Source organism: Cydia fagiglandana, chromosome 2 (assembly GCF_963556715.1).
Source record: "Cydia fagiglandana chromosome 2, ilCydFagi1.1, whole genome shotgun sequence".
Classification (NCBI taxonomy): Eukaryota; Metazoa; Arthropoda; class Insecta; order Lepidoptera; family Tortricidae; genus Cydia; species Cydia fagiglandana.
The window spans coordinates 5878038-5950126 of record NC_085933.1 but is presented as its reverse complement, the minus strand read 5'-3'; the positions used below and the strand labels follow the sequence as shown (position 1 = coordinate 5950126).

General features: G+C 37.5%; 5 protein-coding genes across 6 annotated transcripts; 2 read left to right on the top strand and 3 right to left on the bottom strand.

Annotated features, from left to right (window-relative positions):
• Positions 1 to 29446: 29446 nt before the first annotated feature.
• On the bottom strand, positions 29447 to 34965 carry LOC134674638 (mannose-6-phosphate isomerase). Its single transcript, XM_063532761.1, has 7 exons — positions 34729 to 34965; positions 34279 to 34602; positions 33111 to 33252; positions 32595 to 32771; positions 32021 to 32185; positions 31033 to 31235; positions 29447 to 30425 (listed from the first exon to the last, which is right to left on the bottom strand). Exons 2-7 carry the CDS (start codon positions 34594 to 34596, stop codon positions 30219 to 30221), a joined length of 1212 nt encoding a protein of 403 aa, XP_063388831.1. The 5' UTR covers positions 34597 to 34602; positions 34729 to 34965; the 3' UTR covers positions 29447 to 30218.
• Positions 34966 to 40390: 5425 nt separating this feature from the next.
• Positions 40391 to 41993, bottom strand: LOC134679595 (uncharacterized). Of its 2 annotated transcripts, none has more exons than XM_063538546.1 (2): positions 41518 to 41993; positions 40391 to 40897 (listed from the first exon to the last, which is right to left on the bottom strand). In XM_063538546.1, the coding sequence occupies exons 1-2, from the start codon at positions 41657 to 41659 to the stop codon at positions 40422 to 40424; spliced, it is 618 nt and encodes a 205-aa protein (XP_063394616.1). In that variant the 5' UTR covers positions 41660 to 41993; the 3' UTR covers positions 40391 to 40421. The 2 variants fall into 2 exon arrangements, with proteins under 2 accessions (XP_063394616.1, XP_063394617.1); XM_063538547.1 differs by having other exon boundaries at positions 40391 to 40882; positions 41518 to 41992.
• A 270-nt stretch (positions 41994 to 42263) lies between these two features.
• On the top strand, positions 42264 to 59083 carry LOC134679594 (homeobox protein rough-like). The gene is made up of 4 exons (XM_063538545.1): positions 42264 to 42557; positions 57704 to 57824; positions 58553 to 58666; positions 58964 to 59083. The coding sequence occupies exons 1-4, from the start codon at positions 42269 to 42271 to the stop codon at positions 59070 to 59072; spliced, it is 633 nt and encodes a 210-aa protein (XP_063394615.1). The 5' UTR covers positions 42264 to 42268; the 3' UTR covers positions 59073 to 59083.
• Positions 59084 to 59621: 538 nt separating this feature from the next.
• Positions 59622 to 65021, bottom strand: LOC134674627 (heterogeneous nuclear ribonucleoprotein A1, A2/B1 homolog). Its single transcript, XM_063532750.1, has 7 exons — positions 64816 to 65021; positions 64494 to 64717; positions 64044 to 64288; positions 63584 to 63760; positions 62985 to 63182; positions 61623 to 61736; positions 59622 to 61063 (listed from the first exon to the last, which is right to left on the bottom strand). The coding sequence occupies exons 1-6, from the start codon at positions 64843 to 64845 to the stop codon at positions 61630 to 61632; spliced, it is 981 nt and encodes a 326-aa protein (XP_063388820.1). The 5' UTR covers positions 64846 to 65021; the 3' UTR covers positions 59622 to 61063; positions 61623 to 61629.
• Positions 65022 to 67773: 2752 nt separating this feature from the next.
• Positions 67774 to 70658, top strand: LOC134674619 (heterogeneous nuclear ribonucleoprotein 87F-like). The gene is made up of 6 exons (XM_063532739.1): positions 67774 to 67989; positions 68219 to 68442; positions 68810 to 69054; positions 69293 to 69424; positions 69506 to 69834; positions 70129 to 70658. Exons 1-5 carry the CDS (start codon positions 67957 to 67959, stop codon positions 69826 to 69828), a joined length of 957 nt encoding a protein of 318 aa, XP_063388809.1. The 5' UTR covers positions 67774 to 67956; the 3' UTR covers positions 69829 to 69834; positions 70129 to 70658.
• Positions 70659 to 72089: the final 1431 nt, after the last annotated feature.

Genomic DNA, 72089 nt, shown 5'->3' with positions numbered 1-72089 from the left:
GCGAATCATATTATGCAGAACGTCATTATAATCGTAAATAATGATTAAGCCTATAAGGCGGGCTAGGGCAGGCCGGAGCAAGCCACTAATAATTATGTATATGACCTGTCACCGAGCGGCGTGTATACAGATAAGTTGTCTAATTTGACAGTCGATTGGTGTAATTGCATGCATGACTATCGTGCATGTTGCAACGGTGGCCCTGAATGCGCGAATGTTGACAAAAGGTGGATCAATTAAATCAGATGACAGCTTGGGTGACGGGTATAATTCTTGTATTTGACAGGCATTGATCGGTGGCTATCGATACTCACCGATAGCTATCGTGCAATACACAGGTCTCTAAAATTAAAATGTACCTATCAATACTCGTAAATTTAATCTAGATCTTTAAGAATTGTAAAATATAATAAATAAATTGTAATGATTATTTTGCACGGGACCGGGAGCTATAAAGATTTCTGCAAATTTTTCAGTATTTATTCACTATCCTGGTATTGCATATATCTTTATACATATATGTATAATATGTATTGTAGTATTTGCCTCTTACACTGTATCCACAACACAATAATTAATATCGGCTCCTTGCTTTGCCACAACGTAAAGCCCCCTCCAGACTATGCGCGTGAATCGCGGGCGAATCCGCGAACGCGAAGTGTGGAAAAAGCTGTCTGCGAAAATCGACTCCACACTTGCGTTCGCGGCTTCGCGCCGCGATTCGCGCACGAGTGTGGAGGAGGCTTTACACGCAACTCGGCTTCCGTATTTAACATGTGACTGCGCGCTTGCACGCGCGTATAGTCCGTGTTGCGCAGGAGATGACAGATCGCCGAAAATGTTTGTCTACACTGAAAAAAATATGAGCTATCGAGCACACATTAAAATTGGTTCAACGCAGGGTCTAGAGTGCGATACTGCTGCGCTGTAAGCTGCCTTAATTTAAAACCTGTGTAATTTTAATTCAAATAGCTCACACACGACCTGAACGATCTAGTACGAGGTCAATCTCTTATTAGACTGTTAAACGTCGATTTGTCTTATCAGCTCGCTCTTTCGGCACCAAAAAGGTTTAAGACGAAAGTTAACACCACGCCAATGTCGAGCTTAACACGTCTTTATTGTGCTTAAAACAGTTGAGGGCTGAGAGGAAATTTGACGCCATTTTGGTTATTGGTGACTTGATAGTGTCGTAAGTAGGGACAGTTTGCTCCCTGACATTAATTAATCAAAAGTCGATAAGGCTGCCAAAAATGCTAATCGTTGTTCGTATGGGCTTAAGGAATAATAATTAATAAGCGTATCGGCATTCCAATAATAAACTTGGTAGCTTTACCGATACTATGATAAGAAGCACGCTCGAGGCATTTTGTTTAAAGTGTTGTCACACCTAACATTTTATTAATAATTGTTCATAATGTATTTTAATCTAATCTAATTAGGTTATCCTAAGCTGTTTTAAAAACTAATGTGCGGAGTAACATTAGTTCCAAGATACTTATAGATACGAATTGGGGGGTTCGAACCATGTTTAGGTCTTACCTTAAGAATATCAACACCTAGAATAAGCGGGCATCTCGCTCGTTTCTTCCCAGAACGTGCAGAATGTGGAATGACTTTCCTCCTCAGGTATTTCCCTTGCGCTACGACATGGGATTCTTCAAGAAGCGGGTATTTAGGGTTCTCAAGGGTCGGCAACGCTTAAGTGGCTCCTGAGATGTTGCTCATGTCCATGGGCGACGATGACCGCTTCCCATGAGGCGGTTCGTCTGCTCGACTATCACATAAAAAACACAAATTTTGTAGGCCTCTAGGTGCGGTTGCTCTAGTTTTGAGGTTCAAAACATGAGAGTACAAACCGGCGACCCGCCGACTTTGACACAGTTTCACCCAAATCGATTACCCACAACAAATTACCCGACAATTTTGGAAGCACTAACAAACTTGTTTAATAGCCGTAATTAGCGATCAAAGACGTAGCGACATTATTGGCAATCCATTTTGCATAACAATGGTAAAAGGAATAATTTTAACTTTAACAAACACATATCATAAGCTTAATTGAATTTATATCTTATATACTACAGAATAAGGATGTATTTGTAATGCCAGATTGCATGTAATGAGTAAGATACGAGCTAGTAAATGCTGTTACTTGGCTTGTATGGCTGAATTAGCTGTGTTAAGTATTTTAATGGATATCTTTATGACTTGTAATAACGTAGGTATGCTAAATTTATGAGTAAATTAATTAAACATGGACTTATGTTATGTGAAATATTCTTACAGCACACCACATTTTATCATTAAAATTATTCATATTAATAAATAACTTAACCCTTGCTTAAAATATACATTATAAAAATAGGTATTTGCGTCAACTCTTAACAGGATAATTAGAATAGGTAATTATCATTATATATATAAAAATAAATATCCAAGTACATACTTATAGGTATATCATCATCATCTCAGCCATAAGACGTCCACTGCTGAACATAGGCCTCCCCCTTATATAGGTATATACAGGGTGCTTCCTGTAACAGGAGCAATAAATTAAACTAAAGGCTGTACTCCTCAAACTGACCAACATTTGTTCAGCAACTTTTAAAAATTATGAATACTTTAGACTTTCTCTTTTTCATACAAAATAAATATTGCCTTCAATGTACGCTGACATCAGTGTGTTTGACGTTGCTTGTCACGCTGTAAACATGACAAAATTTGCAACACATTGCGTCTTAGAATAAACTTTAAAGTGTAATAAAAATCAAACCATAAGTTATTTTCAAAAGTTGCTGAACAAATGTTGGTCAGTTTGAGGAGTACAGCCTGCAGTTAAATTTATTGCTCCTGTTACAGAAAACACACTGTATACATACCTACATTATAAAATTTTTACAAATAAATACATTTTTTCCAAAATTGTATAATTTACAATAATATATTAAAATGTCGTCATTACACGTGGAAACTACTACAATAAAGATCAGTGAAAATAGGTCATTTTCTATGGAATTTTGCATACATAATGACCCATTTTCATTGCAATTGAGTGTACTAAGACAAGACTGTTCAAAACGCTTAACGTAATTTATTGATACAAGATTGCCGTGACCGTTGGTTTACAATCATTATGTACAATCACTAGCAAGTTTTACTACTTTGAAAAAAATCTCGTCTCTGCTATTCAAATTTATTAAAATGAATATATATATAGCCTGTATGCAACTAAGTCTGTAAGCAAAATAAGAGTTTTTCTTCAAAGTCAGTCAGCATCAAACCATATAAATTTGTATGCCAGTTATGCCTATTGTCGCCAATGATGTTATGTATCCATTTACAAGTTAGCAAGATTACAATTATCGCTTATTTGTCTTAAATTTTCATAAGCTAAATGTTACGGACCTATACATAACATGTCCTGAAACTAGTATCATTAATCTACTTACATTGAATTCAACCAATCATTTATTGCTGTCAATAAAACAAATAGCAGTTTACGATTGATCCAAGGTGACATTCGGATGGCAACTGCATTACTGTAGCAGCATTACTGCTGACGTAATTACTGCTAACCTAAAATCGGTGACGGATTGAACGTTCTAATGGCGTCAGTAACGCGGCAACGAACGTCACTCATTCAAGGAATTTGACAGTGACAGTGCCCGCGTCAACTCCGCAGCAGTAATGCCGTAGCTACAGTTGCAATCGGAATGTCACCTCCACAGCACAAGTACATTTAGCATTTACGACACTTTCGTAATGTTCTGCTAATGTTTTTAATTAGGCTTATCTCTTGAGCCAATTAAAATGTCTAAGGTTGGCAAAGGTGACATGATTAGGTAGTCAATAGAATATAGCACTTAATGATTTGCCATAAAGTATTGATTCGCAGTGATTATATATAACACATGTCATACGCAGGCAAATTACAGACGGCAAGTGCGTGGCACTGTGTTTGGCATTTGATTAGAATGTTATCTAGACACGCGGCAGCGTGTCAAGCCAAGTTCAAGCAAAGGAACTGGCTAGCCAGCGCCAAGTGTAAATATTACACGAACCACTTGGTGCCACTTTTGACCCTTCTATAACTCAAAACATCTTTAACGTAAACACATAAAACTACGTGTGTTTAATTATATCCATAAGGACATCTAGAAGCCCAAATTTCATGTTTCTAGCTCAAACGGTTATAAAGATATGAAGGTCAAAAAGTCGTAAATTTTAAGACTGACTGACAGACTTATAGTACCTAAACCTAACCTACTTCCAGATGACCTAGAAGGATGAAATTTGGAACCCAGCTCAGTTATTGTGTGAAAGCGTAGGAAAAAATCTAAAAATAAAAAAAAGTTATAAAATAGGGGGGGTCCCCATACAAAAAAACCATTTTTTATTGTGACTGACATATAAGTACCTAAACCTAACCTACTTCCAGATGACCTAGAAGGATGAAATTTGGAATCCAGCTCAGTTATTGTGTGAAAGCGTAGGAAAAAATCTAAAAATAAAAAAAAGTTATAAAATAGGGGGGGTCCCCATACAAATTTCTTTTTTATTGTGACTGACATATAGTACCTAAACCTAACCTACTTCCAGATGACCTAGAAGGATGAAATTTGGAATCCAGCTCGGTAATTGTGTGTAAGCGTAGGAAAAAATTTAAAAATAAAAAAGTTAAAAAACAGGGGGGGGGGTCCCCATACAAAAAACCTGTAATACGCGCTAAACAACCGGCCAACGGTGTGTCGTTGGCGGCGCGCGGCACCACATAATTAATACAAAGAACAGAAGTAAAAAACATGCAGCGGAAACACAAGAAAAAACATTAAATCTCAATACTTGCCTAGTTTTCTTTACAAAAAGTATTGATATCCCGTCAAAAACATAAATGTAAAAAAGGAGAGCCAAGTTCAATACAAAAATTATGCTTGGCTGTGGGGTTCGCCGCAAAAAGAATGGAGATCTAAATGAGTGCCAAGTTCTATGCAAAATCTAAATATGTATTTATAGGAACAAAATAACATTATAAACAAGTATTAAACTCTATTTCTTTGCTTTATTGGATACCTATAACAATTGCTGTTATTTAAAAAAAATGTGAGATCTTAAAGTAGGTTTGATTTGGCTTGGCCAGTTTTTATCAGAATTACAAAATATATATGTTGAATAACTTTATAAAATGACTGATGTAATGAAAACTGGCCAAGTCAAATCTAACCTGCTTTAAGATCTCGCATTTTTTTTAAATAACAGCAATTGTTATAGGTATCCAATAAAGCAAAGAAATAGAGTTTAATACTTGTTTATAATGTTATTTTGTTCCTATAAATACATATTTGGATTTTGCATAGAACTTGGCACTCATTTAGATCTCCATTCTTTTTGCGGCGAACCCCACAGCCAAGCATAATTTTTGTATTGAACTTGGCACTCCTTTTTTACATTTATGTTTTTGATGGTACATTAATACGCTTACGCCTCCTTCAGTGATTTGACAGTGGCATGGCTTCGTTTAACTTTAACAAACACCGAACACTAACACTAACGTTAGTGCCAGTGTAACTGCAATTAACCTTTTTGCAAAGCTAATGTGCGTTTACGGAAGCTTAAGACACTCAGTGAAATGGCCTTACTATAGTTTGAACTTTGAACGCTATACAAAAATGTTTAATCAAAAACAAGAGCGAACCTCATAATAAAGAGTTCTTAATCATGTTTTATTAGTCTAATCTAATAATGTATGTAAGACTTCCTACCAATTCAACATAATATTTACTAACATTTTCTATGTTAGAATAAAAAAGGAAGGAATGAAATCTTATAAAATTAGAACAAATTTGCATGTAATGGCGGGTGAATTTTCCACTCTTTTACATTGTTTTTCTAGTTATTTTCCGCTAGAGATTTTGGCAAGATCATGTCGAATTGTATTGTGTTACCTATTTTAGCTTATGCAAGATGATCGAAGTGGGCAGTGAAATTGTCTCCTAACTATGGGTTATATAAGTATGCTATAAATGAGGTATTACGTGTGTATTTTAGAAAAATGCCATAGCCATACGTAGGTAATGGTATTCTAATTCCATATTTTTGCATCCTTTGGCACCATGTAGGAGAGCTGGCACCATAGAGGACAAGATAAAACAAAATTAAAAACACTAATAAGCACTTTTTTGACATTCAACTAAATAAATAAAGCACTTTTAAAAATAAAAAAAACTCCCGTGGGTCTCACATACATTAAGAGCCAACAGGAGTGGTAATTTCTACATACAAACGTACTCGACTGTTTCCTCCGTGGGTTTTGATGCTAGAGCAATGATTTTTTCAACACATTAGTATATTGTCAATATCTGTGTCGGACCGTTTTGCTTTAATCGATATTTTTGTTTTTTAAGGCGCTAGAGCCCTTCTCAAATGGCCAAAATGGCCTGATTGACTATGCCGCAATGAAAGGCGTAGTATTCAAAACTGATATCAATTAGCCAAAAAAGCAAAATGGTCCGACACAGATAATTTCATAATCATTTAGATTTCCAAGTTTGGTTAGGATTGGTTAAATTTTGCAGGAGGAAACAGTCGAGTACGAAACCTCGATTTTTGAGATTTTTACGCAGGATTTTTCGCCTTGTCCTTATCGCACTAGTTTTAGGAGCCGCTTCCGTTAGCGAGACGGGTATATTTACCTAAAATATTTAAAACTCAGGTCCTGTTTCGTCTTAACGGTTCTAAATAAAGTTCTCTCCACAATATGGAGCGGAAACTTTAACGTGTCGAGATAAGAGCCTTTCATAGAAACATGAATGACAAGTATGTGTGTACGTAGTTGATAAATTTGTAGGTATAAAAAAAGCTTTTAGCGTCTGTGCCATCGCCCAAAATGTTTGCAGCTTTACTAAAGTAAATCGCGATTTATTAAACTAATAATAGTAATAATATACACAAGATAGTAGCGTGTTGTGCAATCTAACCTCTAGTTTGACCCCCAGAATCTAGTTCACATGTTGACATTATTAACATCCTGTGTGAATTCAATAAATCCACATTTAGTGACAGTTGTATGTGACATTTTGTAAGGGAGGTATTTAAATACGTTTAACCTATTATGAATTAAAGTGTAAAATGTGGTTTTCTAGCGGATATTGAGCAATAGCCATTTTTACCAAGTTTTTTGGTTAAATTTGTACTTGTCATTGCTCGTATTTTTTTCGATATACATACATTAGATTACTTTAAATGCTTTTGACGATGAATGACATGATTAGCAGTGTCGCAATTCACATTTACACTGAATAGGCCTCCGTCGAGGCCTGAATTCCTAACATTTAGGGCCTGAGAGGCCAATTCGAACGTACATTTTGACATAAAAATGTACGACATCATTTAGTTTTCATACGTTCGAACGTACATTTCAGGCTCAAGCGAGACGCACATGCGAATAAAAACAAAATTACATCATTTAGATATCAAAATGTGGGTTTTAATTGGCCTCATGGGCGCATGCACCCAATAGCATACCTACTTCAGGCGAATTACTTCAAACTTACGCCAGCGACATACGTAAGTTAATCACATTCTTTAGTAAAATATAGCTTATTTCTGATAATTTATCGGTTTTAAGCATAGTAATTGATATCATTCCGTGGTAAAAAATATACCTACGCATACGCGCGTGTGCCCGCTGCATTGCTTTCAGATAAGAGAATTTTTTAGGGTTCCGTAGTCAGCTATTTCTTATTATAGTTTCGCTATGTCCGTCTGTCTGTCCGAGGCTTTGCTCCGTGATCGTTAGTGCTAGAAAGCTGTAATTTGGTATGGATATATAAATTAATAAATCCGATAAAGTTGTACAATAAAAAAAAATATTGTAGGGTACCAGCCCTACACGTCATGGCTCCACTACACGATGGTACAACGCCGGCCACTCCAAGGGACGCAGCCATGCGGTAGAATGAGATAGCAATATCACTTGCTCCCTCTAACGCATAAATGCGTCCCTTGGAGTGGCTGGCGCTGGCAAATCGTGTAGAGGAGCCATAAAGTGCTGTACTTAGTAATACACACGAAATTGTGAAATTTTTTTTTGTATGATGTTAATATCCAAATAAGAGAATGGGGACCGTACGTTTGCATGGATAAGCGGTCTCGGTCATCCACTTTCCTCTTAAATACTGCAGCCAAGTAGGTATGTAGGTATATGATTAAGTCTTAGAATGGTACTTCCTTCTAACTGTGTTAACGCCACCAACCCGGTGACCTTATTTTCTAGATTAATAGCTAGTTTTGGTCAATGGAAGCATCCAAATTTCTAGTTACACGCTGACTACTGTGCTGTGATGATACTGGGGCCACTGGGGCATAATTCTTATAAACATGCATTTCGTCACTACTTTGAATAAATCTCGTATCTCGCACTGCTACTCAAAGTTAAAACGCAGTAACTCTGTATGCATACCATACATAGTTACCACATTTTTATTTTTATTGACAGAACAAGATACGAGTTTTTTTCAAAGTAGTCACGATTTGTTTCATATCGAAAACGTATTGATTGCGTGGGATTGCTCGCATTCATATCTAAACCCAAATAAGTTTCTGAGAGAGCGATGAATTTGAATATTTAGTAGATATTATAGTGTCTTTTATGGTTTCCCCCTGGGTCTTATGTCTTAAGTATATCTGTATAGTTAATATGTTGTGTCAACCAGAAACTCTAGATTTTGGTACCGTTACGTCAGTTGTTCGTTTTCTTACGCTATTTGAAGATGCAGTTAACGGTGCTTATGGGATTTGTGTCAATGGTAAAATAATTCTCAATATTCTGTCGATATGGTTGAGATTTTGCTTAAGTAAAGATTGACGTTGTGGGAGGTAAATGATAAGGACCCCTATTCGACAAGCGACGTTTGACGTATCGTGTTGATCTCCCGTTGATGTGGGAAAAATCATAAGTACTCGAATACGTACAATGTCAAAATTTGACATTAACAATCCACAGTTAGGGTGACAAGCAAACCAAACCGAACCACCCTTAGTTTACAGGGGAGTTTTGGTTGTACCAAATGATATTATCCACCGTTGATGGAATCAACACTCAGTGTGCAATAAAATCAACTGTTGATTTGACGTGGATGCGAAATCTGACAGTTGTACATGTCGAATTTGGCCCCAGGTTTATCTAGAGGTGACAATCAAATGCACGTTGAAGTAAATTGTAGATCACATGCTTAAATAATTGGGTAGGCCTATAAGGTTTTCTTAAGCCGATACTGAGTTGATACTTGAGTGTTGCTTAACTCTTATCAAGTAATCAAATTAACCAACAAAGTGTAGTAAGATATCTTAGATACTTAAATTATAATGCATGTGTGATTATAATAATATAGCCTGTTTGAAAGCTAACATAAACCGAGTGGAATTAATAACAGTGTCACGCGAAATACATGCGCATGCGACCCAATTTAGAATTTATAGCCCTCACACAAATCAATGTGGCAAACGCCTATCACTTTGCACTAATATTTAAATTATGCCTCCGTTTTACAAGGATGTAAGAGACATTTACATCGTTGTATGACATAAATTAGACAATTATACGATCCCTGAATGATATGCAATATATTTATGGGTCGATATCGAGGATTATCTGAACAATAAGTCCAATAGGTATCGTCCCATGAATATATTGCATATCTATAAGCATTCTTTGAAATAACAGGGTAGTCTTGTTTACACTAAAAAATGTATTTTTTTTCTTTAAGAAATGCACGGCACTGTCGCAGTAACAGTTATTACAGCGATTACACAGGTGATTACAAGCACTGTGAGCATAACAACCGACTTTTGTTTATTATACACGTAATACTCAATAAGAAATATGTTAAGGGTGGTATTCCACTTGTCCAAGATCTTTATCCAATATGTATTTGCGTCTCACATTTAGCTTAAAAATGTGAGACGCAATGCACAATGCACATTGGGCATACTACCCTAAAATACTATAATATTTCAGGAACCCACGTAAAGAAAAAATACTTAACGTAAGAATCTAAAATGACACAAAACCAACGCCATATGTTAAACATAGAATCTATTTCTTATATCTCACCACCCACCTTAGGTAAATTAAAGCAAAAGTGGAACATATATGTTTTCAAATACTAGACACATTGAATGGCCAATAATTTAAACCTGTCCAGCTGGGCGACACAATGTAGCTGAATAAAGCCAGAAACGTGACAATTATTCCCTTATATTACCGAACACACGCGTGGAGGAACAAGTTCACCAGAATAAATGTACTCTAAGCTTAATACGTAGATATCATAATCTTGATGTCAAGTTACACTGGTGTGTCCTAAGGTTGCCTCCAGAAACTCGCGAACTAAATTGACAGGTCAATGTGCACAAATGATACCACAGTTTGGCCAGTGCTGTTCGTATCGATATTTTCAAAAAAGTTTGAATTAGAGAATATCGCGAGAATTCACCGCTAGCGGCGCTACTGTTGCGTGATCAGTTAAAATGTATCTTTAAGTACCTAATTTAAATTATTTTACATGTGTTACTTGGTATTTCGAAAATTGTGCAATTTTATAGTAATAAATACAGGAATATTGGATAAACATATTGTAGGTAACCAAATAAATATTTTATTATATTTATTTTATTTTATTTGTTAGAGAAACTTACAGCTAGAGTAACAAGTTGTAGGTGATAACATAGAAACAGTGATTTTGGCTCAAAATACAAATAAGGCCGACCCAGAAGGGAAAATAAGATTAGGTCAGAATTTAAATACAGTAAGAGCAAAAAAGTCTGCAGCGATTTTAATAGCCCACGCAGTGTAAGTATTATTTTAAACGTCAAAATTCTATGAAATTATGACGTATTAAATAACAGTTGCACTGCGTGGGCTATCAAAATCGCTGCAGACTTTTCTTGGTCTAACTTTAATTATCGATCAATCTCATCTACCGGTCACATTGTATAAAATTAAATCACCAATTTTAGATTTATGGCGACAACCGCGAGCTCTTGATATAAACAACTTGCCCCCAAACCTGCATATTAAGAGCCAACAGGAGTGGTCATATCTCCATACAAACGTACTCGACTGTTTCCTACGTGGGTTTTGATGCTAGAGCAATGATTTGTCGGACCGTTTTGCTTTTTTTTGATATTTTTGTTTTTTAAGGCTCTAGGCCTTTCAAAAATGGCCAAAATGGCCTCTTTGACTATGCCGCAATGAGAGACGTAGTATTCAAAACGGATATCAATTAGCCAAAAAAGCAAAACGGTCCGGCACAGATAATTTCATAATCATTTAGATTTCGAAATTTGGTTACGATTGGTTAAGTTTTGGAGGAGGAAACAGTCGAGTACAAAACCTCGATTTTTGAGATTTTTAAGCAGGATTTTTCGCCTTGTCCTTATCGCACTACTTATAGGAGCCGCTTCCGTTAGCGAGATGTGTATATTTACCTAAAATCAGCTCCTGTTTCGTCTTAACATTGAAATTTGTCAGTTTCACATCCGCACCTCCTGATTTGATTGGTAACGTCACAATCTTACAATCGAATCAACCACTTTTCTCGTCACATTCATACAAGTCGAAATCGTTTGTGACCCCTTTATAATTAATTATCACATGGGTAGTAAGTGCATCTTACTTATCGATATCATTTTATCGACATATACCCCTGACTATTTTTTCTTTGCTATTCCTGGTATCATTTTATTTGTCAAACTCATGTCAATTTAGTTCGCGAGTTTCTGGAGGCAACTGTAGAACTAACTCGCCCTCACTCGCACTAGCAATGTGAATATACGGCCCAAGACACTTAGTTTTGATATGTTATGTGCAACAACTAGATTGGCTCGATTATTGGCTATGACGTGTCCACCTTGTCCACATCCACCGGCGTAAATACGTTGGCAGCATATAGATAAATATCTTGTTAATGTTGATCTAAAGATCGGAAGTTGCTTAACTGTCTACCTGGTTACCAAAGGGAATGGTTATGATTTTAGCAGTATAGCTGTATGTATGTCTTCAACTACTGGGCCGATTTTGATGAATGAGGAGTCATGCAATTCGTTTTTGCGTCGAAAAGTTTCTATGAGTACCAAAAACATTAATCGGATTTAAAAAACCGGCCAAGTGCAAGTCGGACCCGCGTTTCTAGGGTTTCGTACATAAGTCCGACTCACGCTTGACTGCACATTTCTAATAGGTTTGCCTGTCATCTATAGGTAAAGAACAAATTTGTGTATTTTTTCAAAATTTAAGACCCAGTAGTTTCGGAGATAAAGGGGGGGCGGGGAATTTCAAATTTGCGAGAAAAAAGAATGTGACAGACGGAAAGACAGACAAACAGACGCACGAGTGATCCTATAAGAGTCCCGTTTTTTCCTTTTGAGGTACGGAACCCTAAAAATGACTGTAGGTACCTACTAACGTTTAAGGTAGATTTAAAACTGCTGATTTATGTAGAATGATTTAAGGCTAAAAGTTATGACTCATATTGAAATTGTTATCATCTTTTTCTTGTGCATATGCTATTCAGAAATTGCTTATTATTTCTGACCTATCAGTTATTTTGTAACTTTATGCCTACGATTTCCGACCCATCCATTTACGGCAATGACTGTTATGATATTATGTAATGATATCGGTTATCTTTGGTAAGTCTTTTAGACAAAATTTTAATTCGATTGTGTTTTTTCAACATCTTACTTGCATAACAAACAATCTTAAATAAAACAAAGGATTTAAATATAAAGTCCATCCGCTTAGGTAAGCATTAATCTAGCTAGGACTTTTTACATTAAGATAATTTAGAAATTGCACCATTCATTCGTTTCACTCAATCGACGTTCGTTTCATCGCGACCGACCGCAAAAACTCTTCAATTTTCAGCGTTAATTTTGTCAACCTCGTATCTAGTTTCGACACCGACTTGAAACTTGAACTTTCACAGGAAAAACACAAGGTTGATTTTTCTGTGGTGTACTTGACTAAGTCGTGAAGTTTTCGAGCTAAGCTGTAAATTTGCCGCAGCTGACCCGTTTGGCAAAGGCAAAAAAGTGGTCAATATTCATCGGAATTCCTTCCTCAGCGTTTGGAAATCTAGACCAATTACAGCTTGACTTGACTTTACTTAAAAATCTGTTCAAACACGCTTATGTGAGTCAATTGGAGTAAGTATACATATAAGATTGTCATTGACATATGCCTCATGTAAATATTTAGTGATAGAGCTAATATATGGTGTTATACCTACCTGTGCTTTCTGGTTTTATTATAACAATTGCCTTTAAAAATAAAATCCGATTTAAAGTTTAAATACTTACTTTAATTATAAATTTCAACCAAACCAATTTATTTGGGTATACCTTTATTGCTTCTTAATTACATGTATGATTGACTTTAGATAACACAATACTCAATTTTGGATGGAATGTTAGGTACCTAGTCGTTCAGAGACAAAAGAGTACGGAAATAATAGGACGATGTTTCTCTCAAGGATTTTATCAGATCAAAGCGATCCATGCATGTTCATAAAACCGCAACTGTCACAACGCTTTATTGTGGTCTCTTATACACAAAACCAAATTGTATCGACCATTAGCTCGTCCGTCCGTAGAATGACTTGACCTCCAGACCTCTAAAACCGGTAAGTAGTCACACTAATACATTGGTTCACACGTGGAATGTATCTACATTCGATGAGAATTGAAAATGACTGCTTGGCTACCCCTCCTTCAAAAGCGGCCTTCGGAGTCACATGACTGTAGCATCGTGATCGTACATAAAGAATACAAAAACAACAGTGGGTTAGGTGATGTATAAGTAGTACATCATCTACGTATGTTTGTCAACTCTTACAGTATTTAGCTGAAATAAAATCAAATTAATTATTCATAACATAGGTACAGTTATATTATTCATGTTGTTTAGAGAATAACACGAACTATAAAGTAAATATCAAGTAGGTAGGTAGGTACCTACCTAATCGTGCTTTGTGAATTATAGGCTATCTTTTTTAATTTTATGTTAGTTACTACGTTTGTTTAGCATTAAGGTTGGTTAAGAATATTTAATAAAGTTAACAGAAGACAGCTCGAGGTGATATACCGGGCGTAGGTACGAGTATTATGCGGTATGCGGTAAAATAATAAAAAAAATCTCCATTCGTACATACATTACACATACTTTTTATTACATAATTGTTAAGCATGCAATGTTGTTTTATGTATAAGTAGGTAGTTGTATAATATGTCGTTATTATTTTAATTTATTTTTGACGTTCACAATAAAAGTTCTTATAAACTGAAATGTATGAAATTGCTATACAAATTAGCAAAAATTTGCGGTGCAATAAGAATCTCAAGCATAACAATCACAAACATTATGAATCGAAACTCGCCTACTGCATTATCTCCTCTGCGTTTACACAGTGATCTACTTCTCATGTGCGCACATCCCGTCTGCGCGTACGCAACAAGCTGCGAAATGCCCTTCAAGAGCTTATCGCACTTCTATGACCGCAAATAACTTGGCCTCTTTTATGTAGTTTTTGCCATTGGAGATTCAACCTTCGCGAAGGTAACATAGAGTATATTTTTGCATGTTTTTGTGCGCACACTACAACTACACTATCTATACTTTCGTATAATACATATTATACATACGGACATGATATCTATTCCTGTCGTTTTAGGTTTTCACTCGAACACGAGACAACCGGTTGTGTAGTGTAGGTAAGTACTTACTAGATTCTACTATCACTTGTGATTTAGGTGCTCTAAAAATATAAATTAGGGTTTATTTAGAAATAGTGAATCTCTAGCGTGTATTTCACTTGGTTTTTACGCACTGCCTACTAATACTCTGGCCATGGGTACCTAATATTATAATTAAAACCTCTTTGTATGACACGGAACATGAACTACAAGTAGGTAGGTAAGTTAGTTGAACTCAGTTTTACAAATGATCGTGACGAGTTTGCACACTCATTTTCCATGGCCGGCCACTGTCTTATTGCGGCATGACAACAATGACCATAAAACTGTAATTTCTGCCCTAATTGCATCACCAAATTAACTTTACAATCTTCGACTATTTGTTAAGCTTGTTAAAGGCGTTCGTTATTCAGATTCGTGAGAAAAATATCTGGTATCCTTGTGATTCCGCAAAAAGGCTTACTTGCATTCTTTCCTTTTTTTAAACACAACACAAACGTGACGCAATTATGTTAATATTTAATTGATATTACATTTCTGTCGATAATACATACAGTTAAATTTTGCACACATATATATCGCAATTACTTATTTGAGACTGAAGTACTGAAAATTTTTATTGATTTTCTAATTTATTTAACTTTGTGAAGGAATTACTTATGGAAACACGTACGCAACGTATACTAAGCGTAGGTACAATAAAGTAAGTATAAAATTTATCTTATTATATATTTTTTGATAGGAAATATGTACCTATTGTATTATACAGTCCAGGTATATTTGCAATGCGCACGAACGTTTACAATCACATTCAATCGTTCACCCGATTTACTTTGATGCAATCGATCGCAATTTGATGCGTTCGATGAAGTCGGTATTAGATTTTACGCAACCGAGTCATTAAGTATTCTAATCGAAATATAGCGTATAGTACCATCTTATCATCTTATGCCTTTTGTAATAAGGTCCACCGATGTACAGTTAGGAGTGTTCCTATTTGTTTTGGTAGCCTTGGACCAGTTGATGAGCTCAATAACTATGGTCGGGTACTATGATGGCACAATGTTTCCGCGTCAAAAATGAACCAAAGAGAACTTCGTAAGGTGGTATAGCGGTGGTATACAGCCTTATTAGTAGGAGGAGGTTAACGCAAAATTGTAGTTTTTATATTGAATTTATACACATTTTAATCAAGGGCAAATTCCGTGAAAAGTCACAGGAAGATTATAGGTAATAGTCCGGGAGCCGGCTGCATGAAACAAACCTCATCAAAAAATAGAATATACCTACCCTGTAGAGGTACCTGACATTTAGTAGATTCCAACGCACTTGGTCGGCCTAGGCTTAACCTGGCAGATTTTGTACAAATGGCAAAAACGTTGGACAAAAATTCATCAAAAAAAACCTCATCGAAAAATAGAATGAAACTTGTATGGTAGGATACCTGACCTTGAGGACAGTAAAAAAAAAGTGGTCGGCCTCACCTTAGCCTGGCAGTTTTTGCAGTCCGACCAGATTTATTGGGTCACGTGAGAGCTACAATTTACCTCATCGAAAAATAGAATGAAACAAACGGATTATAATAGCTAAAATAAGCCTGTCGACGTATGTCTTGGTCGGCCTCACCTTAACCTGGCAGTTTTTGCAGTCCGACCAGATTTATAAAAAAATCATCAAAAAATTTTTATCGAAAAATCGTATGAAACTTGTATGGTACGATAGCTGCCTTTGAGAACAGTAAAAAAAAAAGTGGTCGGCCAAATCCTGTGTTGGCAGGTTCCTGTGTCCGACCAATTTTGTGGTACCACGTAAGAGCTACAATTTACCTCATCGAAAAATAGAATGAAACAAACGGATTATAATAGCTAAAATAAGCCTGTTGACGTATGTCTTGGTCGGCCTCACCTTAACCTGGCAGTTTTTGCAGTCCGACCAAATTTATAAAAAAAACATCAAAAAAATTTTATCGAAAAATCGTATGAAACTTGTATGGTAAGATAGCTGCCTTTGAGGACAGTAAAAAAAAAGTGGTCGGCCAAATCCTTTGTTGGCAGGTTCCTGTGTCCGACCAATTTTGTGGTACCACGTGAGAGCTACAATTTACCTCAACGAAAAATAGAATGAAACAAACGGATAATAATAGCTAAAATAAGCCTGTTGACGTAGGTCTTGGTCGGCCTCACCTTAACCTGGCAGTTTTTGCAGTCCGACCAAATTTATAAAAAAATCATCAAAATTTTTTTATCGAAAAATCGTATGAAACTTGTATGGTACGATAGCTGCCTTTGAGGACAGTAATAAAAAAGTGGTTGGCCAAATCCTGTGTTGGCAGGTTCCTGTGTCCGACCAATTTTGTGGTACCACGTGAGAGCTACAATTTACCTCATCGAAAAATAGAATGAAACAAACGGATTATAATACCTAAAATAAACCTGTTGACGTATGGCTTGGTCGGCCTCACCGTAGCCTGGCAGTTTTTGCAGTCCGACCAAATTTGTGATACCACGTGACAGCTAGAATAGGACCACACATGCTGTATTCCATACGCATCATGACTTTGTGTACCTATCTGATGGGCGGGCGTATATGAAACGCCTTCTTGTACGTGCAGGTGATCCAGGTATACACCAAAGCTTAGTTTTCAATCGAACACTTGTAATATAAGAGGAAAAACTGCACGTGATCCTTCCAAAATTTAAATAAATGGTAAAATGTTCCTCCACGATGTTCTCAACGGGCATCTAGACTGCGTTGGATTGCTGTCACAGTTAGGGCTCCGCGCTCCCACGCGCCGAACTCGTCACACCACACTATTCCATATTCCCTGTCATCGTACCAATTATGGCCAAAATTCTATTCTATTAAATTCTGAGTAGAATCGCACGTACCTATAATAAATCGTTCCAAAACATTGACCCTTTCTTCTCCTCCAGACGTGTTTTCAAATCACAAATTGCAAAGCAACTTTCCTGGTAGTCACGCACTATCACACCCACTTACACACATACACCCACCCACCCACACACACACACACACACACACACACACACACACACACACGAACACATAAATTCCAATAAATGCATACAAACTAATAGATTCGCTCGTTTATGTAGGTACTGTATGTGTTTTTATTTTACTATTTTTTATTTATTGTTTACGCAAAGTTAGAGCTATACCTACTATTTTAGGATTTTTTTCCAGTTTACAGTTATTATTATTTTTTTCTCTTTTTCCTTGTACCTTAAAGACTTACAAATTAAGTTATATTTACGATTCTTGTACAGCACAAGTTACAAGTCTACCCACAGATGATTTTTTATTATGTATAAATTACAGGAAGTTCTGTTATTGGCTATGCTATAAGTTCTCATGTTTTTTTGTATATTATTTAATGTAAACGCTGTTGAACTTCTCAATAAATATAAATAAATAAAAATACACAAGATAACCTCACATATATTAAGTGATTATCTTATTGTTATTTCTTCGACTCGCAAAGGCGTTATGTGTCCTTCAAACCATTTGATCTTATACATTTCATCTCTTAATGTCCAGCCACAATGTGTTGAATCAAATTTGATGCAAGTGGATTCTGCCGCACACTGCTACATTGAATTTATGAAAGCCGCCCGTAACAAGCCATACGTCAACAGGGTTATTTTAGCTATTATAATCCGTTTGTTTCATTTTATTTTTCGATGTGGTAAATTGTAACTCTCACGTGGTACCACAAAATTGGTCGGAGACAGGAACCTGCCAACACAGGATTTGGCCGACCATTTTTTTTACTGTCCTCAAAGGCAGCTATCGTACCATACAAGTTTCATACGATTTTTCGATATAAATTTTTTGATGATTTTTTCATAAATTTGGTCGGACTGCAAAAACTGCCAGGTTAAGGTAAGGCCGACCAAGACATACGTCAACAGGCTTATTTTAGCTATTATAATTCGTTTATTTCATTCTATTTTTCCATGAGGTAAATTGTAGCTCTCACGTGGTACCACAAAATTGGTCGGACAGAGGAACCTGCCAACACAGGATTTGGCCGACCACTTTTTTTTACTGTCCTCAAAGGCAGCTATCGTACCATACAAGTTTCATACGATTTTTCGATAAAAAAAATTTGATTATTTTTTTATAAATTTGGTCGGACTGCAAAAACTGCTAGGTTAAGGTGAGGCCGACCAAGACATACGTCAACAGGCTTATTTTAGCTATTATAATCCGTTTGTTTCATTCTATTTTTCGATGAGGTAAATTGTAGCTCTTACGTGGTACCACAAAATTGGTCGGACACAGGAACCTGCCAACACAGGATTTGGCCGACCACTTTTTTTTTACTGTCCTCAAAGGCAGCTATCGTACCATACAAGTTTCATACTATTTTTCGATAAAAAATTTTTGATGATTTTTTTATAAATCTGGTCGGACTGCAAAAACTGCCAGGTTAAGGTGAGGCCGACCAAGACATACGTCAACAGGCTTATTTTAGCTATTATAATCCGTTTGTTTCATTCTATTTTTCGATGAGGTAAATTGTAGCTCTCACGTGGTACCACAAAATTGGTCGGACACAGGAACCTGCAAACACAGGATTTGGCCGACCATTTTTTTATTACTGTCCTCAAAGGCAGCTATCGTACCATACAAGTTTCATACGATTTTTCGATAAAAAAATTTTGATGATTTTTTCATAAATTTGGTCGGACTGCAAAAACTGCCAGGTTAAGGTGAGGCCGACCAAGACATACGTCAACAGGCTTATTTAAGCTATTATAATCCGTTTGTTTCATTCTATTTTTCGATGAGGTAAATTGTAGCTCTCACGTGGTACCACAAAATTGGTCGGACACAGGAACCTGCAAACACAGGATTTGGCCGACCATTTTTTTTTACTGTCCTCAAAGGCAGCTATCGTACCATACAAGTTTCATACGATTTATCGATAAAAATTTTTTGATGATTTTTTTATAAATCTGGTCGGACTGCAAAAACTGCCAGGTTAAGGTGAGGCCGACCAAGACATACGTCAACAGGCTTATTTTAGCTATTATAATCCGTTTGTTTCATTCTATTTTTCGATGAGGTAAATTGTAGCTCTCACGTGACCCAATAAATCTGGTCGGACTGCAAAAACTGCCAGGCTAAGGTGAGGCCGACCACTTTTTTTTTACTGTCCTCAAGGTCAGGTATCCTACCATACAAGTTTCATTCTATTTTTCGATGAGGTTTTTTTTGATGAATTTTTGTCCAACGTTTTTGCCATTTGTACAAAATCTGCCAGGTTAAGCCTAGGCCGACCAAGTGCGTTGGAATCTACTAAATGTCAGGTACCTCTACAGGGTAGGTATATTCTATTTTTTGATGAGGTTTGTTTCATGCAGCCGGCTCCCGGACTATAATCTTCGTGTGATTTTTCACGGCATGATTTTTATGTAATACTTATTTGAAAGGGTTAGACTTCAATCAAAACCTTACTAGGTTAAAGTTGGCTCGAAAAATCACAAAAATACCTATGTCTAATTTTCATTTAATTTCAGTTGTACAGAATTATACTTTATCCTTCTGCTTGATACAAAATTAATTTAGCAGTATGCTCTAAAGAGTAAAGTAAATATATATATATAGGTATGCTCTGTTCGAATTCAGTTCAAATACGTCATAAATCAAAAACACTGTCCTTAACGCTCCGTGTCGCATAAAAGGACATTCGGACCTAATTCAATTAGGTGCAGCTCTTTGAAATATGTATTGTTTGTATATCAGATATGCGCGCCACATATGTTGCCCACGCGCAGGGTGGGCGGATCTAGCGCATTGCGCAAGGACCGCACGACCGCCTAGGGACACCATTACAAATCAAATTCGCAGACAATTTCGCGAACACGGTGGATGAAACTGGGATCATGCCTGTCAACGTAGAACACGATTACCACCATGATTGAAGTGTGCCACCATTGGAATTTGTTTTCGCAAAATTGTTGTCACGGATTGTGAGAAACAACTGTCTGGCATAGTTCACGTTTCATCGAAATTCCAAACATGGTAACCCTGATCTCTCGGGTTCTGGGCAAGGCCAGCAGACAACCGACTAATTGGCCAACATAACTGCTCATATTAATGATCCTGCTGTACTGTGTGCTATTGAAAGCGTTTGCACTTACAACCATAACTAACATTCTTTGAATAGGACTAATTTAACTATTTGTCGAAACTAATTAGATATATTATTACTCACCTGTGGCAAAACAAATGAACGTATTTGAATTTGTAAGATTTATACTTTTGTTTTGGGTTCTAATTCTAAGATTCAATAAATGATCTATGAATGCATTGAAATATTTCATTAAATGAGGACTATTCTCCAGATAAATTAAAATAAGACTTAATTACAACTCAAATATAAAGTTAGTTTCGATTATGTAGTAAATAACAATTTATGATGTCGATGTAAATTAAGTGTAGAACGAATGGCACCGATTAAATTGGTGCTTATTAAGTAGTATCATTACCTTTAACGTTCATCGCGTGCGTGGGTAATGAGAAGATAATACTAACCAGTATAAAGTGACATGATTTTCGCCTGAAGTGTTATATCTTGACTTAAATCTAAAGAACCGATTTATCAAAGTTACTCTGTTACTTTGGAGGCTGCTTATAACTTAATGGGTGCATTTTATGGTAAGTGCTCAGTGCATTATATTTTACTCATCCTAAAATAATAATGAAATATCCGAAACCTAATTTCAGGTCATTAAAATGATTCACAATAATTAAGTTACGAAATTCAAGCAAGAACAATAAAGATATCTATCACTCACCGAATGAGCATTGGCATTTATTGAGTAATGTACCGTATAAGCCAGACACGATCGGCATATGTTCGATGTGCGTTAATCGGGCTAACTCTACTTGTAATTGGACTTAATTTCAACAACTTCTCAAGATGCCGATAGGATCTGGGCGAGTCGCTCGCGAGCTGTCAGAATGGTGTTGCTCCAGGGCCGATCGTGTCGATGATTACGCTGATTAAGTTTCCTCGTGTTTAAGGGGATAAGATCACCATTAACTTTGAAGTGACCTTGCCAGAATAATATAATATACCAATAAATCATCATTTTCGAAGTGTCTTGAAATGTTGACACTATCAAATTACATTGGCAGTAGCCATTGAACTATTATTACTATTGTACAGAACCGACACAGAGAACCGGTATTTTGCGCAATGAGTTGATGCCGTTTTGGCATCAAACCATAGAAACCGAGCGTGAATCTCGCGAAACACGTAAGCGCCATGAATTTTACGGCGCTTACGAGGTTTAAACTAAACCACTGTTACGCATGCCTGGCAGGCAAGAAGTGGGGAAAAAGGCAATCCACTTAACCCACGCCGGCCACATATGCTGTATGGGGGACCTCATGGGATCTCGAATATTCTACCATGAGAAACCCCCCGGAAGCCCATCTAGCTTACGCTAAATGAATGGCACCAGAGAGGAAGTTCAAGAACACTTCCCCTTATACGAGTTTTGCATAAATACAGTCTAAATCGGCATTACCCATATGTCTCACTAAAACAATAAATCATACTTAATTGTTGGTTATTGACAAATACCCGACTTCTGTCACCATACATCACGCCCTGTCCGTTGTCTAGACGCGTTGCGCAATGAACATGCGCTCATAGCGTTTGACCTAAAACCTTTTTAAGCTTTATACCATTCAAAGAGCTAAAGTCGGTACCTAGACAAGTAGGTAGAACATACTTACAGCTGACCTTAGAACTTCCTTCTTTTGGAAGTTGTTATAAAGACTATTAGTCTGTTCCGAAAGAGAAGAGTCGCGGAATGTATTAGTCCCCATATATACACTATCAATCAGATGATAGAGTCGAAAGGTGGTAAACCACTTTCTTGGCTGACTGTACATCCCACGACTTTTCTCTTTCCTCATAAACTCTATCTAGCTATTATTCGGCGTTGATTGAGTTTCAATCTGGAGGTCGCGGGTTCAAACCCCGGCTTGCACCAATGAATTTTTCGCTCGTTAAGTTTTGCAAGTTTTTGGTTATGTAAGTGGAGGTAAGTGTTACTTTTTATGATATTCGCAGCTAATTTATAATATGATAATCAATTGATTATCGAATTTGATCACGGCTTCTTGGACGAAAAATCATCACAAATCTAATCAATTACACTTCTGATGCAACTAAAAAGTGTTGATATCATCAACTTCATTTTAATGCATACGTACCTACAGGTACTTGTTTTCAAACAGTAGTTAAATAATCTATCTAATTCTGGAAATCAAGGGATAGTCGAGGATGTAAATACTGTACAAGGTAGTTACAAGTACTTAACATCACAAGTAATTAAGTATGCGGTGGAGTGGAATGAGACTCAAATAGGTCTTACTCCCTCCAAAACATTTATAACTGCGATCCGGACACTAGCTAAGGTTAACCTCAACCCAACATCTAGACCACGGTTTTGGTATCGTATCGAGGTCATGCTACACTGGTTATCTAAGAGACCTCGTCTCACTATAGTTCGCGCAACTGTTGGGGATACACAACCACAGGCGTTTCCTTAATGTTGTTTATTTCCCGTGAAGCAATGCACACACGCTTAATCTTTGGACAGGTTTAATATGACTCAAAACATAGTTTATGACATCCTTATGTACTTGACATGTAAACTAGGTCTGCGTTTTGATAACTAAGTAGATTAGTACGGATCCAACGAATAAACTGACAGCTGACTGTATTTTTCTGAAAGAAACTCATAAGCTCTTGTATATGATAAGAATCTCGACCGAATTTTTAGTCATATTAAAAAAGATTAAGAATGTTTTTTTCTGCTCTATAAGACAACACAGCCAAGGTTTGTCTAATCGATTTTTGACCACCACATATAAAAGGTTAAATAACTTATAGTTTACAGTCCAATAGATGGATCTTTTCTACACATTCAACAAAATAAACTTTCTCGTGGACCAGCGACCAATCACCTAAACTTGCAGTGAAGCAGCATATTATCGTCGTATAATCTGATTTAGCTATATGCTGATTTTACTAAACTGTAGTCAACAGATCGTATGAGATAAACTGAGAATTGAATTGCGTGTAGGGCTTAGTTCACTATCGTAACATGAGATGGTTCCATTAGATATCTGTGTAAGGCGTTGAAAACATTGTATTTCGAGATTTCAGTAGGTATACCACAAGCCATTCATTATCATTGTTGGATCACGTGTTAGTACACATGTGTAGATACATTAGATAAGCTGTTGCCGTACCCAATGGATACTTGCAACTATACATAAGAGTCCATCGTAACCTGTAAGGCACCAACACTTATTTTTCCTTCCTCGAATTCTCGGGAAAGCCTCAGCATGGGAGCTCGTTCCATAATTAATCATGGATTGTGTTATGATGTTAAGGTACATGATGTTAATTTACAACATAATTAGGTATATATTTAAAGGCTATGTACGGTCAGCCAAGAAAGTGATCTACCACTTTCTTGGCTGACTGTCCCAAACTCTGACTGTTAATTAATTCCCCTTATTAATTTGGTTATTGCCATCGCTTACAAACAGACATGTCAAACTTAACCTTACACGTTTGCAAAAAATTATGAAATTAAAATTAAACTAGGTATGTAATATGGACTAGATACTGTATAATGACAAATAATATTTTTCTTTTACGGATAGGTTCTGACCATTTGGCATATTCTAGGAATTATGACTAGATCATATATCTATTTACCAGCATACCTACCTAACACCTAAGCTAGGTAATAAAACGCCTTTTAAAGGTTTTATTTAGACCAATTAAATCCATTCCGAGGCGTTTTCACGCCAATCAAAGGTCTAATTTAAATTAAGTGTATCGCTTATATACCTATTTAGTAGGTTCAATATCGGTTCTGAGACACATTATCCAATTAAGTTCAATCGTATGAGCGGGTATCATACATAATACAACAGTTTCCGTCCACTTGACGAAATTTGGATATAAACCTTCATTGCTGCACATATTTGGACTTTTTGCATCCTTAATATCTAAACAAATAGATAAATTGTTTAGATAAAAAATATACTTCGCAAGTAGCAAATTATAAATGAAATGTGTTATTTATTAATCCGTCAAGTGGACGGAAACTGACACCGGACGGAAAACTGACGCAATTACCCTAATACCTCTCTAACCTGACCTTTATGGTAGGTATATACTCGTTTAAATTATTACTGCACACATAACACTTCAAACCAAATTGTTTTCAACACACAGGCACCTCTGATACAGTATTCAGGTATTACGTTTGCATAGAAAATATCATAGATCACAACTGGGTGCGGCACCTGAACTGAACCCATATACCAGTATATATGTTATTACTTATTACTGTTACACACTCTTAATCAGAATACGTAACGTTCGATTATCACGGACTGGAAATATTGATATTGGCATGTCAAATGCAGGGTATATGGTAAATAGAGGCAGTTCTGACAAGGTGTACCTAATGTATTTATTTAATGAGCCGCTGGACCAAAATGGCGGATTCAAAATCATGGCATCATTTTAAAGTGCTCGTAGAGCGCTGAAATTCAGTTTAGGTACAGTGCAAAGCATTTTTTAGTCAAAGAAATTGAACTATGAACCAAATTTTAATATTCCAGTCGGTTAGAGATAGGATGTTGGTGTTCGACGAAGTGTCGGCGTTAATAAAAGGCTTACGGCTTAATGGTTTACTCTTAAGAAGGTAATTTTTTGGAGTTGTTTTGTACACACAGGTATTTAGAGATAAATAAAGCAATTACATTACAATGCAATGCAATTTATCAATCAGGAGCAATATCGGTTTTCATAATGAACATTTGACATGTCAAGTGCAAAGCCGCCGGCAACCATTCGTCAAGTCCCCTGGGCATCTTATCGCGATAGAGTAACAAGCCTAGCCGCCGAATTAAAACATAGTAACCGTGCCGAGTTGACCTATATATTCACAAAGCGTATCACTCGAATTTGAATATATTCATTGTACATTTTGACCTCATACTTCTAGTTGTATGTTTTATCCTAAGGCAACTTTTTACTGGTCAATTCAGAACAGATCGGCCGGTAAGCTTCGTAAATGTTCTCCCAGATTCAAATCTGAATCGCAATCTACAATCAGATATTGATTAACTTTCTCATGCTCGTATAGTATTATGGTTATCAAATGTAATATAGACTCTACTCTGTTTTAAATAGAGATTCATTTCTAATTTAAACTCAGAAGTGATATGACGTCGTAAACGTAGGCAACTACTATTGATATGATAATGGTAAGTCAGGTTTAAGTAGCAATGTATGTATTGTATGTGGTAAAAAAGGTGTGTCAATGCGGCCTATATCGCAATTTTGATTCCTCGAAATAATCAGTCATCAGGTCACCTGCTGAGATTGAATACAGTCACTCTGTTTTTTTGTTAGTCAGTATATAGACATTACACATTACTTTTCGACAGGTTATATATACAATCATTAAGACTATTAACGCTCTGGAAATTTTAATCAATGGAAAATATACCTACCAGAATATCATCTTTTAACATACCTATTTACATAATATTAACAATAAGATCAGATACGAGAATCTAAACAGGGCTGAAAATTTACCGATCTTTATATTTCAAGGTTTCAAAACAATTCGATTAAAGTAGATTAACTAAGCTAGATTCGCATCACTCATTTCCATTTCTTGTTAAACATTCAGCAACAATTACATTATTGTGGTTACCAACTAAAGATGGCTGCAACCTTCGAGCGTTACATCGTCCAAAAAGTGACTGCGCGAAAAATTTGGTAAGACCTCATTAACCACTAAATCTCTTATAACCTTTTCTTTTTATTGTTATTAGCAATCTTATGTTCTACGTCAAAAAGCTGCTTTTTCAATGATACAATTGAGTAAGATAGGAGCTTTTGATGGAACGTAATCGTTACGAAACTGTCCTAATAATTAACAACCGAATGCAAATTTACCGCGAAGATAAGCTGCGAAATAATGTAGAATCATTCGCGCTTCATGTTTTTTGTTCCCACAGTTTATCGTAATAGTTGATAGATATCTGCTTACTACCAAAAGTTATTTATTTTATTTTGTGAGGCTTGTGAGATAGGTACCTATTTACTTTTATTTTAAAATATTTATATTCGAATAGTCTTATTTTCTGCCCCTTGGTCGCCTTAAGTAAATATAACATAATTAAGTGCCGTTTAACTAGAGGCCATCATTATAACATCTGACGGAGTATCCCCACTGCTGCACAAATGCAGGTCCCAAAGATATTCTCAACAATCTCATCTAAGTCATCCAACCGGTTTTCCACGGTCTTCACCAGATCATCAGTCCAGTTTGTTGGTACTTATCTACGCTAAGCTAAATTATAGTTTATCTTATTTTAATTTTGTCAGTATTAGATAAGTTGTTATATGTTACGCTAAAATCAAGCTAACTTGTTTATCTAATTGGTATTATAACTATTATATGAATAGATTGCAGTTTACCTACTACGTTAAGGGGATCGATCAGAAATGTCGCAACACACATGTGTCAATATTTAGACATTTGCGGCGCTGCACAGCCATATAAGGCTCCAGATAAGTGGATAGTCATTCGAATAACCCGTTCAAATAAACACAATTAAATTGCCATCGAATTCAGAACTAAAATGCCTCTAAAAGAATTCGAGCTATTGAAATGTATCAATCAGTCCAAGTAAAGAGAAATCGCGCGATAATAAATGTCATAAATTTATCGAAATACAGAGTGAACTTGGCGTGTGGAGATATGTTGTAATGTAAGTTTCACGGTGAGTAGAATGTCGACATATCCTACGACGGAAGAGAGAGATGGTTAAAGGAGATCAAACGGTTTAATAAGGACATGGAACGGATGGCGCGTCAATAGAGGCCGTTTTCGACGCTAATGTCAGTTTTTCTTCCTTTTATAGGACAGGTTTGACGGGCGTATATTTCCTCAATCAACCTTAATTAGTTAAAAGCCAATCTGCATTGCAGTCGTAAGTGAAGAAATTGCGTTAGATCGACACTTCCGAAATTGCTTAGAAGAGCTTAGAGAGTTAGACCAAGAAATTACTGCAACGATTTTGATAACATACCTAGGTACCGAAGCAGTGCAAGTGTTATTTAGGTATACCTACGACATTATTTCAAAGTCATCATTTAAAAGACAATTCTACCAGCCAACATATGGAAGCAACTCAAAATTTGCATTTGATCACTTTGTCCCACATAAGGATAAAACGCAATATTCTCATCAGTTGTTGAACATTCAAGAGAGCCTTTACCAGCTGGTGTGGTGAAAAAATATTTTGCGTTTACTCGACTTGCGCGACAGCAAAATGTTTGTTGCTGTAGGTACCTAAATTAAAATTAAGTAAAATTACTCAACAGTGTTGAGACAACAATGAATTAATGTTGTGTCAACGTAACATTAATTATCCTACTTTCCGTTCTTATTAATTGAGTGAGATACCTACAATAAAAAATAGCTGAGCTAAATGTATATAATTGTGAGCTAATTCGATCAGTTCCGCTTAGTACAGACTTTACACAAGACAGGCGTTCCGAGCCATTTGCCACTGTTTGCCCGACATTGTATTACAAGATGAGTTACTTTTTGTCATTCCATTAAGTGAAAGGGAAATCGGTAGGTATGAATGTACATCTTCCTTTCCTCTTTTCAGCAATCTAGAAACTTTCAATTTATTCACAGATACTAAAAAGGCAGAGGAGTGGAGGACCACGCAGTGTAATTTCTGCCTTTTTGTAGGTATATCTACCTACTTATTTGTATGCGTCGCTGGGAGCCGGTGGCTATAGTGTGCTAGAGATCGCTCCCGGTAGCGGTCTGTGGAGGAGGCCTATGCCCAGCTGTGGACTTCAGTGGCTGATAGGTAGGTTTGGGTAGGGTACGCACCACAACAGTATCTCGCCCGCTAAGATTGTGATGTTTCCAGACGTGACCTTTATTACCTAGGCATACTTCCATGACATAATCAAGCGACTGGCTAAATACCCATTTTAATCCGCCCATACGCCGGTAGCATACGCTGGGACTCGGATGCAGAACCTATCTATGGTCTCTTCGCTCATTATGTCTAGTTTGGAACTCATTTGTGGTGTGGTTCGTACAGTCAAAGAATTTAATTTACTACCCATTTTGTACTTTGTCACAGTGACAACCGTATGAGATCTCTAGCGGCTTTCATATTGATTGTCACTGTGACAAAGTACGAAATGGGTCGGAAATTAAATTCTTTGACTGTACTTTCGCATACGTTTTTAAATTTTGATATTCGTGTAGTGGGAATTTGGACAAGGTAGGTATAGCTGGTCAAGCAAATCTTGTCAGTAAAAAAAGGCGCGAATTTCAAATTTTCTCATCATCATCATCATATCAGCCCTTTATCGCCCACTGCTGAGCATACGCCTCTTCTATGGGACGATATCCCTTCGCGCCTAAATTTTTCATTTGTCGCGCCTTTCTACTGACAAGGTCTGCTTGACCAAGTATATATACTAAACTCCGAAGAAATGTAATAGTTGCTGCGTTTGTAATGGTCAGGTAAAATTTAAATTGGAAATCATATTATAAAAACAAGCGAATATAATATAGCGTATATTGAGATAAACACTAATATTCGAATATTTAACAGTCTGTATAATATAATATACTATTATTTATTATTATACAACAAAATATAAGTACTATTATTGTGATGAATGATGATTTATTTTGCATTGGTCTAACAAATAACTTTAATCCTGATTACAGCGAAGGGAATGTTAAAATCTCTAAGTTACGTACTTTTTACACATAAACAATACACAAACACACTTACGAGTAATAAAATAGGGTCACTTTGAATAAAATTCTTCATAAAAAGTGATCTGTTTTCAGTGTTTTCATCGCTCGTGTAATCAATGGCTAACAAAATTGAGCTAAAATAATAATTGAATCTAAAATAATAGTCTTAACACTAACAAGTAAATCGAACGATCACACATTTCATAAACAAAATATAGGAAAACCTATAAAACGCTACGGTTGAATTCTCGTATTCTATGCATACGGCCGTAAAACAATTCAAGTTGAGAAATAATTCCCGATAAGTCTGAAATATGTCACCTCCAGTGAGGAAAAACAAGTGCGTTCAACAAGAGTTTTAAAACTATAGCCTCTATAAACGCTGCAAACAGTCTACAAAATTAAATATGGTATAGATCGTGTCATTCACGATGACGCGCGAATTTATCAAATCTAACCTTTAATGCCGTGACAATACGAACCAAGCCACGCGTCCTCGGGAATGACACGATCTACATATATACCAAACTCGCCAGCCAACAGCAGGCCTATAAAAGGAGTAAATACTTCTTACACGTTGCATATGGCCTGGTATAGCTCCAAATGGCTCCCAGCGTCAGGTGTGAGCGTGAGTTGACGACTGGCTTTAAGGAACAGTACGACGCCGGGCCGCGCTCGCACCGGCTCCGTGTCGCAGGCGGACCCGGTACCTGACGTCACTATTAGAAGGCTTGGGCTGGCTCGGATGGCGGTGTTGTAGCTGTCTCCGCTCTCGACCTGGACAAATAATCCTTGGTAATTACAGGAATATGCCATCGTAACGACAATATGCAACATATCGGTTTAAATACATTCACATTCTCATAAGAATAACACAAAGTGAACTTGCATTCCATTAGGTATATACCTTAAAAGTAACATTTAGATTGTTGAACAGTTTGTATACTCGGAAGCATTTTTTTCCATAGCCCGTAATGTCTAAATAATTTTAATTGAGAGTGCAATACGTTGCCGAGCAGACACCAGTCTCTCCAAGTGACGCGTGCCACAATGTCGGAACGACGCTATAGTTGTATATAAATAGTTCTTAAAGCATAAACAGTTTGTTGGTCTGTCCAGCAGCTCGTTTCTGTCTTGAGTCAAGAATCTTGACCAAATCTTCTGACCTGACCCTACCTACCTATCTTAGTGACGTCTCCTCACTTTTCAGTCCTACGATTCATGATTGTCCCTTATCCCCTTCAGTCTCACGGAGGCAATATCGTGTCCGAAATGACAATCGAAATTCAATTATAAATGCTGGCCTGGGACTTCAGGGGTTATGAACCGTTCTGACCTGGCGGCTTTCCGTTCCATGTCCGGAGTTTGGTTAAATTGAGCTCACCCGAATCTTAACGACGGCAAAGTCCGGCACGGGCGGGCGCCATATGCAGCTGTTGCCGTCCTCCAGCTGCGGACTGAAGAGCAGGTGGTCGGGCGTGTAGCTGCTGTAGTCCAGCATCTCCAGCAGGCGTGGCACGTCGATGAGCTTGGGCGTTAGACCCGCGCGTATCACGTTGTCGGAGCATGCCATGCATTCTATGCAATCTGAAAGTAGCATATTGCTTTTGAATTATGGACAGAAAAGTAGGTAGTAAGGTAGGGTTAGGATTTCCCCACATATATGGACGCGCATTCGGGAAAAGCCGATAGGAAAAAACTTTATAATACGAGCGAATAAGAGTGAAAAAGCCGTCGACACGTCGGCGGGCGCGGGCTAATGCGAGCCGAGCCGAACGACGACTTTTTCGCTCTTATTGCGCAGACATAAAGCTTTTTCCTATCGGATTTTGCCGATTCCGCGTCGACATGTGAAGGAACCTTAAGGTACGAATAATTAGCCAGAGAGCCTAAGCCTACCGCGAACATGTTTGAGCTAGGCCAGGCGTGGCTCACTCCGCAATTTCGTCGCTTTGCAACAGGTAGCTAAAAGTACATCCGTTCCACACCAATTTTGGTGGCTAGCCATACGCCGCGCGTGGCGCGGTCGCCACCTAGCGGCTGAGAGTGAGTCTTCTGTACCTAGTACTACTATTTATTCTGTGGCTAAAATTGCCCAGGGCTGAGCAAAGTGGAGTGAAGTTAACTTATGTGTCGCTAGCACCCCCTTGCTGGGGTATCCCATAGCTCAATAAACAATCCAATCGTGTGGGCTAAACTCATCTCCCCTGTTGTAGGCATGTGGCAAGTTAGGAATATGGCCTGGCCAACCGCAACTGTGGGTAGTTCATGAAATACGGCGCTTAGCAACCCATGTGAGTTGCTAATAAAGAGAACAGGCGCCAAACAGAAAGTACTGGAAAGAGATGATTCCAACAGATGCTTGAACTTACCTCCGCTGATGTAAGCATGGGGCAAGTTAGCGTTCAGGAATATTGCCTGGCCGGGCCGCAATTGCAGGTAGTTCATGAAATACGGCGCGTAGCAACCAACGTCGCCCGGAAACTCGGTGTGCAGGCGCCAAACCAGCGGGTACAAGAGAGATGATTGGGATGATTCTGAAAAAATAATTTTATACTAAATTATAATTTTTTATACCTACTTACAAGCTATTACTTTTTTAAATTATTTCTCAGTCAGTCAATTCAAACTATGACCACACATAATAAAATGACAAGCTACATAATAGTGGTTTGCGAGTTTTTTTCTTGTTTTTAATATCAATTTTTTGATATAATTTTTCATTGCTGATTATGCTTCAGGCCATTTTCTTCTACTCATCAAGACTATTCAACCAAGCTCACTCAAATAATTGTCCTTGTTTTATCACAGAATAACTACGTCACTCTGCAGTCTCCATCATCAGACCACAGACCCTTAAGGGGTACCGTAAAGTGCCTCGCCAATATCTTAAGTTACAAAATTTGATAAAACTAGACCCTGATTAAGATTAAATCTAATACTCACCTTCCTTCTCTAACCTATCCAGCAAACTCTGCAAACTGCCAGCTACAGCAGCCTTGTCACTTGTCATCAAGGAGCTGAACACTTGCTTCAGAGCAACGCCACTTTCCCCAGATTCCTTGTGAGCGAGGAAGGTGTTCACACTTTCTTCTGATAATATTCTAGTCAGCTCCGGCAATTCTGCAAAAAGAAAGTACAAATATTAGTCTGTTGTTACCTCTATCCAATTGCCTTTGTTTGTTTTTGTACATTTACTGTAAACTGTGTGCAATAAAGAGCATTGTATTGTAGTATTTGTTGTTATTATGAAAACACCGTATGTTGAATGAAGATTGCTTGTGGATGATGTTTGCTCGCAAAAAGCCTTCTGTTCAGCAGTGCACATCTGATTGATATGGTGAAAATAGGGAGAATATTAAAGAATTAGTTCTCATTATAGGGGTGACATTGTCACTGAGTGACAAAACCCCTTCTTTAAAAAGATTTTTAAAAAATGTATAGATTAAAAAAAAAACTCACTTCTGAGATGATTTTGAATCTCCTCTAAAGGTCGGAATCCACAGAGAGCCTCAAATGATGTCAGTGCTATGGCCAGTTCAGGCTTGTGGTTGGGGTCCTTATACAGATCTGGGAAGTTCCTGTGGAGTTCTTCTGCTTGTTCCTATAAAATTAAATTATACTGGATCATATGGAAGTACAGCCCCGTTGTAGTAGGTGCAACATAAGAATTGACGTTCGACAGTTATGAAATGACCATTATATACTCATGTATGCATGAGCTAAGGATGTAATCCCTTTGAACGGCATGCCTATCGTGCGTGGCGCGTCATCGTTAACCTTGTCGGAAAGCACGAAAGTTGATATTGGCAGGCGAGGCTCACTCCGCGATTTCGTTGCTTTGCTACAGGTAGCTTAAAGTACATCCGTTTCACCCCAATTTTGGGGAAAGCCATAAGCCGCGCGTGGCGCTGTCGCCACCTAGCGGCCATATCTGTGCTGATCGTAAAAGACGCGTTTTGTTAGAGAGTGAGTCTTCTGTACCTAGTACTATTATTTATTCTGTGATATTGGGCTGTAGTGTCAGTTGATGTCTTTGGTGTTCAAAGGGTTAAATTGTACGATGATTCCATTTGCTGAGATTAATTATCTTGCATGTGTAATAGATAACAGGGATTGCAACAGCCACTTACACAGCTTAATCCAATTGTAATGCTAATTCTAAAATTGAGTCAATCATTCCGCTGATAACAGATACCTATTGTAAAACTGTTTATAGCCAGGGCCATAATAAATACATTATGTATACAGTTTATAACAGTTATGTGTAGTAGAACTTGTGAAATATAATATTTCTTATACTTATTGAACTATTTATTTAAGGAATTAATATGTGTATGCATATTTCTAACAATATGCTTATAGATATTACTGTCAGTCAATGCATTGATTAAGTTTAATTTTGAATACTTATTTGCTTATTTTTGAATATTTATTTTCTATGCCTGAAATAAATAATTTCAATTTCAATTTCAATTTTCAATTATTTTTCCAAAAATACTTATAAATTCTAGAAAATAAATAATTATCTCCTATTGCACAATAGTAGCATTGGCAAATAGCAAATAGAGGCAAAATATTTGATAGCTTTAGTTTAGATATCACATGGCACTTTAAATATTATTCATACCTTGTTTGGGTGAGCCTGCACAGACAAGGCTTTGCGGATTGACAAGACTTTGAACAGAAAGGGAACGGCTACTCCAAACCTCCTCTTAACTGCCGGCCCGATTGCATCCAGGTTATCTTTAATATATTCTGATAACAAAACATTTCTTTCTAAGATAAGAGACGGGCCATTAGGATGTGTTCCCATCCACAACTCAGCGTAGGGCTTTTCTGGGTCTATTGTGGCATTTGGGTCAGCACTGGACAGTAATTTTGCAACTGTACTGTCTGTGCCGAGTTTACCCCAATCATAGTTCTGTACTTTGTACTGTAATTCCATTGTGTCCTGAAAAAATAACCTCTTCGAATAAATTTTATGTTTAACATGGTCATTATATAAGGTTATAATAAATGTATTGTGTTTTCAAATGTCCACTCACGACTAACCTAAACCTATATACTTCATACTTACTTTGTTTTATATAATTGCACAATTATTCACAAGTGTGATGATACTGATGATAAAACTTTTGAACAGTAACAAACTTTTTCAACAGGACCGACAGTAAAGAGTCGGTTGTTTTATTAACTGACTTGATTGGAAGGCAATTGACACAATTAAAATTCTATAAATATTTCTTAGAAGTTTTAACTAGATAACTTTGTGATGTATGCAAAGCGAAGCGAGAAATCTAATCACACACTGGGTACGTTCTTATATCATCTCGCGTGCAACCCCAAACTTTGTCTGTCATTCATTGTAGGTAGAAATGAGGTAAAATCGATGCGTCAGAAATAAACAACGTAAACCAAGTTTATCAATAGTAAATATTATATTATAATGATTGGGGTTATTGATTTCGTTCTATTTATTAGTTGTTTTAGCTTTGCTTTGGTTAGCTCTGCATAATAGTTCGTGATATTCGAACGAGTTATCTGTGACGTTTGACGCGTTGTCAAATTTGACATCCGACAGATTCGTTTTTTCTGTGCATTTTTATATACACTATGACCCGAGGCTATTCAGCTTTTTACATATAATTATTTAGTTTTAAATGTATAAACTCAAACATATAAATAGTTTATTTAATAAATACTTATATATTAATAAAATGTACGCAAGATAGATACCATTTACCTGTCCTAAAAAATAAATGTTAATCTACCTACATGTTAACACACCTACATGTTTCCTATAAAACATTAATATTAATTAAAGCTTAGTCAGCATCAGAAATGGATCGACCAGGGCCTCTTGTTTCTAGTTCAAGAAGGTTTTATTGCTCATCATGTCGCATTTATACCAACTCCGGGAAACAACTTGAACAACACTTTAGTGGCGAAAGGCATCGATTTCGATTAATGAAGTTAGCATGCAGTGAACACGAACTTTGCATATCTGAAATTGACGGTTACAGTCCGACGTTTTATTTTCCAATACTTATGGTAGTTTTCATGACGGTTTATATGTTTTCTTACATAATTGCAACGTTATCTAACCGATATTTACACTGCGAATATTAATTAAAGGTCACAGGTATGGTGTAAAGTCATTAGCAAAAATACGATATTGCCTAATTTAAACTTAGATAGGTGCTAAGTCTAAATTAAAGTATCCCGATGATTAAAAGAAATATATTATGCAAAAGTAGTATTTAAGAACGTAAAAAAATTGTGCGTCGCGCTCGCACTGAAGCGCATCATGTGTGCGGCGTGACGCACTGATATATGTTGATATCATGTTTTATTTAATATCTAAATACGCCCCTATGATTATTGAAAAAAAGTCTGAATAAAGTTCATTAGTAGGCACCGTTATATTTCTTGTACTAGAGAAAGCATGATGCAGGTAAAGATAATTTTATTTTACTGTGTTATGATACTTAAGATTTTTAATTGGCATTAAATGAAATGTTACGAGTACTTAAGTTTAATTATTTTTAGTAATGTCGTTATAAGTACCTGCTTGAGTGTTAATTAAAAAAACGTAAGAACATATTACCCAGTTAGACCAGTACAGCTTGGCAAAAAAGAGTAGAAATTAAAAAGTGGCAACACTGTAGTGTCGTCCCTTTCAAACCAATTTATATAAGGGGCCATCCATTAATTACGTCACACGTTTAGGGAGTGGGAGAGGGTTAAGAAAATGTGACATGTTGTGACATGGGGGAGGGGGGAGTCACAAACATTGTGACGTCACTTTAACTACATCACTATTCATCAGTAACCGAAAATTAATTTATATTTTTTTATTCGCTGTACCTTTAAATAATGAGGTTTGGAAGTACATAGGTGATTTTCGTTCCTAATTGATTTTGTGTATTACATACTAATATTTCTTTTAGCAAAAATATTTTTTTATTATAATTTTTTTCTATTATAATAATGCCGAGTTAGTATTGCCGATTTCGTTGAAAACAAAAAATTGCCTAAAATGTGACGTCACACCAGGGGGGGAGGGATTTGCAAAATGTGACCAAGTGTGACAAGGAGGGGGGAGGGGTCAAAAAACACAGAAATTCGTGTGACGTAATTAATGGATGATCCCTAAGAAAACGAGACGACACTACAGTGAGTGTTGCCACTTATTAATTTCTACTCTTTTTTGCCAAGCTGTACCTACCTATTCAGTTAATCTGCTTTAAACGTACCGTAAAATGGTCCTACTTTGCTCCTTGATGGGTAACTGTGCTCCGTTTAAAAATGGACTTAACGTCTAATTATATTCCAATATTATATGTATATATTTTTTATGTACTCAGATAAACGAAATTGTATATATATATATTGAATTGCTACGTTAGTCATAAAATTAATCTCTCTTTTTTGGTGGGGGTATTAATTTGGCGCACAATGGGAAACTTTGCACCCCCAAGTAAACTCTAGGTAGGAGCAAAAATACCCCACAATATGGGTATCTTGTGCTCCTTATTCATAGATTCGTTTTATATGAAACAACATTTCATAAAGTTGATTTACCGATAAAATATGCTACATAAGATATATGTCCTTCTTAATATTCAATTAGTCTGAATATTTAATAATAAACAGTTTAAGTAATTATCAAAATTTTCTTAAAGTGGAGCAAATATTGGTGCAAAGTAGGACCATTTTACAGTATAGTTATACTTGGTCAAGCAAATCTTGTCAGTAGAAAAAGGCGCGAAATTCAAATTTTCTATTGGACGATAACCCTTCGCGCCTACATTTTTTAAATTTGCCGCCATTTTTTACTGACAAGATTGACTTGACCATCATAGATATAAAATACCTAATTTTTTTTCTGTTTCCACAGTGTTTGTGGTCATGGGGTAGATCCGGGCAAATCTATCGTACCTATGACCACGAGCGCTGCTAATATTTGTAAATATTATATACTTATATGTAAATGCTGAATTCATTAATTACCTTGTACTTAATTACTTATATGAATAAATCATATCACAAATGAAAATAAAAGAAATTCAAATTGAATAAAACTTGTTCGTTACCTTCTTTTAAGTTAAGGCACCAACTAATATAGATTGTCAAGTTAATCTTGTCAGTATAAAAAGTCGCGAAATTCAAATTTTCTACGAGATGATATGATGATATCCCTTCGCGCCTACATTTTTCAAATTTGCCGCCTTTTTCTACTGACAAGATCCGCTTGACCAAGTTTAGGTTGTAAGTAAAAGGCACAGTCACCACACGGGATTGTTATAGTTGGGTGTGCTCAGAGCATAAAAAGGTCAACCACGGCGTTGCATGAACAAGAGCTAGGTTTCGTTTAGCAGGATTGGTCCTTAGGACCCAAAGATGGATTTAAGAAGTGGAGCTACCCAGATTTTTTATGCAGGTGGGGGGTGGGGGGGTTTTAAGCGTCTGCGACGTCTGAGGTTAATAATTCTTTAAGTTTAGGTTCTAAGTAGGGAATGCAATACCGGGATACCAGGATCCCGAAATACCGGGATCCCGCATGCAATTTGCGGGATTAATCCCGCTCGTAAATTAAGCGGGATCCCGCGGGATTTGCGGGATCGAAGAGCGACGTGGTTCTTACGTGTTACTACAAGGAACACAGGCTCGGGCACGTGCCTATTGGCGAAAATTCTTCACGGAGCCTAAATGCATCTATGGAGGAAAGGGGTAATGACACGGAAGAGCATTTTGCCCGAATTTGTCTATTTATTTCATCACACTTGCTCGTAAAAGGTGTTATTTTACGTAGGCGACGCGGTCCGTAAATCTTAAATTTGTACCCAGGGAATTTTGTTATGTAGGTACGTCCGAAATTAGGCAGATTTTTTATTGTTTTCCCTCTTTTTTCCTCACAGGTGTGATGAAAAACATTGTGTGTCCACGAGTGGTACAGGACTTACGAAATCGCGTTAATTAAGCCTTTACACACGTTCTTAAATTCTTGATTACTGTCATTATACCGTATTATTTTAATACAAAATTTACTATTTCTAATTTTAGTTTACTTTTTGTTTTCAACCTTCAAATTTAGTACTAATTCGTAAAATTGTATACTAACTTGCGGGATCCCGCAAATACCGGGATCCCGCGGGACTTAAAATGGCAATCCCGCGGAATACCGGGATTGAGTTCCTCATGCGGGATTGCATTCCCTAGTTCTAAGTCAAGTTTAGTATCATTTTCAACTAAATCCAAGATGTAGACATAGATTTCATCGAAATCGGTTCAGCGTTTATTGATTTCCCATACAATCCTACCTTTCATTTTTAAGGTAATTTTTTTTGGAAAAAAAAACTATCCTATGTTCTTCCCCAGGACTTAAACTATCTCTATATCAAATTTTAACTAAATCGGTTCAGCGGTTATTGAATCCACATACAAATTTCCTCCTCCCTTTTCACACCCTTAAGGGATGATTTTTGAGATTAAAAGTATGCTATGTTATTCCCTGGGACTCAAACTATCTCTGTACCAAATTTTAACTAAATTGGTTCTGCAGTTTAATCGTGAAGAGGAATTTAAAAAAAAGTATTTTTTTCATATTTTATGTGTTTTTACTTCGGAATGGTGTCATTATAATATCATAAATGAATTCGGCACCCCCGATTTATACGGAAACGATACCACACTTGGCCTAGTAGCTTAAATGATTCAGATATCAAGATCAAGTTGAGAGCCCCCCCCCCCTAAAAATTTACATCAAAAATCTGGGTGGCTCCACTTCTTGAATCCATCCATGGGTCTAAGGACCAATCCTGCCAAAGGAAATCTCTTATTGTTCATGCAACCTCGTATGTTAGGCCCAGCACCATCCGCTATTATGCCATTTAAGGTTCTTGCTAAACTTCTATACTTATCGTAAGTATTGAACAACCAATTTAGCTAGGACCTTATGGCGCAACAATCGTGGAGCGTTATGGTACTTTGGTGTGAAAATTTTCACATTTCTCTCCCAAAGAACCACCACGTTAAATTTTATTGTAATTTAATTTTGCGTTTAAAGGCGTTTTTTAACGCCTATTTATTAGATAGATATATCTAGTAAGCTTAGATTAAATTTAAGAGTGGAAATGGAAATATTACTGCCTTGGGTGAGACTTGAACTCACGGCCTCTGGATCGATACTCCAGCGCTCTGCCATCTGAGCCGTGAGTTTAAGTCTTACCCAATACAGTATTTTTTCTACTTTTAAATTTATTCTAAACTTACTAGCATCGTTCGCAGACGTTTCTGCTTGTTAAAAATATGTATCTAGTAGTAGGTACACGCGGACCTCATAGGTTTCTTAACTAATTAATGGGGGCCGCCGGGGCCGACCTTAATTTTAAAATTAATACCTATAACTTAAGGATTTTATTTATTTTATCTTTCAATGCCAAGGATAGCTGAAGTCTAAACGAAAAATAAAACTGTATAAGTAAGCTATTAAGCTGCGCAAGGTTAGGCACTTAAGTATGTACACATCATCGGCTAAGCAAAGCTAAGCTATCACAGCTTATGAGCAATATTCATGTTGAAAAAAATAGGTTCTCGTTATCCCTAATACTGAGTATTTTTCTGCATTCGAGTAGAGTTGGTTTTTCAGCTAGAAAGATAATTAATAGGTACTGATGGGGATAAGGTTTCGTGTGTTTCGGTTAGCAATTAATCAAAAGTTTTTGAATCTTATTGGTTTAATTCATTAAATTCAATCACTGAAAATAATTAATCTAAATCATTCCTTTCAAAATCTTTGAGATTCTTCCAAACTCGCGAGTTTTCCCTGAAATTTATATTCTTGTTTACAACACGTTCCCCTCCTTGCGCTGACTTCACGCCCTTCACGGCTATATTAATAGGTTTCTCAGGTATAGCAAAACCAGATATGCCTCTGCTGAATATCTCGACGCGGGGTCCATCGTCAGTCAGCTTGCATTCACCACCTTCAGCTATCCCTGCATCACGGTACTTCGCGTTCTTGACTGACGGGCCGAACTTAATTTCGAACTCTTTCAAATCCAAGTATGGGTATTTTTTCATGATGACTAGTTGCTCGTATTGGCGGAGGTCGTCGCCGCTTAGTATGCGTTTGGCCTCCGCGTTATCGGACTTTGTAAAATCCTGTGATCCGATAAGCTGTTTTTCAGCTGTCATTTTCTTAGCTCGACCGGCACATTTTTGGGAACCTGTAGTAAACATTACTGACAAAGAAATCAACATGGCTAGGTAGGTAGGTACATTGCTATTTATTTAACATCTAATAACTAGTCTTTATCCATTCGCCATGGCAAAGAAACTGCCAGATTGCGAGACCTTCATTAAAATTTTATAAAGGTACAGTCACCTGCAATAATATGTTACACAACGAAGGCCGTAAAAATATCTGACACGAGCTTATTTGTAGAGCCATAATTAAGAGCGTGTTACATATTTTTGCGGCCTTCGAAGAGTAACATATTATTGCAGGTGACTGTACCTAGGTACCTAATACAAAAGTCATACCTTGAGGTCCAGACTATCTACCTACTGGACGACTTAACCATTTTGTAAATTATTTTATTAGACAGGTTAAAGTATATTATGAAGGTATTTGATTTTGTGATCGTATGACAAAATGTGCCACAAGTAGAGATGCAAATTTACTTTTAATAAAGAGGCTTTAGAGTTGGCTTCAGTCAGACTCAGTCTACATAGAATCAGTGACATATTACTTTTGGTACGAGTTGGTATGCCTCTCTGACTCTTAAATTGTTTAAAAGTCGGATTCAGTTAAATATGATATAAGATATTTAACTGTACATTCTAAGTACAGGAAACTTACGATTCAATAATTCGGTCAAGTCATTCGGATGAGCTCTATGAAGAGGAAACGTGCAACTAAAAGAAAGACACAAAAACACACAAAGGACAAGAAAAGCAGGGGCAAAGTGTTGCATTATATTAACTACTATACGTTTTATCATTTATTTTCGATTGTTGGATATTATTTGACATGGAAATTCCAATCATCAAATGGTGTGTCATTTTGATTAACATAAAATTAAAAATAAAGTTTCCATAGAGAAAAATAAAAAAGCTTGTCCCGTCCTCCTTTTAGGGCGGGGCAAGACGGGAACTTTGACCCATTGGTTCGTCTCACCCCTTTGCACGTATTCTGGCAACTGAGAGTGAGATAGGGTGAAGTGGGCGGGGCCAACGTTCCCTAGGGATGGCGGGACTTTGCACCTGACACGGGATGTCCACGGTCAATCCACGTGTCCAATGTGTCCGCATGTCACATGCCGAGTGGTTCATTGAATCTTACTAAGAATGCCGCTACCTGCATTTTAATTATATAAAAAAATACTTTAAAAAAAAGTGTAGTAAAGTTAATAAAGCAGTCTGGATTCGGAACTGCGGAAATCAAATTTTATTGCATTGACGCTCAGACGCTGGACACTTGAGGATTTTATTATTATTATTTTATTTCATAATGTACCTGTAATTACCAAATAATAACAGAAAAACCTTAATTCAAAATAACTTAAAAATATATTTATTTAAATGTGATCAAATCAAAGTGCTCGTTTAAAATGTCAAACGAAATAAAAGATCCATCAAAACCACCCGAGACTACAATTCGGACTCCTCGGCCGTCGTCACCGCGGGAATTTTTCGCGCGCATTTATGGACACCTCGAAGAGCCGAAGGAGCGAGGTGGTACGGTTGGCAGCAATGGCAGCGAGTCCGGTTCGGACGTGGAGGTCGGCAGCGACGGGGGTCCGGCGAGCTCGACGTGGCCGCCGCCGCTGCCGCTGTGCCCGCGCCCGCTGCTGCTGCCGCATCAGCAGCTAGCTTTCGGCGCTGGATTGGCTGCCTTTTGTAAGTAATGAGACGAAAATAGCTTAAGGTTTAAAACTTTGATTATCACCATACCTCGCAATCGAGCTAGCAAAACCGTAGCAAATGACAGTTGAATGTAAAGGTTAGCGTTCATATGTCATGAATCATCATCATGACTCATGATAACATAGTCACTATTTTTTAAATTTTAAAGTTAAATTTGTGTTTCAGGAAAGTAAATTATTAAATTACTTCTTTAAATTTTTGTTTATTTGATCTCAATTTGTTTACTCTTACTTTGAAATACAAAATAAATTCTATCTACTTATAACGTAATGATGTGTGTATAGCACAAGGATGTAAATACCTTATTTAGCGTAATCACACGCAAACAGATCTTAAATAATTAATTTAAAACATAGTTTTTGTATTTGACTTAGTAAATACGTATATTTGCGTCAACCTTAATGTGCAACTGCTACGGTTTTGCTAGCTCGATTGCGAGGTATGATAGGATACAATGCTTACTTGATAAATTTACATACCTACCTTATCTTGTTGCCTTACGTAAACTAAATTAGTTATTTTCCAAGAGGGCAAAGTTGTTATTCTGCTCCTCGTGCTAATATTGATATCTGAGCAAGCTAAATTCCCAAAATCGAACCACGAGCATAGCGAGGAATGAAAAAGAAGGAATTCGAAACGTGGAATCTTGAGCGTTGCGAGGGTTTCAAGGCACGAGGCGAGAGTTAAACAATAATATAGAATATTTGCTACCGAATGAAACACAAAATTGTTCAAATCTCAAATGTTCACCACCCCAACGCAAGTTCTCGAGAAATAACTCAAAATCATTTTAATACCTTCCTTTGACCCTAAGGGGTCATCCATTAATTACGTCACACCAATTTCTAGGTTTTTTGACCCCTCCCCCCCCTTGTCACACTTGGTCACATTTGGCAAACCCCTCCCCCCCTAGTGTGACGTCACATTTTTTCTACGAAATCGCCAAATCGAATTAAGTAAGTACCTAAGTATTATTAATATTTTATCAAAATATTTTTGACGATATAAATATTAGTTATTTTATAACCCAAAACTGCTTAGGAAAGAAAATTAAACGATTAAAAACTATTTTCGTTTTAAAAACTTGTTATTTAAATGTACAGCGAACTAAATAATATAAATAAATTTTCGGTTACTGATGAAGTTAAAGTGACGTCACAAAGTTTGTGTCTCCCCCCTCCCCCATGTCACATTTTCTTGACCCCCTCCCTCCCCCTAAACGTGTGACGTAATTAATGGATGACCCCTAAATGCGTGTAATCCCAATTTATCACAATCCCAGGAGGTGTAGGTATATAAATGTTTGCTCTAGTTCTGTTTTTAGCTTGTAGTTCGACGGAAAATGTTATCTAATTATGATAAAAAGAAGTAAAAATAATTGCTCGTTTAAAGGTATAAGATAGTTGATATCTGAGGGTCCGAAAGGTGCCTTAATATGAATGCATAGTCAAAAATAGTCGAGTTTGTAAAAAATAGTGATACTATTACATACCTACACTTTGATATTTTTTTGGATAATCATGTTAAAATCCGAAAACTCTTTCACCAGTTCCAGAAGGAACTGTTTTCGGATGTAGAAACATCGAGTGGTGTTTCAATCCAAGGAAAGATTGATGTGTGGATTTAGATTTATTAAATTTCCAACAACGTTGTATCTTCCAAGACTTCCAAGAGTCTCCCAAATTATATGCACACCTCCTAGTATTGCGCAAATTCGGATTACATGCATTAGAAATGAATAATTTAATAGTATTAAAACGGCTTCCAGTTTGCTGGGAATTAATTCTTCGAAAAAATCTAATTTGATTTGACCTATTTAAACGGACAAACATGGCGATGTTCTCCTATTAGATAACTTAGATAAGGAGTTCTATTTTTTATTTTTATTATGTCGTGAAATGAATAATTGAATAGTATTAAAACGGCTTCCAGTTTGCTTCGAAAAAATCTAATTTGATTTGACCTATATAGACGGACAAACATGGCGATGTTCTCCTATTAGATAACACCTCAATACAATAAATTTTAAAGTGGAAAAATTACTGACTCGGGTGAGACTTGAACTCACGCGGCCTCTGGGTCGATGTCGAAACTCCAGCACTCTGCCAAGCCAACTGAACCACCAAGACCTCCTCCATAGCGAATATTTACCACCATATGGGTCTAGAGCAGCGGTCGGCAACCTTTTAGCATCCAAGGGCCACATAAAAGTTAACGAAGATGACGCGGGCCGCACTTTGGTAATATTTGTGACTTTAGCAAACATTGTCGTTCTTCAGTATTACATACAAAATAGCCAGGGAGGTTCGCGGGCCTCAAGCGATAGGTTGGCGGGCCGCATGCGGCCCGCGGGCCTCTGGTTGCCGACCGCTGGTCTATGGGACCTACAATTAATAGCATAGCATCATTCGCAGACGTTTCTTTTCTACCTGTTAAAAATGAAACATCTCTCCTGCCGCACCGCCATAATTTCAGTTTTTGATTCTCAAAGTCCACATTCGTTCAGGATAATAGAGGTGATGACAAATAATTACAATAAATTTTATACTATAATATAACTCACTTTAAAAAAAAAGTTAAACCGACTTCTAAAAGGAAGGAAAATAAAATATTATCCCTTTTACATACCTATATTATTATGCAACTGATAGTACCTAATCCAGTAAGTTTATACATTTTTCATCACACTTGCTTAGTAACCGAGATATTTCACGCATGTGCAGCGGGAGGTAAAGTCCATTTTACTCCCATAGGAGTTATAGTTTTTATTTTTATTACGTCACTAACTCTTACGAACCAAGTAGGTTCCAAGTAATGTTCATTATAAATAAAAAAAATAGTTTAGAATAAGCAAGCTCGGCGACCTACTGAAGAATTGTAAAAAAATCAGCTAACAGCATGTCGCGTGTCGGGCCATGCTCAGTGTAGGGTTCCGTAATTAGGCGTCCGTCAAAATAGATAGAATTTGCAAAAACTCAAAAACAGCTGGACCGATCCGGTTTGCTATATTTTTCCTTGAAAGTATTAACTAAGCTTTACTTTCACGATTTTTTTCATATTTTTAACCGACTTCCAAATCCCAAAGGAGGAGGTTATCAATTAATTCGGTTGTATGTTTTTTTTTTTTGTTTGTTACTCCATATCTCCGTCATTACTGGACCGATTTTAAAAATTCTTTTTTTGATTGCATGTATAATGTATATGCATACAGATTGGTCCCGTTTTTGTCAAAATCCAATTCTGATGATGGGATCCATGAGGAATCGACGGAACTCCTCAAATCTTAAAGGCATACATATAGTGATTTTTGTGTTTTTATCAACAAATAAAGTATATACATTCAAAAACGTGACATTTGATGAAGTGGAACTGCTGATGATGATCAGAACGGAACTCTTCAACGACGCATAGTTCACCTTTGGCGATTTGTCCTCTTCCTTATGTTTGTTAAGCAAGTTAAGTTTTTAAGCAACATTTTTGTCAAGCTTGAGTTCTGATGATGGGATCCATGAGAAATCGAGGGAACTCCTCAAATTTTAAAGGCATGCGTATAGAGGTTTTTGTATTTTCATCAGAAAATCAAGCATTTTCATTCAAAACTGTCGCATTTGATGGAGTGGAACTGCTGATGATTATCAGAACGGAACTCTTCAACGACGCATAGTTCACGTTTGGCTATTTGTCCTCTTCGTTATGTTTGTTAAGCAAGTTTAGTTTTTAAGCCACATTTCTGTCAAGTTCGAGTTCTGATGATGGGATCCATAAGGAATCGAGGGAACTCCTCAAATCTTAAAGGCATACGTATAGAATTTTTTGTATTTTCATCATAAAATCAAGCATTTACATTAAAAACTGTCGCATTTGATGAAGTGGAACTGCTGATGATGATCAGAACAGAACTCTTCAACGACGCATAGTACACGTTTGGTGATTTCGAATTTCGATTTTGACTTGGACTGGGACCCGGACTCGTACTCGGATCCGGTTCGGAACCGGACCTGGACTCGGACTCGGACTTGGACCCGGACTCGGACCCGGACTCGGACCCGGACTCTGACCCGGACTCGGACCCGGACTCGGACCCGGACTCGGAGCCAGACTCGGACCCGGACTCGGACTCAGAGACCTGGACCTTGACCCGGAAAATCACTATGATACCTAAACTAAATAAACCGCTATGATTATATACCTACCATAAAATGTAGGTATATAGTATGATGATGCTAAACCCCTCCCGCTCAAACCCCCGTACACCGCACGGCATGCGCCGTTAAGTAGGTTAGGTTAGGTTTGAACTGCGATCCTCACAGACCAAACAAAAGTGGGTTAGGTTTGGTTAGAACTGCGGGCTTTACAGAAACGAAATGCTACTAGAAAAGTGGGTTTGATTAGGTTCGAACTACGATCCTCACAGAACCGAACTGCAATCAGAGAAGTGGGTTAGGTTAGGCTAGAACTACGACCCTTACGGAAATGAAATGCTACTAGAAAGTACTGCCGGCCTAGCCAAGGTCACAATCGCTATCGCTTCGACAACGAAAACCATTATGTCTCTCTATCACACTTCCATATTAGTGCGACAGTGACAGTTGCGTTTCGATCGCTACGGAGCGTAAGCGATCGGCATCTTGGCTACGCGGCCTGGTTTTACCTCCTTTTCTACATAGTGCACGATCTACCATAATCTTTCACCGGGCCCCGTAGAAGTCGGTTTTTTTTTCTTAAAAATTATTTGGACCCATGTTTCAAAAGTTAGAGGGGAGAATCACATTTTCTTTTTCTTTCAGAGCGAATATTTCCGAAAATATTACGTTGATCAAAAGAGAGCTGAAATTTGGCACGAATATAAAATAAATCAGTTATGTTGACAAAGTCATAAAATAAAAACTGAAAATATTTTTTTAGGGTGGCTTTTACATGAAAAGTGGGGATGAATTTTTTTTCGCTTCAACCATTTAATATGGGGTGTCGTTGAAAACGTTTTTTTAATGTATAAGGGTCTTAAAAAATCATTTTTGATCAACTTAATATTTTCGGAAATAGAATATCAGCCAGCACAAAATTACAGGGCGTCGAAAATGGCCTGAATCGCTTCGAGACTGGATGGTACGGCAGTGCCTCTTTGTTTTGCTCGACTTGGCGGGGGCACTGCCGTGCACCCAGATCTGAAAGAACAAAGTTGTGTTTTCCCCTCTAGTTCCCCTAATAACTTTTATATATTAACTTTTGAACCATGATTCCGAAAAATATGAAATAAATTGTAAAAGTAAAGCTTACAATGACTTTCAAGGAAAAATATAACGAACCTGATCGATCCAGCCCTTTATTAGTTTTTGCAAATTAGTTTATTTTGACGGACGGGTAACTACAGATCCCTACACTGAGTATGGCCCGACATGCTCTTGGCCGGTTTTTTTTTTATATTTCATCAACAAGTCGCTAAGCTTGCTTATTCTAAACTAAAACTTGGATTTGTGATGAACAATTACGAAAAAATGACGTTTTCTGAAGAGCCAACAGGAGTGGTCATTTCTCCATACAAACGTACTCGACTGTTCCCTCCGTGGGTTTTGATGCTAGAGCAATGATTTTTTCAACTCAGATTAATATTGTCAATATCTGTGTCGGACCGTTTTGCTTTTTTTGGTATGTATTTTTGTTTTTTAAGGCGCTAGAGACCTTCAAAAATGGCCAAAATGGCCTCATTGACCATGCCGCAATGAGAGGCGTAGTATTCAAAACTGATATCAATTAGCCAAAAAAGCAAAAAGGACCGACACAGATAATTTCATAATCATTTAGATTTCCAAATTTGGTTACGATTGGTTAAGTTTTGGAGGAGGAAACAGTCGAGTACGAAACCTCAATTTTTGAGATTTTTACGCAGGATTTTTCGCCTTGTCCTTATCGCACTAGTTTTAGGAGCCGCTTCCATTAGCGAGATTTATTATTTACATTATTATATTTACCTAAAATATTTAAAACTCAGCTCCTGTATCGTCTTAAATCGTCTATTTATTCTCTCTGTTAACGTTAACAGCCTGTAGCTCCTAAAGTATTGATCGTAGAGTAAAAATATACACATCCAAATTTGTAGGAATTTTTATGTTGAAACTTTTGTCCGAAGTAATTATAATGCTATTCGTACAGATATGAGCAAAAATAGGTGAAATTCAACCCCCGCCCCTACACCTTTAAGGACTTTCAGTATGTTTATATGGATATTACAAGGTATAACTGTACCAATTTTCAAAACTACGCGAATTATTTACGCTGATTGTTTTAATTTTCTTGAGCTAACATGTAGATTGTAGAGCCACGACCAATCCATTCGAGAGATCTCAACACTGCTACGAACATACTCTTCATCCCGAAGAACATTCGCACCTTCACAAAACATGGTGGCCCATGAATCAGTGAAAGATAATTCTTTCGTCAGACCACCGTCAGACCTTGTGGTATTTCTACATATGTAATTCAACCACTTGCTGACTGATATCTTATCAGTCTCATCACCATAAGTATTAAAGACTTATTAGATACCTATTTTATTTGCAGTGCACGGAGAAAGAATTGGACCTGTAAGGATGAGCTCGTATCTTCTGACAGGGTGGTCGTATGTGGGATTAAATTTGTTACTAGGCTATAAATCTAAATGCCTACAATTTCGAAGACCGCAAGTTACATGATATCTCCTAAAAACCAATATTATAATCCTATCCTGCAGCCTACACAAATTACAATCACGAATTTAATATAACACAGAGCTCCCTAATTTTCATTTGATAACGCTGTCGCTATTCTGTTTCACGGATTGTTGTTTCGTAATAGTTATTAGAGTCGAACAATAGGCAGATTTTATAGCGAAGCAGCAGAACAGTGCCGACAATTTTCACGAGAGAGCGGGCTCGAATGGGCTCCGGCGGGGTCTATAGGCGGGCATCCAGTCGTGGCGTCATAATCGCATCACTACGGCGCCAAGCGAGCTGTCACTCCTCCCTCCCTCCACTCAGCTCTGTCACTCCACAGCGAACAACACGTTTTTCAACCAGGCGACAAACCATTATGATACTATTTTCATAGCAATAAGAATCGCTGTTGAAGGAAACGATTTTCATTCAAATAAGCCGCTTAACTGAATATTGTTTACGGAGGTATTGTCGTCGGGGAATTCGCAGCATGTTCCCGAAGTCTGACAATGAAGAAATAAGAATAGACAAGTTAAACAACGTATAGGTATTTTAATGTGTCTGTAGAATTGTTTTATTAGGCAAATACAAATTCTAGAAGTTAATAATAATAATAAAGCGTGAAGCGTGTTTCACGCCAGTTTAGCGGGAGTTATAGCCCGTTTTATACTCTAAGGATCGAGTTATGTTTTTTTTTAATTATCTCACTTAGTCATACAAACGACGAAGGTTATAATTAAAATATTTATTTAGAATCATCATATTTACCTATAGGTAGTATTTTTCAAACTCGATGGGTAGAGTGGCAGGCGTAATCTCCATAATATGTAATTAATTTATAACTTAAAAACTCTAAATCTTACAAGTACCTACGGAAAATAGTAAAGAGTAGATAAGTACTGATCCTGGATTCAAATCTCAGGTCCTGTTCAAATCGAGCCCTGAGTTTCAGCCGATTAAGCTCTAAAGTGTAAACTGACCTAAGTATATTAATTATGACGCGCCGGCCGAGTCATAAAATTAATTTAAACAGAAGATACCAGAAAATCGGTTTAATTGCTATCATCATTACCATTCATCGTCATCATCAAATTTTTGGGTTATAAAAGTATTATAGCTAGGATTCACATTTTCCACGAACTCACGTTAAATTGAAAAGAAATCGCATGGAAATAAAATTAAGCACTGGTCTTATCTCACCGAGAAATAAAACCGGGTTGGGTTATCTCTTTGTACGAGTAAATTTGTATAAAAATATAAAATGTATAAAGTGTAACTGTGTATTCCCACGCTTAACCGAGCATTTCATTTCACCACAAGCAAACCAGAACTGACTGATATCTGTTTAAACATAATTCTTACCAATCTTAAGCTCAACTGTATATGTAAAAGAGAGGTAAAAATCTGGAACGGAAATCAACCAATTTCATCGTTTCTCTATCTGTTAGAAAATACTCTACCTATTGCTTTATACCTATAGCTACATGGTGGCTACATGCAACAAACCAGTTTATTTTTTATACATTTACTTCATAAAAAAACAATTAACTCATTTTAAATCATTAGCATTATATTTTAAATTTTAGTTTTAAATCATGGGGCATTAGATAAACTTGTAGGCTTGTACTCTTCAAATTTAAGTCATTAGCATTAATACAAACATAAATACTTACCTGACTTGGTATTTTTGATCACTTCTCACTCTTCTCAGATTTCACCCCATACGGGTGGATAAAGGGTTTCTTTAGTCAAGCGCTCGGTAAGCGATGGAAATACAGATATTTGAATGTCGCTTGACCATCTTTTAGATATCGTCAAAGAGTTGCGAGGTTTCTGGGACGTCCAGAGGATTATACTACGAAGACTTATCTCCACGGCGCTCTATTCTTCACAATATTTTTCTAGTGAATATTTTATTTTCACGGCTAAATTGGTCCGGCGATATCAAGGGGTGCTTTGATGTTTCTGTAAGACACGATGCTTTGAATAACACGGATCTGTAAAAGTATTATGCTTGGAAAATAAGAATTTGTTAAATTGGAATAAAATAAGAAAGATTGTTGCGATTATTATTGTAGACCACCTCCCTACATTTGTATTGCCGTTGCTATTAAATTCTAAATTATATATTTAGACCATTAATGTGGTAGGTATGGGGGTAAAGTGGTTAGCAAGGGTTAGTTACAAAAGACTCGTCTTTTTAACTTTATAAGGTGTAGGTACTTAAGTAGGTACCACAATGTTAGTGCAGGTATGACAATGAAAGATTAACTTTACTAATGAAACCATACTATCAATTAGTTCTCTGGAAAAGCTTTAATATATGTAACCTACCTTAGGTAATTAATTAAGCTATACGTTGGTAATACAATTATTTACATTAAATAACAATTAATTTAATAACGAAGCAATTAAAGACTGCACTTTCCCCACAAATAGCCCAATCATTTACAAAATAGAAAGGAACGGAATAATGGTGATTCCTATCGCAATATTTCAATGGAAACCCAGCGAAGCCTCTCGCAATATCAATATCTGCAGCACAGATTAAAAAACAAATATAAAATGTAAGCAAGTCAGGTGTGGTCTTCTCAATCTCACAGGGGGTGAAAGCTGGCTAACTTATCTGAGGTAAAATTGGAGTTTTTAATTCACAGACAAAAGGTCTATTTTCCTTGACCCAAAACGCAAATAAATGGTTGGGGCTCTATGGTCGAATACACTCGTAATTAGGGGTGGTAATGAAAATTAAGGGGTAGTAGCAACCCTAATTCATTGGCCATTGTTAACATTAGCTATTGTTCATCAATTCACAGTTTTTTATCCCGAACAAAACAAACATTCTGGGGATGATGATATAATCAAGTGGTTTATGAATAGGGGGTGGATTTGAGCAGTTACTACTCATCATACTAAAAGACATTTAGATTGTTGTGGGGTACCGTAATAGTGGCAAAGTAGTGCACGGCTCATAATAAGTACAGTCATCTGCAATAATATAATATGTGACACGTTCTTATGGCTCTACAAACAAGATCGTGTCAGATACTTTAAGGCCTTCGTTGTTAACATATTATTCCAGGTCACCGTCACCTGCCAACCGGACATAACATTTGATACAGGAACATTCTACCGAAACTCGTCTAGGTAGTTACTTGGCATGCCTCAACAAACTTCCAGCGGTCTGCCAACGTCAGGCCCTCTTTTAATGAAAAACGACGAGCCTATACCTTTTCCGCCTTTAGTTTAGGTGTCACGGGTCATGTCAATTATGTGGCAAGACGGGAGCCGGACAACTTTCAAAAGCGCATTATTGTTGGCACGGTGGATGGAAGACGGGGTAGTGGACATCCAACAACCCGCTGGGTGGACACTGTAAAGAAGGCCTGCCAGGGATCTACACAGGCGCCTATTATTAGGAAGGCGGAAAATCGTGCAGAATGAAGCCTTGGTGCACAAAATAACGACTTCATGTGGTCGCGACCATCATCATCAGTCATGAGGAATCGAGGAAGAAGAAGAATAATCATGTGTGCCAATGGTTTTAACAGAAGAGAATGTTAAATATCGCAGGAAGTAAAGTAAAATGTCTGAAAACGGACCCCGAGCTCCAAAATAGTAATCGGGATTTAAGCCAAGATGAAATGCACGTTCGATATTTTTGCAACCGCGCAGTTGAATCAATGCACGTGTTTATTAAGTTACTTACATCGTTCATGATTCAAATTGTGGTTGCGATTGACACCCCACTCACAAGTTTATTGAGCGAATGACAATTAAATGTGACAACATCGGGATTATGCTCACATTGTTCACCAATTTTATTATTAGATTTAAAAGGGGTTGGCTCCACCTGACGCATCCCACATCACACACACATGGGGCACAATTGAAAATTACCTATTAAGTACGAGATGTTTGCGACGAATTATTTTTTCTATAAATATGCCTGTATGATAAATTGGATTACCTACTTGTATGGAGTATTTTAATGAATTTTTAAACTGTTTCGTGAAATCACCCGTATCTGTTTGTTGCAGTTCCATTTACTTACCTTATGCACACTGAACAAAGTCAACAGTGTTTTTGTCAAGTTGTTACAGTACTTACTTACAGTTAGTTTTCAGCACCGAGATGGCCGCCGTATAGAATTAGTAATAAATTATTTTTCACCACACCAGCTCGGAAAGAATTACTTTGCACTTCAAAAACGAATAGCAAAGTTGCATTTTATCCACATGTGAGGCAAAGTAATCAAATGCAAATTTTGAGTTGTTTTCTTATGTTTGCTGGTAGAATTGACTTTTAGATGATGATTTTGGATGATAAATATTTAATATAATAACATTCATTTGGATTTGATTTGGTTTGATTTTTTTTTGATATAATTATTACATTTAATATTTGCTTCGGGTTGGTGTGGTGAAAAATTTTGTGTTTCACTCGGGGGCAAATTTTGTTTAACCCTCGTGCTTTGAAACCCTCGCAACGCTCAAGATTCCATTTTTCGAACCACTCGCTACGCTCGTGGTTCAATTTTGGAATCTTTCTCTTGCTCGGGTATCAATATTAGCACGAGAGGTTAAACAACAACTTTGCCCCCTTGTAAAACAAATAACTATTTTTCGGAATACAAGTTAGAAAAAGAAAAGGACACATGACCCGGACAGTTGGTACCTATGGAAATCAGTGACAGGATGAGATTGAAGCACCGCCTCGCGACATATGGCGCGGTGTGTGTTACTGTTACCGTGATCATAATATCATCGTAGCTTCCTGGTTCGCGGGCAATTCAGGGGCTAATGAATCGGACACACTTCATGTGATTTAAAGTGTCGTTTCCTGCTATTATCTGTCACGTATCTTGCACATTGGTATTACATTATTTGTAACTTTTGTAAAGGCCCCAGTACACAATGGGCCATCGCCGGCCACTCCAAGGGACGCAGCCTTGCGGTAGAATGAGATAGCAATATCATTTGCTCCCTCTAACGCATAAATGCGTCCCTTGGAGTGGCCGGCGATGGCCCATTGTGTACTGGGGCCTTAAGTAATATCTGTGCATGACGACTGCGGTAAAGAGCCAAGAAGCATGATGCGACGTATAATACGTAGTTCATACAGAATCGTTCACTCAAAAGCAGAGCATGCGACAGCCACTGTGGGAGTTCGAGATTTATTTGAATACTCACGCTACGTCTTACGTAGGCGAACAACGCGCGAACGCGGCGCGGCGCGGCGCGGCGAAAGCGGCCGCCGCCGCGCCGCGCCGCCTGACATTCGCGTGCAAATCGCGCCGCACCGCGTTCGCAACGAGATCGCTTACGTAGGACACTTCTATGGGCATCAAAGGATTGATTTCGCCGCGCCGCGCCGCGCCGCGTTCGTGCGTTGTTCGCCTACGTAAGACGTAGCGTAAGCAAATTAGGTATATAGGTACTTAATGTGTAGATCGGCCGACTGGCAGAATTCTATTCTTTATTGTATTGTTAGGTAGGCACCCGTTGGCAGAATATTCTTTATTGTATTGTTATAAAAAGAAAGCCTGTTATTGTACTGATGGCTCGTTAGAGGTTGCGTGAGATTATTGTTCTCATTTCGTGCGAGTCTTGCGTGGGAGTGGATCTAATGAAATGAAAGCACGTGAAAAGTAATGATGTAATGAGTATATGGGTCATAAAAACCGAGATGATATTTAGTTTTGCAGTTCCTATAACAGCTAAATTTCCCATCCAACACAAATCCCCATTTCATTCATACCAAATAAACTACTTTACGATAAGGTAAGGTTAGTTTATTTTGCTTGGGGCAAGACGAACAGTATAAGGATTCCATACTAGTGATAGTCTAGTCTTATCCCAGTTTTACCCCACCTTATATTTTACAGATCTGAAATTAACTTAACTTTTATGGTTCTTTCTCTCTTCAATCTGTCCCTCATTGCTGAGGACCGTGACTCCGTTTGATTCCGTCAACTAGTTGTCTCCATCGGTCCCGTTCTGTAGCTTGGTGGAGTGCGTCGCTGACAGGTATTTTTAGTTCCTCCGCTATTTGGTCCGACCATCGTTTGGGACTTCTACCCCTAGGCCTTTTTCCCTCTATTTTACCGGTCACGATAAGGCGTTGCAAATTGTTAAGGTGTTTATGGTTAAATATCCCTATATTTATAGCCTGAAGTTCAGATAAGATTTGGTTACTTTGGTTTGTTGTACATGGGTGCGTCTTATAATTTATACCAACATTTGATATAATCTAATTTTAATATTATTCACACACGTTAGGAATATCAACAAAAAATATATGTTTTTAATATATATTGTAGAAATTATCTAATGTACTTCGCATATATTAGTATGTCATATAAAAATTGTATTGGCTAATTATTTTTTGTATAACATACAAAACTTATAGTAATTATTACAAATAAAAATATTTGAAATATCTGATATATAACATAATAATTACATGACATAAATACCTTCTGAATTATACATATGATCAAATAGATATGAAACTAAATGAATACGTTCTGCCGGTTGTTCTATAATGACGCAGGTCTCCGTTAGGTACGACGACGAGCGAAGCGAGGAGGAGTGTTAGGTTGAACTGCGAACAAACAGCGCGCGAGCCGAGCGAGCGAAGCGAGCGTGCCGCGGTAGCGGCCGGCGAAGCGCCAGAACAAAATTCTTCAATGGTTAACTATTTAAGGGATTTTTAGAGTGGTTGTAAGAAATAAATTCTGCAATTCTGCTAGGCGTTTTGAACATTATTATTTATGTTCTTAGATCAACTAACTAATATAGTTTATGATCGTTCGACTATATAATTGTTATGAAAATTAACATTTATAAAATATGAAATTATGTACATTGAATGTTATTCAAACAGGAATTAGACATTTTATCATTATACAATACAGCAATTATACCATGCAAATCTTATACTAAACAAAATTATACAAAGTGTGCATATACATTGTGAATACTATATTAAAAATGTGTATATTTTATATTACTGACCCGTTGTACATGGGTACAAAGTTATTGTTTGCCGTTTGTGTTCGGATAAGTATTTAAACACGAGGAATAGCGGGGGTGTATTAGGTTTAGTCGAAAGCCAGGAACCCACAGTCCTTCCCGTGAAACGGTATTTTTTCCACAGAAAACTCACGATTTTAATTTAAGTATCACATATTTCTCGACCAAACTGCAGTTAGAATCTCTTTCTTCGTTTCTGTAACATTTAGCTCCTTAATAGATACTCTATCAGTCGGATAAAAATGCAAGCAACCCTACCCCCAGTAGTACCTACCCCAACGTAATGAATAATGACGTTCCCCTAGAATCATATTTACATTACGGCAAGAAATCTGATAGCACAGATTAAAATTATCGTGATTAACCCCAAGGGGTTTCCTTCCGCAATATGCCGGAGCTCGTACAAAGGCGTTCTCATGGCAGACACAGGAACTATGAGGAATCCTTACTTATTCGCTAAACATGAATTTGTCTCAACTTCATCGATTTACCATTTTAGTTTTAGATTTTATACACGGTAGTATTATGGTTGAAATTACGATGTCAGATGAAACATTTTGTGTCGGACTGTCGTTTGCGATTAACTTTCGCGATAGTGTCGGGCGATAAGTATGGGAATGTGGTTATTCGAAGTGTTGCGGTTTAATCGCAGTTTCGGAATCATTAGTCTCCTGGCATTTTATAAGCCCATTTCCAGGCATAGTACGATTTAGCGACCACATACTCGCCAATAGAATTTCAACTTTAATTGAAACTTAGGTCATCAGAGATCAGAGATCTCGATTGTAGAAAACAAAAATTCTATCATAAAACATTTCTATAGGTTAAACTTGGGCTCATAATACCAATAGTTACTGGATACCTATATGTGACATTTATTCAATTACCTTTATTTACCGATGCGTAGGTAACATCGCGCGGTCGTAAACCCGTCTATAAATGTGAGTTTATGTGTTCAAAACGCGGAAGTTTTAAATATTATATGTAACATTCATCACAGTAGCTCATCATCGAGGCAAAATCGGACTAAGCCCACCCGGTTATCTAACCTAAGAGGAATCTTCCACTCTACGCCAATTCTTTGTATTATGTAGGCTGCCTATAGAATCCAAATCTTCTTTAGGACACAAACGGGAATACGGGGTTCGATATTTTACAGTGTGGAAAGATAAGTCGGGTCCTGGAGGGAAACTACCTTAAATCCTTAAGCTGGCTCATTTTACTTAACCTACCTACTTACCAAAAATGAAATTTTTGCCAAAAACTTATTAAAAATAAAGGAATGACTCCTTTAAGTAAAATGAGCCAGCTTAAGGATTTAAGGTAGTTTCCCTCCAGGGCCCGACTTATCTTTCCACACTGTATATGTTAGTATTGCAGTTGTTTGTTGTAGTGGCCCGTCGACGGCGGAAGGAAAGCCGGCCGCGGCGGCAGAGGACCACCTTCTCCGCCCACCAGACCCTCAGGCTCGAGCTGGAGTACGCGAGGGGCGAATACGTCGCCAGGGCACGGCGGTACGTTGCTTCGGCCAAGGGCCAGAATTAAATCTAAAGTTCGGCAGTTCTTTAGGTGTTCTTGGTGTTCAAAGGGGCAATTCTTTTTTAATAACTCAAAGGGGTTGATTACATCAATCATTTTTTCAAACGCTAGTCCGGTTTCTCACGATATTTTCCTATTAACCACCTATGTAACTAAACAGAATTTTATTGAACAGCAGCGCTAGAATCATTCAGGTGTTCATTAAAATATCGTAAAAAAAATTGGCAATCAATAACAGAGCCAGTACTTTGCATTGTACAGTCGCCATCCGATAATATCGGAGCGGCCAAGGTGCTCACAAATGTTTGAGCACGCCTCTATTGTCAAGGCGTTAGAGTGCTTGTTCAGATATTGTGAACACCTTGGCCGCTCCGATATATCTGATGGCGACTGTACAGATACACCCACTTCTCTCTTTTGCAGCTCGCTATGCATGCATCTTGCACGGGTAAAAATTTCTATCTCATCGTCATCGTCATCCTCATCACCATGTCGCAAGTAGGTTGTTTCCTAGCCGAACGTATGATCGGGACTTTTCGTTGTAACTGTCCCGCCCGGTATTTCCAGACCGATATACGACCTTCAAGAAAAGAGTGTACGCCCATCTTAAAGGCCGGCAACGCACTTGCAACCCCTACCCTCTGGTGTTCTCGTTTGCCTCCTATATCATAAAAAAAGTTAAAGTTATGTCTTTTCATTTCAGGTGTGAACTAGCAACAGCATTGTCTTTGAGCGAGACACAAGTTAAGATTTGGTTCCAAAACAGAAGAGCTAAAGACAAAAGAATCGAAAAGGCTCATCTAGATCAACAATACAGGTAATGTTTGGGTACGCCTACAAGTTCAAGTGCGATAAGTTTCCAAAAAGTTCGAAAATCGAAAGAGGCTATTTTTTTTAATTTCATAGGTTTTTGTTTATACCGACCCTGTAGGTATTTGTAGTTAATTCCCTGTATTATTATTCACAAACGCCAACAGCATTGCAAGAGGCGAGAGTAGATAACGATATATTAATAGGTAATTTTTACTTACCTAAGTATGCCATAATACATATAGACAGGCGATATCAATCGAACCGATTGTGTTTTTATTTTATTTGGCATCTTTTATTCTAGACAACTGGCAGCGGCTTCAGGCATGTTCCCTGCGGTCCTGCCCCCCTACTGCCCGCCGCCTTGCCCTTGCCTGCCTCCACAACAAACGACGCAACCCCTTCATAAGTAGCCTGTAAATATGTACTATATTTCGATCCAGACTAGATTAATCAGTAAGTGCTGATTATAATCTACCAAAAATTACGCATTTAATGTCAAAATCTCCACTTATAGTTCGTTTTTTTTTTAGCATTAGATATAAGGTAAACAATCTTGATTTGTCTTTTAATTGAAAAACACATTTTAAAAATATGTAACAATTATGAATCTAATACGATCATTTATATTCTTGTGCTTTCTATGTAATAGTTTTTGAATTTTAAAAAGCGTTTTTCAATTAAAAGACATGTCAAGATCGCTTACCTTCTTGTAAGTTCTTTCTAATGCTAAAAACGAACTATAGTCGTAGGTACAGTTTCTCTTTCTGGGGCATGTTGTGTAATTGATAAGCTGTACATGTATTATAGTTTTAGTTTTAAGAAATTAGATCTAATAAGTAGCTATACCCCATTTTACTATTAAAGAAGAAAGTATGTTACATATGCACAGTTGCGGATTATTAGGTTTCCTTAGGTAGGTAGCCTAGGTAGGTATTATTAAGTAGAAAAATAAAAGATAGTTAAATTGTTGAAATATATTTATTTGGGGAAAGTCAACTTACCATGGCCTTTTCCACGAGGAACGCTCGTCCGCATGTAGAAGAGTCCATGGAAAACAGTTTTTATTTAATATATTGCACACAGACATATGTAAGAGGAATCTACATTAACATTGTAGGTAAAATTGAGAAAAACAAACTAAAACAAATAGACATTTTATCCTTAACTATAAATTGGGGTTAAACGCGCGAATAACATTTACTTAGCCAGAAAATGTCTCTATTTTGACTAGCATATCGAAATTTGTGAACAATCTTGTAATTTTAAATATTTAAATTTATGTATTAACAGTTTCATGCAACAATCCAATTAAAAATTTAATTACATATTGACAATGTTACGTACAGATTAGTCAGTTATTGCCATTCAAATTATAATCATATGAATTCTCAATTTCTCAATATAACGTGTAACGAATTACACCCAAGCAACTGTTTAGGATCCTTTGGAATGTCAATTTCAAACTAGCCCTAGCATTCTGAATGTAAAAATTTAAAATAAAATATAACCCACGACTTTATATTAAACACTAATAAAGTCAAATTCATAATGTTTTTTTTCTCACTTACGAACTAGAAACGTAACAATGCATTAAGCCACAGCTTTTACATAAATTGAAAAAAATACTTAATCGCCTGCTTGCGTTTAATTAACGTCTTATGCGGACGGCTGGTGCGAATATACCTGTCTAAAATCCGTGCATTACAGACACTGTGACACGTCAAAATGTAAAAACTGTGATTTGACTTTCACTCTCTCAACACTGAAAATGCAAAGTACAACATCCTCTTAATATCAATTTCCAGACACACCAAACTTTGAAACCAAAGACCGAACGAGACAATCGGAATTTTTTGTGCCCCTGTATATTGTACCTGCATAATTATTTTACTCATCATTTGCATTTAACACGTTCACTGTCCCCATACAAAATGATAGGACAAAGTCACACGTCCAAGTGTGCTTCCACTTTGAAGTTGTGAACCCATAGAGGAAGCACGGACTCCTGAAAAAAGGTCCAGTAGAGGCACCCCGACAGGGAACGTGTTAATACTTTTTCAATATATGTTTTAATATGACATAGATTCTAGGCAAATGAGCAAATTGTCTTGTCAGGAAACAGCTATTTCAGTGAATGTTGTATGTTGAAATTCTAGTATTAAAAGAATGAAAGCATTGTGTGCTAAACCACTATTACAATCTTAAAAATAGGAAAAATGAATCTATTGCCTAAACAGTACCTTATTGTGAACCAACCTTAGTTGAAGAAAAAAACGTAAAATGACTATGTTATTGTAGTCACTTGATAAAGTCCGCTTGTCCCTCACTAGCTAGCTGACGCCTGGCCTACCTCCCGTCTAACATTCTGCCTGCCTAGCTTCAACTAAGCGCAACTTGATACCTACGCATTGAAAAATATTATCATGAGTAACATGGACAAAAATCTCCTGAAGCTAATACACTGCCTATAAGAAAAATATTAAATATGGTTAACATTAATTTACAGTGTGCCTGATTATAGGGGTAGCTGTCGTGTACAGTGGGTCAGTCAGTTTGAGTTTAGTGTAATGTCGTTTTATTAAAAAAAATAGTGCTTAAACTTAAATAAAGCTGTTGGAAAGTCTATAAAAATATATCAGTCTCGCCCAGGGCATAATCGTCAATCTTTGTCTTGATCTAAATTAATCCACGTCCATCATTCAATATTCTGCATCCTTTCAATGAAATTATAAAAGGCCGAGCATACTGTGCATACCACATGCATACTGTACGCAGCATGCCTCCAATTAACTGCGTAACCATGACTGTGATTACATGGCATATGATATAGAATGGCAGAGAACTCTCAATTTGAGCTCATATTTTTGAATCTACTCAGATCTCTCATCATATTATTGTTTTAAATCAAGACAAAAACAGACAAGAATGTCAGGGCTACAAGCAGCAAGGTTAATACTCACAAGAGGACTAGAAGCGGCGCTGGTTGCCGGCGGCCGCGCCCGCGCCGGCGCCGGCGGCCGCGCCGCCCGCGCTGTTGTACCCCGTGGCGTACCCGGCACCGCCGCCGCTGCCGCCTGCAAACATCGTACATACTTAACATTAGGGCAAACTTCATACAATCTCTTCAATTTGAGTCTTACATACAGACTATTTATTGCAATGACTTTCCTGTTCTGTTGCATTCGTCACTTTATCTGCTGTTACAGTTAATTACGCAGCAATGATGCATTTCCCTTTTTAAAGTCAACATTTAATAAGTATTAATTTTGATCCTTGGATCATGATCGTGGATTGAATATATGGGGTAGTCGCTTAAATAATCTGCGGTTCGCTGACGATATTGTTTTATTGGCAAGCAACCCCACTGAGCTCTAGAGCATGATCCAAGAACTCAGCGACGCTTCCATACGATGTGGCCTGGAAATGAATCTAGACAAGACAAAAGTTATGACCAATACAGATGTCAAGGCGAGTATCACAGTTAACAATACTGCCATCGAAACTGTCGATAAATACGTGTATCTGGGACAAGAGATAGTGACTGGTAAGAAGAACCAAACCAATGAAATCAACAGACGCGTACGACTAGCCTGGGCAGCTTATTCCAATCTTGAGTTTGCCTTCAAAATGAACCTTACGACCGAACAAAAAGCACGCATATTTGACCAATGTATCCTACCTGTTCTCACCTATGGAGCTGAAACCTGGGTTTTCACTAAGGACATATTACTCGTACATAAACTGAACGTTGTCCAGTGGGCGCTAGAGAGAAAACTGGTGGGGGTCACATTGAGAGACCGTAAAACAAACGAGTGGCTGAGACAGCAGAGCAAGGTCACGGATGTTGTGAAACGCGTAGCAAATTTGAAGTGGGAATGGGCGGGTCATATAGCAAGAAAGATCGACTCGTGGAGTAAACGACTACTTGAGTGGCGACCATGGGGGGAAGAGCCTCCCCAAAGTAGACCCAAGATGCGTTGGGACGACGACATCAAAAGGACTGCGGGGAAGAAGTGGCTCCAGGTTGCAAAAGACCGTGACAAATGGCGTAAAATGAAGGAGGCCTACACCCGAAGGGTAGAAAAGGTCTAGAGAGAGAGAGAGAGAGAATTTTGATCCTAATGACACAAATCATTAGTGAATGTTATCATCTTTACTAAAACAGCAAATAAGAAGGGTACTCCCTGAATATACAGTTCTGACATTAACATGTAACTTTAGTTGTTTTTGGTATATTTGATTAGACTTTAGGGGTCCTCAACAATATTTTTAAGGGAATTAACTTAGAATTTAGAAGTAGTTGTAAGAACAAAGAAACTTACCTTGATTATAAGGCTGAGGGCGAGAAGTATTATAATTGGCCCTCATAGGCCCTCCTGAGTAGTTTTGCTGGTATCCAGCGCCAAAGCTCTGGGCCTGACCCCAACCCTGGTCTCCATAGCCCTGGTTGCCCCAACCGCCTTGGTTGTTGGTCTCCCATGGATTCTGGTTACCCCATCCTCCTCCTTGTCCATACCCTCCTGACATAACACATTTATTCAATTAGATATACTTGAGAAAGGTGGAAGTAACAGTAAATTTCTGTTAATAAAAATCCGTAACACATTATAAATTAGGAAGTGTACATGTATGGGTAGATACAGCTATTGTCCCAAGTTCATTTGAGTTGTTGGAATAATAACTTTTTATCAAATAACTTCACCATCAAATTATTCCATCTTAAACTGGCTGGTGAGTGTGCCAAAATTTTAATTGTTTAAACAACCAAGAAATATAATATTATAGGAAACTCTTATACAACTCAACCTAGTCCCACAGTGAGGTCAATAAGGCTTGTGTTATAGCCTGCTGGGTTGATTCCTAGAAAGATAGAAAACATAACTCAAGATAATACACATGAAGTAGCAAAGGTAGCAGTTACCCTGATTCCCCCAATCCTGGTTGTCGTTGCCGCGGTTCCACGCCCCACCGCCGCCGCCGCCGCCTCGTCCGCCGCGCCTACCGCCGCCGCCGCCCTGGGGGCCGCCAGCCATCTCGGACTTAGACAAAGCCTTCTTCACATCTAGGTGACGCCCTTTAACGTTGTGGTTCTGTTGCACTGCAATAAAATTAAAAGCCTGTTGCAGTACTTCCGTGCAGTTTGGCTATTATTCCTAACAGTTTTAGTCCATATCCAAAGAGTAGAGTTCTATAAGTTAGACATCTTTGATTATTGCAAAAGCAATTAACTACATACAAGTAAAGGAATACACAACGGAACTTAGAATTTATGGTTCTGCATGGTTTCCACATTGTATGTAGTACCAAAACCTACAGAATAAAATATTTCATGACAATGTAAGTGTTGTACTATGGAATAAATAAATGTAATATCTACTTACAACATATCCTATCAACGGGATCATAGTCATCAAACTCAATGAAACCAAATCCTCTCTTCTTGCCAGTGTCTTTTTCAGTTACTAAACTAACAGACACAATGTTTCCATAAGGGCTAAAGTATTCCTTTAAGTCCTCCTCTTCGATATCTTGCTTTAGGCCCCCCACAAAAAGCTTTTTAACTGTAGCACTTGCATCAGGCCTCTTGATTTCTTCCCTGGGTACTGCCCGTTTAGGTTCCACAATCCTATGGAAAGGTGACAAATATATTTGTAAGCTTGCTAATGACTGTAAGCTTGCCACTTTGGTGATTATGTATCTAAGTTTTAGACCAAATAAATGTCACAATGATACCATATTAAATCTGTGGTTTTAAAGTCTAAAAGTAAAACATATTTTCGTCCAACCGGTAGATCCGTTATACGATGTAAGATATAAAAAAGAAAACTGACCTGCCATCAATTTTATGTGGTCGATTGCTCTGTGCTTCGTCAACCATTGAAGCTTGGGAGTAAGTAATGAAGCCGAACCCTCTTGATCGTTTTGTTTGGGGGTCCTTCATGACCACCACGTCTACAATTTCGCCCCATTGCTCGTAAAATTCCTTCAAAGACGTATCGGTTGTTCGGTAGTCTAATCCACCGATAAACAGTTTGCGCATATGTTCTGGTTCCTCCTATACAGCAAATTGAAAAGAAAAACATTTGTAATCGTGAACATTCTAGAATTTTGCGGCACTGTAAGGAAAAAAAATGAATATTAAAAAAATCTTACGAAGTCATCGCCACCTCCATTAGGCTTCATATTGATCTAAAGCGTGTTTGTCTGTGTTAGAAAAATGAACAAGCTCGTGAAAATTCTGATTACAAATCACGTTTTAATAAGTAAGCTATTTTATAATTATATTTTAACCGATTAAATTAAAGGAAAACGTAAAACTTGATAACGATGACAACAAATTGTAACGTCATTCATTTATTTTTCTTCTTTTTTTTCTTGCTATATCTATGGCATTTGTTTTATAATGCTGCCATTCATATTATTGTTTTATTCGAAAATAAATTGTGAACTACTTGATGATTTTGCCTTTAGAATATGAATTGCCTCTATGAATTGTAATAAATATTATGATAAACATCTTACATTAATCAATGTTAACATACTTTTAAATATTTGAGTATCTATTATACATTATTTTATTAAGGGTTTATTGGGGTAAAATATATATTTTTGTGGCAACACTGGATTGCTTGTCACCCTAGCCCGCGGTTTATAGGCGGTTTATAGGCGTTTATAGATGGTCAAGCGAATCTTGTCAGTAGAAAAAGGCGCGAAATTCAAATTTTCTATGAGACTGTAGAGCCGCTACAGGAGGTCTTTGGAGGGTTTTATTAATCACTGGAAGGCACTTTAGTTTGTAAACATCTATTTTATTTATTTAATTGTATTCTTAAAAACATGACTTGTCGTTACGGATGATTGAAGTAGAGTGATTGACAATTCTCAAGTTTGAATTCGAACATACTTCAAACTTGAGAGCTTTCTATATTCAAAGAGAATGTCTCAAGCCAGTGTCGATTGCTATATACAGCCTCTATAAACCAACAGAGACGATATCCCTTCGCGCCTGCATTTTTCAAATTTGCCGCATTTCTACTGACAAGATCTGCTTGACCAACTATACATTCGCAGCTCGTGTCACAACTCGCGGCGCGCCTCGTGGCGCGTAAGCACGACGAGCTAATGATTACACTCTTGCCTCATGGCTCGGCTCGTAGCACGTCTCGACGTGTCTCGTAAGCTCGTCGACCTAATCGATTTTATACACTAACGGATCGGTATAAGGTTTGTAATCCAATGACCAACCGAACGCGTGTGTAAACGCAAGCTCGCGTCCCGTGCGAGCCCATCGCGAGCCTCTTTGACTCGTGCCCAAAAACCGCTCCTCCACGCGATCCGAATCGCGAGACGAGCCACTCGCGTGGCGTGGCTCGCGCGAGAATGTAAACCGCCTATAAACCGCCCATTATCATTAGCTCGACGAGCTTACGAGCTCGAGGCGAACATGAAACGAGCAGCGAGCTGAGCCACAAGCCGCGAATGTAAATAAAGCTTGGTCACTCAGACCCTCTCCTACTTCTGATAAAATGTTTACAATCTCGCACCGTTGCCGTTTACTGCTGTAAGTATATGTGTGCATAAATGTTTATGTGTTGTGTATCAAGAATGGGAATTGGGTATTTTTTTAAGCGCTAATTAATTACATTTTAATTGGTGCTTATTATATTTAACTAAAATTTCAACTTTTATAAGCATTAAAAGTTATTTTTTCGGTTCGGCGTTATAACAAATTCACCAAAATTACGCAGGCTATTAAGAATATAATTTAAAGCGGTGTTATTAATGTCTTCTATCCATTTTTATTATGGCTAGGAAATAGTTAAAAACTTTCAGGTATACAGGGTGATTCATGAGACGTGAGCAGGACTAATCCTGCACACTCAGTAACTGGTAATTGATCGATCACCGTCGTATTTATGTGAAACAACCACACTTTTTCCTATTTTTCAACTTTTTGGTGAGGGCAAATTTAATTCTCTACAATCATGGTCACCCTACAAGACCTAATTAATAAACATAAAACCTCTTTTACGAAGAAAATAAAATGTCAAACCTGAGTGAGATACGAGTTTTCAAAAGTAACCAGACCGTGATGACAGTGATGACATTCAATTTGACACAGAATATCGGTAGTTTAGTATTTTTTTTTTTTTTAATTTATTTCATGACCATGGAGTAGTTTAGTATTCTAATGTTAGGGTGACCATCTATGTCGTAAATAAATTAATAACTTTTTTTTTCAACACGACTAGAAAATTAACGTTAACCTCACTAATACTGATAGGAAACAGTTGCTTATAATTTACAAAATGCGCAGTGTTAGTCCTGCTCACGTCTCCTGAATCACCCTGTATATATAAATAAAATTGTATGAAATGTCGATAGTTTTTCAGTTCAATTCCTACACCTTATAAAATAAAGTCTCCCGCTGCGTCTGCCTGTTTGTGTGTTTGTATGTTCGCCATAAACTCAAATAAGTACTGCTGAACGGACTTTAATGCGGTTTTACCACTCGATAGAGTGATTCTTGGGGAAGATTTAAAGGTGTATAATTTGTTAAGATTTAGTGTAACCCGTGCGAAGCCGGGGTGGGTCGACAGTAGTTTATAAAAGCCTGACTTACTTGGTCTGAGACTCAGAGCGGCTACCGCCAAAACCGAAATTCGCAAATTGCGGGGATCTTTCTCTTTTACTCCAATGAAGGCGTAATTAGAGTGACAGAGAAACATCCTCGCAATTGACGATTATCGATTTTCACGGTAGCCGTCCAGACTATCTTCAGACGGTAGCATTCTTGGAACTTTAATAACTCAAACTCGAAAATACGATCAGAAGTAAAAGACATGATTAAATTATTATAGATGGTCAAGCAAACCCTTTCAGTAGAAAAAGGCGGCAAATTTAAAAAATGTACGCGCGAAGGTTTAGCGTCGCATAAAAAAGTTGAATTTCGCGCCTTTTTCTACTGACAAGATTTGCTTGACAAAGTATATTAAGCCTTCCAAGCATTTTATTGAGTGGATTGTCATTTTTAGGGTAAAGGGGGTAAACTATTTTGTTATTTTGGGGTAAAGTGGTAACCCCGAGCCACGCAGGCCGGACGTGCGGAGGTGCGACGCTATCGATCGACCGCTTTCGAAGTCCACCATTTTCTTTTCTTTTTGGCGTGGCGTCGGTCCGGAGTGGTTGTGTTGAGAACGCCGAAAAGTTGTTATTTGTGTTTTAGATTAATTATTAAGCTTAAAGTTTTGACCAACAGTTTCTCGTAAAGTTGTATTTACTATAAATAGAAAAATGAGGCCGCAACAAAACGGAGATGACGGTTTTGTAAGTATAATATAATATTCTATTTTTATCTCACGCAATTACTTTTTGTTATTGAATATTTCCTGGCACTTGTAACGTTTATAAGTTTTATTATGTGCTAATTAAATGTAGCTCCATAGTGACTCTATCCAAGTTTACATGTATGGTTTTGTGTTGAATCTGCCCCGGTTCGATAAAAAACCACGCCGACCATGTCCGCCATTTTGTTGAACGCGCGTCCTACTTTCAGGATGAGCCAGAAGTTCACCGAAAAATCTTCATTGGTGGTCTGAACTACCGCACGTCAGACGAATCCTTGAAGTCTCATTTCGAAAAATGGGGGGAAATAGTCGACGTTGTTGTCATGAAGGACCCCAAGACCAAGCGATCCCGTGGATTCGGGTTCATTACTTACTCGAAAGCTCATATGGTCGATGACGCGCAAAACAACCGGCCCCACCGCATCGACGGAAGGTTAGTACATTTTTTTCACTTTATCTAGTTGTTGCAGTCCAGCTATATAAAAGGTTTTTTCTACCTTTTATATCGTTTTATGCTGCAAAAATCACAAGACAACACTTGGTGAATGTTACGTGTAAACTGCACGTGGCATTTTCTGTGAGGTCGACAATAATATTATAGGTACAGCCGAAAGTTTTAATTTATGTCCCTTTTTGTACCTTGTCACAGTGACAATAGTATCTCTAGCATAGCGACTTTCATAATGATGTAACTGACTAGGTACGAAATGGGTCATAAATTAATACCTACTTTCAACCGTACTTCAACCGTGCTATAGCACTGAAACTGTAGTATTCAAGGAACTACTCTATTGTTACAGGGTGGTTGAGACTAAGCGCGCAGTTGCTCGCCAGGATATTAAAAATCCTGAAGCCGGTGCAACAGTTAAGAAACTGTTTATTGGTGGCATTAAGGATGACCATGACGAGGAACAACTCCGAGAGTACTTCTCGAGTTACGGGAACGTACAGAATGTTAGCATCGTCACCGATAAAGCTACTGGCAAAAAGCGTGGCTTCGGATTTGTGGAATTTGATGACTATGACCCGGTGGACAAAGTTTGCTGTAAGTGTTTTCGCAATATTATTTATTTTTCGTCCACAATCTTGCCCCAGGATGGATTTTTATATCTAGGTCTGGCTTCTCTAATTGTGGAGATTAACCATTGATTATAAGCTATACCTGACTACTTATTTAAATGGTGTGTCCGGTACGCAAGTCAATGTACATTGCAGCTATTTAATCCTAATTATCAAGTAATTTGTTTTCTTTACATTTCTAATTTCTTTTCTGTTCTTTACAGTGAATGTCCCCCATAAAATTGGAGGTAAACAATTGGATGTTAAGAAAGCATTGCCTAAGGATGGCTCTGACCAAAGAGGAGGTGGTGGTGGCAGACAAGGCCAAGGCAGAAACGACAACTGGGGTAACGGAGGTATGTATTCTTTATTTTGAGGTTCTTCAATATAATTTATGAAGTTGATAAGTATTCATTTCAATATTTTGTGTGTTCCAGGAGGCTATGGTAACAACCAGGGAGGTTGGAATAACTCAAATCCATGGGATAATAACCAGGGAGGAGGATGGGGAGGGAACCAGGGGGGTGGTGGTTATGGAGGCGGCGGAAACCAACGCGGAGGGGGTAGCTGGGGTGGAAATCAGGACTTTGGCAACTATGGCCAACAAAGCTATAGCGGGGGCCCCACTAGAAATCAGCAATACACTAACAATCGTACAGCACCATACAACATGAACCAGGGTGGTGGCGGTGGCGGCAGCGGCGGTGGCTACGGCGGCGGCAGCTATGGTGGTGGCCAAGGAAGAGGAGGTCGCTTCTAAATCCAGGTACGTATTTTTTTATAATTAACTTCATCATTTTTCATACTACTCACTATCAAATCGCCCAATATTAAAATCTAAACCTGACTAAATTTCAGTACTTCATAGGATATACATCGTTTTTCAGGATTAACGGGATAAATTTATTTCACTGAGCCATACATAGCATTAACATATGAAGCTTAGGAATAGTTAGTGTGACTCCTGTCTTTTTTTTTGGCAAATAGTTCCAATGATAATGCTATGCTGGTAGTGTAGTGTGTTTATTTATGACTCATTAAAGATTTTTTCAATCTCTAGGTTTCGTGCTAAGTACACTAGTAAAGCAGTGTTAACCGTGCTAGTGTAGGCAGTACGCTCCGGAGCACTAGTTACACACCTCATGGTCCACACGCGAGACCACCTAGGAGAAGCCGTCAGGAAAACCTTAGAAATTAGCTGGAGTTCTTGTCTCATTCATAGAAATATGAATTAGAATATTTTAAAATGTGTACTGATCTTTGTAAGTTGGTCTTCTATTTATTGTAGTACTTAGGTACTTACCGTGACATACTTTTAAGGAAATAGCTATGTAAAATAAAAATTAGAATTACATTTTTTACAGTAATAAAGTACAATCTAGGATAATGTAAGAACTCCCTTTTTAGTAGATGCTAGGTGTATGAGATCAATTAATTTTATTTGACATAGAATATAAAGAATCATGATTCAGACTATTTTTCCTGACTTTTACTCAGTATTAAGTTCTCAATTAGCTGTTAAATAAAAATATAGGCATATAATTAAATCTGTAGGTTAATTTAATGTAAAATAAAATTTAATACAAACTGTAGGGTTGTTTCTTTAGATCTGTAAATATTCCTTTTTATTTTTTTATTTAGAGTAAAAAATATGAGAACCGTAACCTGAATAAAACCGCAGGTCTTGTTCTCACGACTTGGAAGGAATCTATGAGGAAGGTAACTTATAAAATAAAAAACATACCATAAGTAGCATTGGAGGTGTTCACGGCGTAGGTAACTACAGTTATTAGTACACCGGACGCGAACGTAAGGGTAGTTAGGTAGGTAAATTCGAGAAAAAATACCTTCAGTTGCAGGAGCATCCTCCCCTTATTATTTTTAATTAACTACTAAACCAAGGCTACAAATGATTTATGGCCTATCCTATGTCCAAAATTGGTTATTCTCATCAATTACCAGCAAGCTGTTACCAGTCGTAACAACTGGGATTTAATTTCTTACCTGTCCAGTAATAACAACTGAAAAAAAAATCCTTATATACATATTTTTCAGTATAGAACAAAATTTTTTTGGTGGTCACAGCTGGGATTTTTTTCTCAGTTACACTGGGGACAGGTGAAAAAAAATCCAGTTACCACGGGTAATAAGTTGTTGCTTAACTAGTGGGAATAACCCAATAAACTTTAGGTTCGGGAGTAAAATGGCTAACTTGTGGACGGACAAAAAACAATAATATACTTGCCTATGAGTTTACAATTAGCAATTACAGTTTGCAATTTATGTCATGGTGTGCTAATTTGATTAATTTCTTATTGTAAAAACACGATAAACTCGTTATGGGAAAGAAGGGGGAAAATAAGCCAAAGATAACTAACTAGTAACTACAGATGACAAACCCAAGCCTCGCCTGGTAGTGCGCACTGTGTAGAAACCCTATGTGGCTAGGGGATTCAGTAATTTTGTTTCAAAATTTCAACATGGAATGTCTATTCAACACACTCATTCTGTGTAGGAATACAAGAAGAGCATTAGTATTTACCCTTTACCACATGAAGCCATATAGGGTACATATGGCAGTTATTGACACTGACGTGACGTCCCGCTCTTACACTGCAAAGTGCAATCGCGCTGTAACTTATATAATCAATTAGATTCGGGTTAGGCGCATGCGTAAATACCTTCTCAAACGAAATTAATGTACCATTACCTTACACGAAACATGCCCAGGCTCAGGCCGATTACTAAAAACAGGCGTCGGCGTGAACATACCTCGCCTTTAACCCATTGGCCGCCACAGACTGCTGTGGACATCATCGGAAAGTTTTGGATTTACGCGAGACTCCGTAAAGTTCAATTTCGCTTAAATAATCGCGATCGCCTGGCGTCCGGGGCTCGGCATATTCGCGCGCCGTCTGGCGTTCAAAGGGTTAATAAATGAGCCGTATAAATACGCATTTCTGGTTCAGAAATAGTGCGCGCAGATAATTCCACATATTAATCGCCACTGTAATTTTGTTT

Coding starts and splice junctions, on each gene's coding strand:
- LOC134674638 (XM_063532761.1), bottom strand. CDS start 34,596: ATGGAATTACAGTACAAAGTACAGAACTATGATTGGGGTAAACTCGGC. Junction 31,236..32,020: donor CCATGCTTACATCAGCGGAG/GTAAGTTCAAGC, acceptor TGCTACTTTCAG/ATTGCATAGAATGCATGGCA. Junction 30,426..31,032: donor TTGCCGTCGTTAAGATTCGG/GTGAGCTCAATT, acceptor TTATTTGTCCAG/GTCGAGAGCGGAGACAGCTA.
- LOC134679595 (XM_063538546.1), bottom strand. CDS start 41,659: ATGATAAAACGTATAGTAGTTAATATAATGCAACACTTTGCCCCTGCT. Junction 40,898..41,517: donor CTTGACCGAATTATTGAATC/GTAAGTTTCCTG, acceptor TTTCTTTGTCAG/TAATGTTTACTACAGGTTCC.
- LOC134679594 (XM_063538545.1), top strand. CDS start 42,269: ATGTCAAACGAAATAAAAGATCCATCAAAACCACCCGAGACTACAATT. Junction 57,825..58,552: donor TACGTCGCCAGGGCACGGCG/GTACGTTGCTTC, acceptor TTTTCATTTCAG/GTGTGAACTAGCAACAGCAT. Junction 58,667..58,963: donor CATCTAGATCAACAATACAG/GTAATGTTTGGG, acceptor CTTTTATTCTAG/ACAACTGGCAGCGGCTTCAG.
- LOC134674627 (XM_063532750.1), bottom strand. CDS start 64,845: ATGAAGCCTAATGGAGGTGGCGATGACTTC. Junction 63,183..63,583: donor CCAGGATTGGGGGAATCAGG/GTAACTGCTACC, acceptor GTGTTATGTCAG/GAGGGTATGGACAAGGAGGA. Junction 61,737..62,984: donor CCCTCAGCCTTATAATCAAG/GTAAGTTTCTTT, acceptor CGATGTTTGCAG/GCGGCAGCGGCGGCGGTGCC.
- LOC134674619 (XM_063532739.1), top strand. CDS start 67,957: ATGAGGCCGCAACAAAACGGAGATGACGGTTTT. Junction 67,990..68,218: donor AAAACGGAGATGACGGTTTT/GTAAGTATAATA, acceptor TCCTACTTTCAG/GATGAGCCAGAAGTTCACCG. Junction 69,055..69,292: donor CCCGGTGGACAAAGTTTGCT/GTAAGTGTTTTC, acceptor TGTTCTTTACAG/TGAATGTCCCCCATAAAATT.